The sequence below is a fragment of the Hyaena hyaena genome, unplaced genomic scaffold, assembly GCF_003009895.1.
Source record: "Hyaena hyaena isolate Hyena2069 unplaced genomic scaffold, ASM300989v1 scaffold_569, whole genome shotgun sequence".
Classification (NCBI taxonomy): Eukaryota; Metazoa; Chordata; class Mammalia; order Carnivora; family Hyaenidae; genus Hyaena; species Hyaena hyaena.
In genome coordinates, this window is record NW_024081202.1 from 724,194 (window position 1) to 796,282 (window position 72,089).

The 72,089-nt window shown below is 36.0% G+C and overlaps 1 pseudogene; it reads right to left on the bottom strand.

Annotated features, from left to right (window-relative positions):
• Positions 1-18,568: 18,568 nt before the first annotated feature.
• On the bottom strand, positions 18,569-19,458 carry LOC120248158 (annotated as a pseudogene).
• Between the last annotated feature and the right edge of the window lie 52,631 nt (positions 19,459-72,089).

Below are 72,089 nucleotides of genomic sequence, written 5' to 3' on the forward strand. Positions count from 1 at the left end.
ATAAAAATGTGTGTGTGTGTATGTGTATATATGTGTGTATATATATATATATGGCTATTTTTAATTAACATTTAATTTTGGAGATATTTTCCCCATGTCATTCTTGGATCTATTTCACCATATTTAACAGTGATATAATATACACTTGTTTACTTAATTAGTTTTATATTAGTGGACATCCACACTTTACCTAATATTTGGCTTGATTTACAAATGAATACTCTGTACCTCCATTTTTTTTTTGCCTACATACATTTTTGCCTACATGTATGTGTTTCTTGTAGAGTTGTTGAATGAAATGTTTGCTTTTAGAATTAAAAAAATTAGTATTTATTTATTTTTGAGAGAGTGAGCAAGAGAGAGAGCAAGCAGGAGAGAGACAGAGAGAAGGAGACACAGAATCTGAAGGAGGCTCCAGGCTCTGAGCTGTCAGCATAGAGCCTGACGTGAGGCATAAACCCATGAACCACTAGATCATGACCTGAGCCACAGTGGGATGCTCTGAGCATCCGGCTGAGCCACCCAGATGCCCCTGCCTTTAGAATTTTGATAAATAATGCAGATATTGCCAAATTACCCTCCAAAAAGACTGTACCATTTTCACTGAAGCCAGCAATCATCATGGTTCCTATTTTTCTAACACTCTGCCAACACTAATGTGTTATCCATATTTTTCATCATTTCATATTAAAAGGCCAAAATGTACTTGATTTCTGTTTCACTATCTTTTTTCTGTTTTGAGTCAATGTTGCTAGTTGCCTTTTTTTTTTTTTTTAGTGGTTTGACAGTTGTATATTAAGGCAATTAAAACATATTTACCTGTGTTGTAAATCAACTCTCCCAGTGTTTTATTCATCCCAGTGTTTTGTTAATTAAATTTCTTGCCATGTGGGTATTTGTAATGTTTATGAAATCAAGTCTACTAATCATTTCTTTTATAGGGTTCTGGCTTTTATTTTTTGTTTTTATTTATTTTTGGAGAGAGAGAGACAGAAAGACAGAGACAGAGCATGAGTGGGGAAAGGCGGAGAGAGAAGGAGACACAGAATCTGAAGTAGGCTCCAGGCTCTGAGCTGTCAGAACAGAGCCCAACACGGGGTTTGAACTCATGAACCACAGGATCATGACCTGAACCAAAGTCAAAAGCTTAACTGACTGAGCCACCCAGGCACCCCTAGCATTCTGGAATTTATGCCTTGTTAGAAAGGCATTTCCGTTCCAAGTTTTGTTGTTGTCTCCCTAAGTGCTCATTGTTTTCACAGCATAGTTCTGGTTTCATATTTTGAAATATTTCATATACTTGAAATGTATTTTTATATAAAGGATCTCACTTTTCCCCCACAAATGACTAGCTAATTTTCTCAATACCTCTATTGATGTAACTGCCTTTTCCAGCTAATTTGTAAAGCTACCTTTCTCATGTATCAATTATCACATACATTTTACTCTATTTTGAGGTTCTGCCCTCATGATGTGTTTGTTCCTGAAGCACTCTCAGATTTTAAAGCATATGTTTGAACTAAATAAAGGGCTAGTTCTCCATGACTACTCTCTTGTGTCTACTCATAGCTATCCTAGCATCCTTATACTTTCATACCCTTGTTTTCCATTTTCCCTACAGAATTCTTATCAAATTCCAAAATAGACAATATCATTTGTATTTTTGTTGGTAATCACACTGAATTTATGAATTAATTCAGGGATATCTGGTCTCTTTGCAGTATTGTGTCTATATATCTAAGAAGATATATTTCTATTTACCTATTCCTTACTAGAATATTCAACTTTTCCTTACCTATGTCTTATTTCAGAATATTTTATCTGTTTATTTCTTTTATATTGGCGTTACTTCTCTGAATGGTAACATTTCTTTTTTTGTATTACATATGTATAGATGTTTAATATAGGAAAGTTATCAGTTTTTGTGAACTAATTTTTTAAGTAGCTGCATTAGTAAGTTCTCTTATGGCTTTTAATAATTTTTCAGTTGATTATTTTGTGTTTTTCAGGAATATAGAGTTGTCCCAATGAAGATATATACACACATACATATACATTTGTATGTATATGCACATATATAATTTATACATATAAATTACATATGTACTTATGTATATAAATTATATATGAATTATGTATATAAACATGTTTATATATATTTATGTATATATGTGTATACAAATTCCCTATACATATGTATATGGCATTTTAAAATTTTATTGTTGAACAGATAATATATCCATATGGTTCAAAAAATTGTAAAGAAGAGAAGAGATACAAAAGAAAATATTAAAAACCTCCCTCCCATAGCTATCTCTGAACTCCAAAGTTCCCTTATGAGTTAACATTTGTTATTAGTTCTTGTTAGTCCTGTCAGAATCATTCTGTGTATATACTGATGATTACAAAAGAAATACACTTGCTTTTTACACTAACGATCGTGTGCTGTACACACTGTTTTACACTTTATTCAGGGGTAGAAGTGCATAGGTGAGGGAAGTAAAGAATAAGCCCATATGTTTATGATTTCCTTCGATATCTACTTTTTTCCGTTCTTACTCATAGTCTGCTCTCTGTCTATGAGACATGAATCCCTGCAAAGTGGGACTGGAAGGCAAATCAGAGAGAGGGCACAGAGTACTTTGCTCCACCTTCCTGACCTGCTGTGGTTATTGGGCTAACCTGGTCTGCCTACTGCCCTATTCCATTGAGATTTCGACCACAGAGCTCCTCACTTCCCTGTCAGGCCAAAGGGATGATTTATCAACCACGTCCAGTCAAATCGGGATCCAGTTGTGGGCTCAGCCGTGTCAGTATACCAACCAACACAATGAGAATATGAATTACTGCCTTGAAACATTCCAAGAGTGTTCAATAATTCAGCCCCAAGTCTCCGTAAGATGCATCCACAGAGATTCAAAAGACCCCCACACGACCTTAAGCCATAAGATCCCTGTCATATAGCATCATTAATCTTCTTTTACTTCCCCTCCATCATTATTTTTGGCCAAAAATTGAGGGAATATATAGCTTTAATTTTTTTCCATAACAAAAAATTGCTTAGTAGCTGAATAGTAGAATATTTCACATATGATGATGTAACAAAGTTTTAGGAACACCGGATATATAATGGAATGGAATCCCATGCATTCAACATTGTATGATTAAGAATGCAGTATCAGAATAGAAGCTTTAGGAGCAAAGCACGATGGTGTAACTTTTTCTGCATATTTTTTTATGCATGGCTTTAAAAAAACAGCTTTATTGAGATATAATTTATATGCACGTACTTTACAATTTAATGTATACAACCCAATGATTTTTAGTGTATTTACATAATTGTGCAACTATTCCCCAAATCAAATTCTAGAACATTTTTATCATCTTCCTAAAATAACTTGTATACTTTGGCAGTCATTTCCCACCAGCGCCCCTCATTTCCCCTCTTCCTTGCTGCTGCCCAGCCCTAGACAACCACTAATCTACTTTTTTTAGAGGTCTTCCAATTCTGGGCATTTCATACAGTATATGGCCATTTGTCACTGGCTTCTTTTGTTTACATAATCTTTGCAAAGTTAATCCATGTTTAACATTTATTAATGCTTCATTCCTTTCTGTTGACAAATATTTGATTATTTGGATAGGAATATATCATATTTTGTTTAGTCACTTACCAGTTTTTGTACATTTGAGTTGTTTCAACGTTTTGGCTATTATGAATAATGCTATGATGAACATTCATGTACAAGTCTTTGTGTGAACACGTTTTCAATTTTCTTTAGTTTATTATCTAGCAGTTGAATTGTTGTGTTACTCTATGTTTAACATTTTGAGGAACCGTTGTACTATTTTCCAAGGTGGGCAAACTATTTGAGTTCTCACCAGCTATGTATGAGGATTCCAATTTCTCTGTAGTCTCAGGAAAAATTTGTTGTCTGTCTTTTTTATTATAACCATTTCCTAGTGGTTGTAAAGTGGTACGCCATTGTGGTTTTGATTTGCATTTCCTCAGTGACAAATGACTTTGAACATTTTTTCATGTTCTTAGCCATTTGTATATATTTTGGGGGAGAAATGTCTATTAAATTATTAATTCCTGTTTTTAATTAGGATGTTTGTCTTTTTTATTATTAAGTTGTAAGAGTTCTTCATATTTGCTGGATCCTAGATGCTTATCAGATTGGTTTAAAAATATTTTCTCCTACTGTGTGTTTTTCTTTCTTCATGATATCTTATGCAGCAAAAAATATTTTAAGTTTGATGAAGTCAAACTTATCTACTTTGCTTTTTGTCACATGTGTTCTGATGCCATTTATAATTTTAGTTTTTATAATGAAACCTATGATCCAGTTTGAGTTAACTTTTCTGAATGTGTGTGGGGTGGGTGGTGTGAGGTAGGCATTTAATCTCTTTCTTCTGCATGTGGGTGTCTGTTGTGATTTTAATATATATGAGTGGTGCTCAACGTGGAAGTGATTATCTTTTTTTTTTTTAGAGAGAGAGAGAAAGCTTGTGAACACACAGAGAGCAGCGGAGGGTCAGGGAGAGAGAATCTCAAGCAGGCTTTGCACTGTCAGCACTGACTGAGCCACCCAGGCACCTCTTTTTAAATTTTTAATCAATCAATCAATCAATTAATTATTTATTTATCGATACAGACTCTTAAATTCAAATCAAAGGAATTAAGCCCACTGACATGAAGATTTACAAAGGTCCAACTTTGTGCTCACAAAAAGGACAATGAATTTTTTAAGGAAATATATGTCTATCAAGTACATTTTAGTATTTTTTCCTTCCTGTTCAGAACAGCATCAATACTGGAAATTGAATGTGCTAAGTTTTCAGGAAAGAAGCTAATGACATTGGGTGATCCAAAATTAACTATTGAAAAAAAAGCACATTTTATTATTATTTGAAAAAAAGCATATTAAATGAAGTTTCATACAGAAAAGGTAAAGATAGTACAAATCATTGATGTCCAGGCCATTTAAAATGACTTAAAGAGATAAAATTTGGTGAAACAATTCCACATAAACGACTTTATGTTTGAATGCATCAGATATTTGCCCTCAGAGTCAATAGAATTCATTGAGTGTTATATAAATCATTCAAGTCCAATCCCTACATGAATTCAAAATGACTTTCCAGGGAACACAAAGATACTGGACCAGAAACAGCAATCCATCATGAATCAATTTAGCCTTCACTTGCCTAACATTCAGTCTTAAATAGATATTCTTCCATTCACTCTGTTATTGACCGTGATTAACCCAAGAAGTTTTGGTCCGGTGCTTCAACAAGCTTGGATAAACATATACATCTCTCTCTCTCTCATCTATCTAATTATCTTTTTTTTGTTTGTTTAGTCATGAAGTTTCCATCTTGCTTTTATATCCATTATAACCATTTTGCTTTAATTTATTTCCCTCTGGCTGTCAGAGAGGAAGGGTGAGGTGGAGCTGGTGATTATCTTTAAAATACTGGGTGATAACCTGCAATTATGCCAGTTAGCATGGACTTCAGCCAGCTTGTGCCACTTTCTTTCAGTGGGGGTTTATTTTTAGATAGTAAGCCCTTGCGCATGATGTTAACTTGTTCACTCAGGAGAAAAGAAATCAGAGAAGTCCCGGAGTGGAATTAAATTTGATGAATCAGCACCACTTATGAGAAGTAGTGAAGCAAAAAACAAAAATAATTTAGCAAAATGGCTTTTGAAATGATTAAAATTAATTATAGCCTCTGGCCAAAGTTTCACCCTAAGCCAAGGCGCCTTAGGTCTCCCCTCCTTCATCCAAGTCAGCTTGCCAAGTATTTACTCTGGAACACCCTATTCGACCCTACCCACCCTTCCCTGGAAATGCCCCATGTCCCCCAGGTTGGCTGCCTGATGTTCCTGGAGGGATCCTTCACTTCCTGTTCAGCACTTCCCGTGGTTCTCTGGCAGCCTAAGATTTACTTCAGCACTACTCTATGTGCTTGGTTTCCTGTTGCTCACACTCTGATTTTCTCTGCCATGAACTGAATCTGGGAAAGGCAAATTGGATCAGGGAATAGTGGAGGTGGTGCCATAACAAGTCCTTAGAAAAATCGCTGTAGGACAGGTAAGCTCTTGCCCTCCATGCGGCCAACCTTCTCTTTGCCAATGAGTAAGGCTGGCTATACTTGGAATTAAATAACACACCCTTGTTCAAAAATCCTTTCTGAGAAATCCAGTAAAGGGCTTTTTAACAAAATTGCTGTGAAACTTTTGTTTTCATACAACTACATTTTTATAAGAAATTGAAGTAAGTGTGTGTAAATACAATACCCGTACAGCTTCTGGTTGAGTATTAATGACAAATAATGACTGTGCTATCTATCCCTTATGTCCGTGGTACTTTCTAATGTACTTTCTAATTCCAGATGACTGCAGTAATACAGTTTTCTTTGACAATGCACCTACATTTGGTAATTATATTGATGATTAACATCTCAAAGGATAGAGTTTTTGAGGGCAGGCCCAGACATTACCATTACTGATGTTGGCCCAAAACCTTTTAAGGGATAACGGTGTTTGGGGGTGCATGCTGACCAGTTAAAATATAGTCATCAAATTATAGAATTGGAAAGAAGCTGATAGATCTAGGTACCTTATGTTCCAAATGAGGAAAATAAACTTCAAGACTTGACCAAGTAACAGAGAAAAGCAGGGATCAAAACTCAGACTGCCTGGTTTGTAGCTCCAGCAGTGGGAGAGTTCTGGCTCTAGCATGTTCTTCATGGACCCCCAGTGCTAGCCATGCATCCACACTGTCTTCAAGAGCCCTGCTCCTCCTTCAGGGCCAAGGACAAGATGTATGGTGATTAAGAGAGCTCTAAAAGTTCCACAGCAAATGAGAATTGTGATTTTTTTCCCCCAGGAAGATCTGGGGAAGCTGTAGTAGCTACACGGGAGAATAGGATTGGTTAATACAAAAGACTCTGGAATTCATAGTTTCCATTATATAGGATCAAAAAATACTGTAAATGGGAAAACCTGGATACAGTCGATTTCCTGAGTTTTTTGTAGTTGTTGTTGTTTGTTCTGGTTTGTTTTAAGGTTAATTCTGGTCTCATCTACTATCTATTACCTCCCTCAAAAATTAGCTTTCTCTCATAAGACCAATTCTGGTCTCCTCACAAGTCTAGTATCTTTGTTATAAATTTGGGATTACCCAGGCACCTGGGTGGATCAGTTGATTAAACGTCTGACTTGATTTCAGCTAAAGTCATGATCTCACAGTTCGTGGGAATGAGCCCCACATTGGGCTCTGTGTTGAGAGTGTGGAGCCTGCTTGGGATTCTCTCTCTCCCCCTCTTTCTCTGCCTCTCCCTTGCTTGTGCTGTCTCTTTGTCTCTCTCTCTCTCAAAATAAATAAATAAATATTTACAAAACTTAAGTAAGCAAATTTAGTGTTTTATGAATTTTGGAAAGTATCATTTATTGGCTTCTCATAACTAAAAATGTATTTATGTATAATCACTATATCAATATAGGCTCATTCAGTCATTGCAGATGAAGCTAAAACCCATTGTTAACATGTCCATATTCACTTCTCACATATGACATCTATTATCAGTTTGGTGGGCGTTCTTTCAGAATTATTTCTATGCATTTACAAATTCTTCTTTTAAAATTTGTATTACAGCATAGTGTACATAATTTTTTGCTGTTTGATTTTCCTTTTGCCCCCCAACCACACATCTTAGATATTTCTCTGTTAGTGATATAGGAGATACAGCATGGTTTATTTAACAATCCTCTATTTATGGACATTTTGGGTGATTTCTGACTCTTGTTTGTTTGTTTTAAAATTTAAATATAATTGGCATACAATATCCTAATAGTTTCAAGTGTATATCATAATGATTTGATATTTTTACATATAATGAAATGATTCCCCGTAAGTCTAGTTACCATCTGTTTCCATATGAAACTTTACAGTATTATTGACTATATTCCCTATGCTTTACATTACATTTTCTGTGACTTATTTATTTTGTAACTGGAAGTTTGTACCTCTTAATCCCCTTTACTTATTTCACCTGTCCCCTCAACCTCTCCCTTCTCTGCTCATCAACAATTTCCTGTATTTATGAGTCTGTTTCTATTTTGTTGTTGTTTTTTTTAGATTCCCCATATGTAATATCTGTCTTCCTCTGTCTGAATTATTTCACTTAGCATAATATCTTTTAGGTCCATCCATGTTGTAGCAAATGGCAAGATTTCTTTCTTTTATGGCTGAGTAATATTCCATTGTGTGTGTGTGTGTGTGTGTACCACCTTTTCTTCATCCATTCATTTATCAGTGGACTTAGTTGACTACCGTATCTCAGCTATTGTAAATAATGCAATATCAAAGAGTAGACTGCTACTGTTTTGTTCTAGAAGTTTTATGGTTTCACATCTTACATTCAAGTCTTTACCCATATTAAATGCATTTCCATATATGGTGTAGGATAGTGGTCCAGTTTCATTCTTTTGCATGTGGCTGTCCTGTTTCCCCAACACCATTCACTTACTGAAAAGGCTGTCTTTTCCCCATTGTATATTCTTGCATTCTTTGCTGTAATTAATTGACCATATATGTGTAGGTTTATTTCTGGGATTTCTATTCTATTCTGTTGATTTATGTGCCTTATAGTGTTTTGATTACTATAACTTTGCAGTATAGTAGATTATTTACAATTTTTAACAATTATACACAATTCTGTAGTTTATATCCCATACGGGTCATTTTGTTCTTTTTAAAATAATTTCATTTTTAAAATTTTAATTCCAGTAAATTTTAATTCCAGTTAGCGTTCAGTGTTATATTAGTTTTAGGTATACAGTATAGTGATTCAACAATTCTATATATTACTCAGTGCTCATCAAGGTAAGTGTACTCTTAATGCATTTCACCTCTTTCCAGGCTTTTTTGTTTCTGTGTGCCTATGTTGGTATGTGTACATAAAAAGACTTGTCCAATCATACAGGGAGCACAAGTTCTTATTTTAACAGACACGGCAGATGCCCCTCCCAGGTGGCTGTATTACAGAGAATGTATATGAGGGTGTTGGTTCCCTCTTCACTCTGTGCTAGTCTTAGTGTTTTAAAAATTTATAAGTGGTGACAAACTTCTGTTGCTCTTGAGATTAAACAAAAAAATGTTTTGGCTATCCTACTGTTGTCTGTATTCTTTGCTCAAAATTTTAAATACAATAGGATACTCCTCTTTATTCCTGGTTTGCTAAGATATTTTCTTGTTTTGTATGAAGGGACATTGAAGCAAACTGAATTCTTTTTTTTTTCTGCCCCAACTTCTACAATAAAAATAATTTATTCTCCAAATTTTTAATGTAGATATTACAGTAACATATTTTATCATACTAAACCATTTTCCTTTTTTCTGTTTTGTTTTTTAGAATGGACTCGAAATAGTGATGATATAGTAATTTGGTTGTATGTTGCTGTATTCACTTTGCTAATATTTTATTCAGGATTTTTGGATCTGTTGTTCAAAATATTCTGCTCTTATGAAGACGTATCTGATTTGGGGTCCAATGTAGGAAAGCCTCATAAATGAAGTTTTGGGTGACTTTTTCTGTTTTTTTTTTTTTTTTTTATAATTTGGAAGAATCTTATCAGGTAAGGATTAATTTTTCTTTTGTTCATTTCATAAAACTAGTGACAACCTCAGATTTAATTTTTGTTTATCCTTTCCACTGTTTGCTTTTTAAGATTTAGTAACTGTATTAAAATTCAGAACCCTTGAGGCGCCTGGGTGGCTTAGTCGGTTAAGCGCCCGACTTTCGCTTAGGTCATGATCTCGCGGTTCATGGATTCGAGCCCCGCGTCGGGCTCTGTGCTGACTGCCGGCTCGGAGCCTGGAGCCTGTTTCGGTCTGTGACTCCCTCTCTCTGACCCTCCTCTGCTCACACTGTCTCTCTCTCTCTCTCCTAGAAATAAATAAAACATAAAAAAAAATTCAAAACCCTTATTTTTCAGTGTTCTATTACCAATGCTTTATTAGACCAAATTTTCCCACTCTTAGTTTATTGCTTCTCTTTCATAGTACTGGCTTTTCCTGAATGATTTGAAATTCTTGGCTGGAGAGTTATCTTCAACCAAGTTTCCCTGTTAGACTGTCTATTAGTTCTAGCACTATTTTTGTAAAGCAGGTACAATGATCAGGGAGTGGTTGGGAGATTAAAAACGTTTAATACGTGCATCTTAATTTTAATGTTTGCAATGTGGTGCCATGATGCCATTCACCTAGATGAGCTAGGGAGGTGTGACTTCATATGTGGGTTTCCTGCTGTGACATAAAAATTAAGTTTATGAAACAGGGCACCTGCCGTAGTGATGAGAGATGAGACAGGCCAAGAGGAAATGGCAGTTTGTGAGACTCCACAGATTGTTTTTCTTATACTCTATCTATATCCTCAGGTCAAGGTGGTTTCTTACCTAAGAGATTACCAAATGCCATTTAGAAGTAAGACTTTTGATTAAGGTGGATAATCAATTAGGGCAGGAAAAAATAAAAGTTAATTTTAAGAATGGTAGTAACAAATATTTGTTACTTTATGGGAAAATAGCATCAAAAAGTGCTATATGTAAATCGATACATTTTTGGATGCAATTTGGTGATATGTATCAAATCATTAAATCTGTGAATAAGCCAGGCAATCCTATGTCTAAATGTTTATTTGAAGGAAATAATCCAAAAAATGCTCAAAGGTGAATTCTGAAAATGTTGATCAAAGCATTAAGAATGGTTAATAAAATTAAAACAGCCTAAAAGTGCAAAGATAGGGGGATGAATAAATCAGAACATTAATAAGATTTTATCAAATAAAAACTCCAGTGGCTTTATTTTGTTTTGTAAATGCACCATAAAGTGTTCCACTTTTTAAAGTTCATTATTTGAATTAGTATACTGAACACTCTGAGAAGTCCTGCAATTAAGACTTTTACAACTGTTTCAACTTTGTTTGATCCACATCACTCTTCTCCCTTGTAATTTGGAACATCTTAGAACACTTTCAGAAAGTAGTTTGGAAAACGATGTTAAAAAGTTTGTGTTAGCTCCACTTGATACACCATTACTCACTTAAAAACAAAGAATTTAATGAGGTATGTTTATTAACATAGAAAGTTTTAGTAATATATATAATCATATTACTGACTGTATATATGTATGTGTTGTATAGATTATATGCATTGTATATGTATATGTTATATACAACATATAACATGTATTATATATTAAGGAAAATGAAGCATATATACAATGATACCATTATGTAAAATATCTCCATCTGATAAATTCATAGGAGTATTCCGGAAGAATGTGCTTTAAAGGTTAATATGATAAAAAATTATGAATTATTTTATTTTATTTTTATATTTCTTTTTAAAATTTCTTCAAAAATATTCACACCAGGGATATATTATTTTGTAGCCAGAACAAAATATTTCCATTAAAAATCCTATGGAAGTTTAAAGGTAGTTTTCTTCAAGGGTTTAAAATTTTATTATAAGGAAGTTTAGGAAACATTTTTGAATGATGATAGCATTACTAGAGTAGTAAGTGCATGATATCTTTGAGGAGATATACTATACAGTTAAGGTAGGATATCCTAATTTATGTAAAATGCTGATTTTTAGAAAGTCAAGTAAGTACTATAGTGATTTTGTTAACCCAAGTATATTTGAATGATTAATTACTCTCCACATTTAGAATTAATGGTAAATAAAAACTTGCAGTATTCAAGAATATACATCAGTTTACTTTGGCTTTGGATAAAAAGATAAAATTCTTAAAGTTTGAGTAAGTTATATTATTTAATTATAACAATTAAAATGCCATTATTAGCATCACTTGCTTCTTTACTTAGTTCATTACTCTGAGTGAACTTTGTTTTGTTCAAAGCACATGGCCAATGGCTCCAACCGCAGTGAAATGTTTTTCGGGCTCTTTCTCACAACTTTGTACTTTTGATTTGATCCTTCTGTTCTTTGAGCCAAATCCTTCTCTTTTCATATTCCTCAAAGTTTATCCTATATAGGAGTCCTTTGAAGTCAAAGTCAAAACAGGATTTGGATAACTTATTTTTCCACATCTGAATTTTGTCTTTAAGACTTTTTTTCCTCTGTCCAGATGAGATTTGCTAAGGACCAGATGTATTCTTAAGGCTCAGGTAGGTATGTACCCAATCAAACAGTCACCAGTGGTTCCCAGTGATTTTCTGTGATGAAAGAATAGGAGGAACAGACATATATATGTTTATATGTTTTCTGTAAGATCAACAGAAGAAAAGTTCTCATAAGTGCGTTTCCTGCAGAAAAACTAGAGGCCAAAATAGGGAAAGACCTCTTCCCAGAGCTACACATTCTTTCCTAAGATTTCTTATCCTGCTAAAATTGGAAATTTTTTTTTAGCAGGTGATCAGGTTTATGAAACTATTTTACACTTGTTGATCATTTATCATTTTGTCTTCATTCTCAGGCAATTCCATTTTTATCCATAGAAAGTTAGTAAATACCTATTAACAACTATTTTATTATTTGCACATTTGTGGGGATTATTTATTAGTAACTTTGAGAAATCCTTAGTTTCAATATGAGGAATTGTTTGAAATTAACATACGTTGCAAATGAAGATAAATCAGATATAATTGAGTGAATTGGAATCTTGCCCATTCTGTTCTCGTAATTCTTTCTTCCTCTCTTCCGTACGTTCCCCTTTCTTCCTTCATTAGGATAAAAATTATTTTCTTTTGAATTTTTCATTAGTGTCACTGAAGAGATTTCCTAATGTCTGTGCCACTTGTATTGCTCTCCAGAAATCTTTGGCCTATTTGGAGACCATGTTTTGGAATTAATAGTGCCATTTGTTACAAGGTTTTTAAAATGGTAATGCAGATGGCTGGAGTGGGCAAACATGTATCTGTGAAACATGAGATTTCCACAAATTGCATTAGAAACAGCCAGGGTGGTTTTCCAATCTCGAAACAATTGTTAATTGCTTTTCCCACCTCAGTAGAGTTTCAAATAAAAAAAATTTATGTAAAATATTCAAAACTTGATATTTAAAATGATTTTTATTTTGCCAATATAGGAGATTTCTAGGTGATAAATAGTAATATTCTGGTAACTTGTATGTTTTCCTTTTGAGGAAGTATAGATCATTTGTGATGGTTATGTCATATCTATATGATTGTTTGCACATATAGTCTGTATCTGTGCACAAAAAAATCAAAAGCTTCTACATGAGAAAGTTGTCAATTGATGTATTAATTCATCAAGCAATGTTTCTTTTTATTTTTGTCCAAATTGAGAAAATTCCACTCTTTGGAGAGGACTTAAAAATTAATGCAAATTACAAGAATTTTGAAAAGATGCATAGGAAACTGTAAACAGTGTTTACCTCTGTGGAGTAAAACTGCAGGGTTGTTTTGGGTAAAAGGCACTTTTGATTTTTGCTTTTTGCCCTCTGAACAGTTTGAGATTTTTACTATGAGCATTTTACTATTATAATGAAATAAATTAAAAAGTAATCCTGGTGTGCTATTGAATTATTCCAGAGAAGAGAAAACATCATATGCGCTAACCCTTTATTGGCCTGCAAGAAACCAAGCATAATTATATTTTAATTTGAGTAGTTGCCATTTGGGGAAGGTTTGCAGAAATCTGCTTGCAAATCAGGGAATGTTCTTTCATGAAGACACATGTGGATTTCATATCGAAGGACTTCTCTCCCATTCCCATTTCCATGCTGTACTGGAAATGATATTTTTAGAGGCTGTGTCACATACAGCCTATACCTCAGTCAATATAAGTGATATTGTCATTTAATATTTATTAGTTTTCTGGTATCTGCTCTAGGGGAGAATAAAGACACCCCCCACACCCCCCACCCATCTGAGTTCTTAGCCGAGATCCCTGTGGTAAAAGCCAGACTGACAAGGGAAAAACAAACAAATTTATTAACACGTACAACTCATGAATACGTGAGAGGGGCCCAGGAAAAAATGAGTAACTCATAGAAATACTGTCTTAGTAGAGAAAGGGGAGGAGGAGTACAGTCCTTTTAAGGGAGAATAAATGATTTTTGGAAAGATGAATGTGCCCTCAATAAAATAGACAGGAGGTATGATAGATTGTAAAAGTTTCCTGGGTGTAGAACGGACTTCCAGGCTTCTCTCTTGCGGTAAGAGTCAGTCCTTTCTGGTTGATGAAACTTCTGGGTAGATTCAGGACAACTGAGTACCTTTTGGAGAATCTGTCTTTAGACAGATAAAGGGAGTTTAGAGAAAGCCTCTCCTGCCTTTGCTATTTTTCAAGTACCTACAGCTCAAAATAATGAATATGCCAAAGTGGCATATTTTGAGGTGGTATATTGAGCTACACTTGACTGCCCTAGAGGATAACCATGATTACTTCACAATTACATAACTTAATATCCTTTACTAGAGGCTCAAGATCAACAAAATTGTGAAGAGAACTAACTGTGGTTCTTTAGTAAACAAAACCTTATATCCTAAGGATTTTTTACTCTTGTACCTAATGTTAGTTTTCTTCTAGATCCAGAGATCAAATTTTAACTAAAAATAACATATGGAATATTTTTAGTGTTATTTAAAATTGTTGGTGTCTCTAGATTAATTAATGTAATAAATATAAAAGGCAATAGGTAAAAAAATTTAAAATATATCTAGTTCAAAAATCTTTCTAATATGTAAGGAATAATTCCAAAAGAATGTGCTATTGAATTGGATTTTTTACAACGCACATACATTTTTAATTACTATCATGGAAGGATTCTGTATCTAGTCTCCAAATTTAGAAAGCCATCAGTGTTGGATCTAAGTTCACATTCATTAATAAAAGCTTCAGAGCAGAAGATTGATAGCATTAACAGAGAACACTTTCACTACAGAGTCAGTGTAATCGCTGGGTAGACTTCAGGACCCAAAGAGTCATCTGCAGATGTCATATTAGTATTTAGTCATCATTAAAGCCTGCATCGTTGTATCATTGTTCTGGTCTTGGTATTCACATGACTATACTAGTAGTGCAATGTGTTCTCCATTGAGGTTTTTTTCTTTGTCTTGTTTTGTTTTGCAGGTACATCTATGGTGAAGGAAAGTCCTATGTCTCTGAATTTGTCTTTCAAATATTGTTACAATATTAAATGCAATGGCATCTCATTTTGTGACACCATGCAATCTATTAAAAACTTTACATAAAATGAGCATCTCACAATCAAGGGATATAACCAGTTCTATGAAAGTATTTTATGTTGTGCTTTTTTTTTAAAAACTGATCTTACATTTCAGATCTCTTTCAATTATTTTCATAATTGTCTATTTTCTCACTTGGAAAGTATGTGAGAAATAGGTCACATTTTTAAATATGGAAGAAATGCAAAGCCTATATTTCACATTTGAATGAAAGTGTTAAAAATTATCTATACTTATTTTGGTGCTGATATTAAAAGTATGGTTCTTCATATGCATGATCATTATCTGTTCTCACATGGACTTTGTATCTAAATGATTTTCAAAAATACTAGGGGCATAGTATGAATGAAGTTATGAGTCATACTAAAATGGCCCTGAATTAATATAAATGAAATGTCTCCAATGCACTAAAGTTAAACCACTGCATCTGAACTTATTCCCTTTTCTGCCTGATTCTCAAGGTAACTATTATCTTGAACTTGCTGTGTTTCCTTTCAGACCTTTTTATTCACTAGTCAGAGTGCTGTTATTTGGAGTCCCAAACCCCTTAAAAGAGGTTAGTTTGTAATAATTTTTTACTAAGGTTGTCACCTGTATCTGTATTTTACCTGGAAGTTATTTTCTCTGAAACAATAAAATCTTTTTCACTCTGCTGGGTCTCTGCCATTAAAAAATATGTTCCTCAGAGGAAATAGAAGCTTGAAAGTTATAATTTCAATAATTTCCTTCTTCTTTAAACAAAAGCAAAAAATAATTACTTGCTGAATTGTAGACTCAATTTCTAGTGTAGGACTTACATAAATCTATTTTTAAAAATAGACTTTATCTTCTCTTTTGACAAAAGATAATACATGGATTATTTTTCTCACTATTATTTTCTTATGTAATATTCAATAATTATAATCTTTATAAGGTAATTCAGGAAAGAGGTTTCAAGATCATAGCTTTTCCAAGCACACACACACACACACACACACACACACACACACCCTTAATACCCGATTTAAAAATGGCTAGGAAAAAAGAATTTAAACCCTTCTGTTACAAACAAGCTATTTGTGAAGAATTTCCCACCAAAAGCATTCATATCTTTCTGTATCCTCTCTTTACCAGTATCCAGATTTTTCATGTCTCCCAGAAAAAGATTTCACAATCATCAATATGATCAAGATACTAAGGAGAGATATGAAAGGGAGAAGCCAAATTATCCAAATACAGTATTTTAGAGCACAGAATAAAAACATTTAAAATATATATATATATATACAGGTATATTTTAAAGGTATTGTTCTGCAGGTAAATACTAAAATATGGCCTACCCCACAGAAAAAAATGCTTTGACCCAGTAGTCTATATTCAGAATGGTGGCCAACCAGATCATGTGCATAACCACCAAGGATAATCAACTCTGGTTGCCTAGCTATAATGATAACATCTCAAACTTGAGTAGTGCTTTTACAATTCACATAGTTATATCTCTTATAACATAATAAAATAGTTTTAGTCTCCTTTTTGCAAATGAGAAAACAGACACTCAGGGAGATTAAATGTGTTCTGTGGTGTCACTCACCAACCAAATGGCTGGGCCACGCCTGAACTTGTCTAAATCTAAATGTTTGCTTTTCCTTCTATCCATGCTGTCCAATCTTGTGATAAAAAGGGCAAAGTCCCCATTAATGATCTTGCAGGTGCATTATTGGCAAGGTCTCTGATTCCTGGGATTTGTATTTTTAGCTCTGTTGTCTTCATCTTCTCAGCCATGGTTAGTTACTAGTTAGTTTTATCTGATCTTGTGCTGCCCTGTCTGTAGCAGCAGGGAACTTAGCCCTGACTTTACTTCCTGAGTGGAAGGTGGGTCACGAGGTCCACCCAAGGTGTCAGATCCTGGACTTATATGGAAGGGAAAGAAAATGATTAATGTGATTAGGGCTTCTTCCCATCTGTACTGTATAGACTGCTGTGACTCAGAATTCTCGTCTACTCCTAACCCTTGTTTTATGGCTTGCGAGAATTCCACCACTCTTGCTTTTTATGATTACCTGAGAAAGAATAGAACTAGTTCTAGAAGTAGAAGGATGAAGGTTGAAAGATGAAGATCCTTTACCTGAGAGGCAGTGTAGTGTAGCAGTTAGGAGCTGATTCTGGACTTTGGTTCTACCTCTGGCTCTGCTGCTTTCTAGCCCTGTGACCTTGATGTTACTTAATGTCTCAGTTTCTCCATCTGTACAATGGAGATAATAATCATAATCATAAGACCAAAGAATAGATGAACAGTATTTATGAAGTGTATATAAGGGTACTTGACACATAAGTGTTACATAAATATTGGGTATCATTTGGCATTGAAGAATTTCTTCTGCAATTAAAAAAAAAGTGACACAGCATATCTTTATGATGCCTAAGGATAATGTTCAAAGCTTTAGTGAGAGCACCTTCATGTTGAATATACCTGGATTATTGCTGGAACAGGATTATTAGGTATAAATTAGAACCAAGTACATGTACACAATCAGTGAATATACGTAATGGATATCATTTTGCAGTGGCTGAAACAGTGCAAAGGAAGTGTTGGGGTAATGATTTATAAGTGGTTCATTAGGAGAAACCTCTCTACTTCAATAAATCCCTCAATCGGTAAGTATGTGTTGGTTTATGACTTTCAAAGGATTGTTAATTTATCATGCTAAACTCACATGGCAGGAAATCCAACAGAGAAATCAACTTGGTGATCCACAGACTCATGAAAGTCTAAATGAAAGGGTGGTGTTGTAACAAATTACATTTTTTTAAAGGAATCCTAGCTCTATCTTTCTGTTTGCTCACTCATCTGAGGACCATGTGAGAAGCAGCATGCTGTGCTCACCATGCTGAAGGGAAAGGACATAGGTTGGCTTCTTCCCTCTCTGAGTTTGAATTCAGCTCTGCTACATGCAAGATGTGGTTTAGACATTTAAACTTCCTCATTCTCAGTCTCCTTACCTGAAGAAGAATTAAGAGATAATAATACCTACTCCATAGGATTACCTTACTAATTGAATAATCTATGTGAAGCACTTAGATCTGTGGCCCATATAGTTTAGCTCTTTGAAATGCATTGCTTAATGTCTGTCTGAATGCAATTTCTGTCCTATTCCCAACATAGAAAGCTTGGGATCATCTTTGATTTATTATTTTAACTCTTAAATCACCCCTACCCTATATTCATTTGTTTTGCTAGGGTATTGTTAGTGATAGCTCTCTAGTCCATCTTATAACAAGTCTGTCATTTCTTAGGTTTTTCAAGTTTATTTGTTTTGAAACTGTTTATTTTCTGTCAACCTTATTTCCATTTTGTGTGCCTTTGTAGAAGAGCAGTGGAAGACCACTTAGTGGTTGCTCCTGTGCATTCAGTGGCCAGGCAGAGGGAACTGAACACCAGTCTTCAGTAGCAGGCTGAGTGCTCCAGTGTTCAGTAGGGAACTGCTGAGTAGACCCAGAGGACACCAGCATGCCTCCAGACCAGTCTTCCACTTCAGGTTGAGTCCAGTGAACTCAGGCGCTGGAGCCGTCCATTTGCCCTGAAATTTCTCCTTGGTCCCAGCTTTTTTAGCAGGAGCCTGCTCTTCCTTTTCAATGTATTCAGGATCTCTGTAGAAGTAGAACTCAAGTGTGCGCAGGCATGGTGGACACACATGGGCATAACTTCCCGGGCCAGCCTCCACCATAACAGACCCACCGAGTGAGCTCCCTTGTTGCAAGGGATGGCAATGTCCGCATAGTGCAGAGGAGAGTGCGTGTTACACCGAGCAATGGTAGGCAGGTTAACATAAGGCAGCTCCATGAGAGGCTGGTGGTCAACCCTGGGAGCAGTAACCACCAGAAGTCTGAGCTCCCAGAAGGCTGCCTGGATGTGGTTAGTGAAAGTTCCAGGAGTGAAGCAGCCACAATAGGAGTGGCTCCAGGAGCAGCAGCAAGCGTCACCACAGCTCGCTAGCCAGTATTCCTGGATGATATGGCATTGACATCAGCTGGGTCAACGATGGCTCGAGCTGCCAGCAGAAGTGTCTCCCAGGCTCTCTTCAGCTTTATTTCGGTACCATCACTTTTCCTTTTGTAGATGTACTGTTCCATTTGGAAGTTGAGGCTGGTGCCGCCAAAGTGGGCTCCTGCTGCAAAGAATTTGAGGACACCCTCCTCCTGCATTTGTAGGACATCAAGGGCTCCCGACATTGTGACAGTTTCTAAGTTAGGACGGGAACACAAAATGCCATATGGACCATTCCCTGGGTAGTGCGGGAAGCGATTGCAGCAGTTTTATGAGCTATGACTTTCACTCCGAAGATAAAAATCCAGAAAAGGTTCGTTGTATATGTAACTTAAATTTGGGTTTCCTTGTATAATGCCATCTTCCCTCCTCCTCCTCTCTTGTCTCCTGCCTACAGCGGCATTTGACATATTTGGCTAGGAGAGACAGGCAGCGGGAAGCTGGGGGTGGTTCTTTGCAGGAATCCTCTCCTTAATCCCCCAAATCTATCTTTTCTATCAGTTCTGTTGTGCTCCAGGTTCGTGCATATACAGGAATTGACGACAAGGCAGTGCCATCCCATGCTGTGCTTCTGACTAGTGTGTTTATCAGCAGTCTGGCAGCCAGACCTAGGGACAACCATACTCGATCTGCAAGGCAGCGAACAGCCTCTGACTTGGGCAGTGGCATCCAGCAGCCGTGCCCTGGGATTGTGCTAGGTGCTCAGGCGGCCAGCATGAAGTCCAAACTTACTGCTTCTCCTCTTTTTTTGCTCCCCCTGGATGTTATATATCCCACTGCCTTTGCTCTGGTCCCGATGCCACTTTTACCAACCATTTTACCTCATTGTGTTCCCCTTCCAGAACAAGCTAATCCCAGTAGTTATTGAGTCAATTAATCAATCAATTGATTATTCTAAATAATTTATCCATATATATAATACAAATAAACTGGTTTTGCGAAGGGATAAAGCCAAGAAAACCATTCAGAATCATTTACCTTCCAAAGTACACAACATAGAATACTTTAATTTTTTAGCTGTTCTGATGTATTAAAATATAATGCTGATTTAAGGCAACAACACACAGAAATGATAAATCAATTAATTTATAAAGACAGTTGAAATGATCTAGATAAGGACAGCTGGTCTTAGATTCAAAGATAAGTTTATAAGGGGGTGACCTGGTGGCTCAGTCTGTTAAGCAAAGATAAGTTTATAAGGGCCAGAAAAAATTGAAGTCCCACTAAAATATTAGCCAAGAGTCAAATGTTTCCTTCATTGTCCAAATTTATATACAAACTGGTGATATGAGGTTGATGGCATTTATGGGACTGAGGAACCTCAGAAATCTTTAAGATGGAGTACACAATTATATTATAATATATAAATGTATCAAACCAACATGTTGGATACCTGAAATGTTACACAGTTATATGTCGAATATAAAAAAGATCAGACACGTAAATGTTATTTGTAAACTGAGGTAAGGTGAATTTTATTTCTGGTAATCAGTGCTTACAGATATATTTACTTATTATACATATGTTTAATTTAGTAGTAGCAGGGGATAAAGTGTTCTTTGAATTGTACGATATTTATTTACTTATCTTGCAACTTATACATTACCTAAATTCTAACTTGTTCTCCGGGCTTACATTGTGGCTAATGTGACTACTTCGGTCAACACTTGCAAGGAAACTCCACTGAATTAAAATCGAGGAACAAAAGTAGACAGTGAGTTTTTTCCTGATTGCTATACTCCTTACCTTCTGTTGGACAATGAAAAGCACATTTTGTGTATTTGTGTATTAATTTGTTTCTCCTGTAATCCCAGAACAACTTTGTGATTCTGCATAGAGTTTCCTTCTTAGTGTCTCCTTCTATGCCACAGAAGGGGGCGTACAACCAAGCAAAATAATCAAAGGCCTTCTTGTGAACCTTTTAGGTTACAATTATGGGAAAAGATTCCTTTAATCTTGGGCTGTGAACTTACGAGAGGAGACAGAGCCTGGACTCTGTTGGGGGCAATGAGTCTAGCTTTATCCTTGTAAATATTTACATGGTGGTTCGCATGTGACAGCCATTTTTCTGAACAACGTGCATACTTTCAATATATACCATATTAACTCAAAATCAATGATAGATTTAAATGTAAATTTAATTTATAAGACTTCTAAATAAAACCATTTATAAAAAAACCTTGTGAATTTCAGTTAGGCAATGATTTCTTATATACAATGCCCAAAATACTATCTATCTATCGTCTATCTATCTATCACCTATCTATCCATCCATCCATCTATCTATCATCTATCTATCATCTATATATTCTATCTAACAAACTGGATTGTCAATATTAAAAATTTCTGTTCTGTTATAAATGTTAAATAAAGATACTTAAGAAATTAAAAACTAAAGTCATAAGAATTGGAAGAAATATTTGCAAATCATATATCTGAAAAAATGCTTGTATACAAATAACGTCTAAACAACTCTTAACTTATAAAAAAAGCAAATAACAACAAAAAAGGTTTTCTTTTTTAATGTCAAAAGATTAGGACAAACATGTCACCAAAGAAGACATATAGATGGCAGAGCAGCATGTGAAAAGATGTCCATCATCCTTACTCATCTGACAAACCACATGGATATATCTCTACATATCTACTAGAATGTTTTTTTTTAAATAAAGTAACAACTCCAAGTACTGGCAAGCATGCAGAATAACTGAAACTTTCTTATATTAGTAAAATAAGTGCAAAATGGCACAGCTAGTTTGGAGAACCATTTGGCAGTTTCTCTTACAGGAAACATTTACTTACCATATGACCCAGAAATCCAACTTGGCATTACTCAAGTGAAATGAAAACCCATGTCTACCCAAAACCTAGTAGGCACATGTGCATAGTAGCTTTATTTGGAATTACTAGAACTGGAAAAAAAATCCAATGTTCTCTTACTGATACAGATATAAGCAAAGTGTGGTACACTCATTAAATGGAATACTGCTCAGCAATAAAAAGAGTGAAGAACTGATTCATGCAAGAAGACAGATAAATCATAGTAAATTATACTATGTGGAAGAAGTCACATTCAAGGCTATATACTGTTGGATTCCATTTATAGGACCTTCTTGGAGTAGCCATCATATTGCAATAGGGAACAGAGGTATAGAGTGGGGAATGATTGATATTAAAGGGAAAGAATTTACTTTGGGGAAGAGGTGACAGACTGTTCAATGTTTTGATTGTGGTGGTGAGTCCATGAAGGTGGACTTTTGTCAACATTCACAGAACTGAACTTAAAGGGTAAATTATATTGTATATAAATTATATAATAATTTTTAAGCTAAAGAAAAAAGAAGAGGACATTGGCCTCACTTAGGATTCATACCCATACAACAAAATTTCATGTTGTCAGGTGTCTTGGCTTTGTACAGAATGGCAGGGAGGTGTGGCTTTGGGGGGGAGGGTGCTTTATTTTTGTTGGACACAGTGTTGTGAGAGAGGGAATCACTTTGTACTTCTATGTGACTATATACTAATGGATTATTTACTTTTGTATATACATGTTACAATTGGCATTATTAGAAGTATATAAAAGCAAAAAAAAATATTTAAAAAATCAAACATGGAAGCAATCAAAATTGTCTCAAACTATAAAACATATACCTCAAGCCTAGCGAAATATGGATGAAATCAAGGGAAGAGTGCAAGAAAAAACACCTTTGTCTATGGATTTTGAGTGGCACAGAGAATTCTATAAAAGCAGTAGCAAGTGATAGAAACTTATTATTTCTCACCTGAAAATGCAATATCAAGAGATGAATTCCAAATGACCTCACAAAATGACTGGAAGGATAGGTGTTTGTCACCATGGTTCATTGGGTCCTCATCCCATTTGCTGCAGAAAGTTTCTCGAGTCTCAAATAAGGATAATAAGAAACACACTTATTAGAGGATCCAGCCCTACCTCACTTCTCTTCAGATTCTTGTGGAGTCTGGGTGGGAGTATGCATGTGTTTAGGTTTGTGTATGGTTTCAGATGGAGTGCCTGTTACCAGTTTCTGTCACTGGCAACCAAGAGAATCCTGATCAACACAAATTCGACTTTCATCCCATTTTTGCCAAGATATTTTTTTCACTCTCCAAATCCTCACTCTCCTTTAGGACTTGTGATTTTCTAAATAAAAAGCAAAAATGTTCTGCATATTTTTGGCTTATCTTCCCATCATATTCCCTTCCTAAGGCATTTTTCTCAGGACATAATAAAAGAAAAAAATGAGGAAGATACAGGATGAAGAAAATAAAGATTAATATCTCAAGATACCATATACTCATAATTGTAAGACGTTAAAGTGACTACAAAACAAACCTAAAAATAAGTATGCAAAACTGTAATGTATGAATGACAGCTTGCGTTAATACGAAAGTATGCTTTTTCTTGGGGTGCCTGGGGACTCAGTTCAGCTAAGCGTTAGACTTCAGCTCGGGTCATGATCTCAGAATTCATGGGTTCGAGCCCCACGTTGGGCTCTGTGCTGACAGCTCAGAGCCTGGAGGCTACTTCAGATTCTGTGTCTCCCTAGCTCTCTGCCCTTCCCCTACTTGTGCTCTGTTTCTCTCTCTCTCAAAAATAAATAAACATTAAACAAAAACAGAAAGCATGCTTTTTCTTAAATATGAAGACTTTAAGGAAAGGTCACTTCTCCTAAATTAATCTTTAAATGTTTTGTTCTTGGGTATGGAGGAGAACTTGAGGAAATGCTATTAGATTCACCTGAAAGATTAAATGTCCAAGAAAAAAAAGTAAAGTTTCACTATCTCAATTAGTTTTTAAAATTCTTATAATCACTGTAGAGGAAATATAGCTGAATACACATGGGGATTTAGTAATCGATTAAATATAAGACTTTATTTTTTATCTATTTTATTTTATTTTTAAATAATATAATTTATTGCTAAATTGGCTAACATACAGTGTATACAGTGTGCTCTTGGTTTTGGGGGTAGATTCCTGTGGTTCATCGCTTACATACAACATCTAGTTCTCATCCCAACAAGTGCCCTCCTCAATGCCCATGACCCATTTTCCCCTCTCCCCTGCCCCTCCCCATCCACCCTCAGTTTGTTCTCTGTATTTAAGAGTCTCTTATGGTTTGCCTCTTTCCCTCTCTGTTTGTAAATATTTTTCCCCCTTCCCTTCCCCCATGGTGTTTGGTTAAGTTTCTCAAGATCCACATATGAGGGAAAACATATGATCTGTCTTTCTCTGACTGACCTACTTCACTATTTATGTAAGACTTTAAGCTTCTAACTTTTAAGGGTACAAATTTGAAACCATAAAAAAATCAGAGAGAAGAATTACAGAAAATCTTTGAAGGGATTGTTTCCAAGTAAGAAAAACCTGAAAGTGGAAGCTTTCTAAGGAAACTTTGTTTTGACTGCATACAACTCAGAAATCTTTAAAGTATAGGGAATATTATAAACAACATAACAGAGAAACAGGAGAAACAAATACTTATCAATGTCAACTCCCCAAAATTTATCTGTGAATTTTGGGCTAAACGAATAAGAAAATGAATATGCTAGCAAGGGATGCTCTAGTCATTGTGTTATTTTGTTTTGTGTTGTTTTGTTTTGGTTTTAAAAGCACTCAACATTTATTGAAATAAATGTGAGGTTACTTGTACAAATTTTTTGTCACACCTCATGGCATATAAAAATGTTTTTCATGTTTCAATTGTCTCTACCAGGTCATGCCAAACTTTAATTACTTTTTAAGTAAGAGTGAACTAATTAGTTCAAATATAATACCCATAAGATCTAATTCTAGAGGATCCAATGAAATGGGAATGATACACTGTTAAGAATTACATTAAAGCCATTTATATTCTGGAAACACAATTCTAAAATAATATACAAAAGTTCAATGAGAGCAAATGTAGCCTCAATTAAATAACAAACTGAACTAAAAGGACACAACTTGGAATGAATTTAAAGAGAAAACATATCCAATATCCCACTGTGCCTGTGGATGTTGGGGGTGTGATGCCTGTTGTAAACATGATTCAAACCTTCACATCAGCCTCCACCCAGGGACCCTCATAGCCCACCCCTCTTGCTCCCCTGGGGACCTGAGGATGCAGAGATGTCATGACCCTGGTGGGTCTCCACTCTGGGTCTCATGTGGATAGCAGGTGCTATATGGTCCCCTTGAAAAGGCTGCTTAGGAGCACCTGGGTGGCCCAGTCAGTTAAATGTCTGACTCTTGATTTTGGCTCAGGTCATGATCTCAGGGTCATGAAATTGAGCCCTGCATCAGGCTCTGTGCTGACAGCGGCTCTGTGCTGACAGCATGGAGCCTGCTTAAGATTTCTCTCTCCTTTTCTCTGCCCCTCCCCTGCCCTGCTCCCACGTTCTCTTTCTTTCTCTCTCAAAAGAAAAAGAAAAAAGGGAAAGAAAAGGATGGCTTTAAAATTCCAATCAGCTTTTTTGTTTGTTTGTTTGTTTGTTGTGAAAATTTTCTTTCCCTAGATCCCTTGAGCTTTTCCTTGGTCAACAGAACTGCTGACCAACTTTCTTGTGCTATTTGCTCCATGAACAAATAATGGTGCTTTACACAGAAATAATGGTGCTTTCCATATATTTTTTTCCTCCAGGTATTTGGCCATCTTCTGTAGGAGTCAAGGGTTTGATGCTTAAGGCTGATGTTTTCATATACTTTGGAACGTTTCTCCTTCTTTTCTAAGCATTAAATTCTCTCCCCCATTGATTTTCTGTGAAGTTGCATTTCCCAGATGTTCAGGGTATAGTTCAGGAGTATCTGGGATTTCAGCTGAAGCCTTTGAACCTCACTTTAACTGTGAATTTTGACATTGCTCTGGATGTAGTTTTTTGATTTGAACTCATGCATTTGGTTTTCCTTCTGTACTTTAAAAATGTCCCTCATTTTCCTCTTGCAAGTTTTTTAAAGGTAACATTTAAGTTAACAGCATCAGTGAATTTCTTCAGGTAGACACCTGGCTGATTATCTTGGCCTCCATTTCCTGATTCACTCTTTCTTTCCAATTTCCTGTTGCCATCAACACGTGAACTTTAATAAAGAGAGCAGATGAGTTTATCACTTTCAGCACAGATTCAACCTTGGAAGTTAATCGGCTCTCTTAACATTCCCACCCTGTTACCTTATGTGTTGAAGTTTTCAAACATCTCTTTCTGTTCCTTCTGCTTTGCCGCCCTTTCTGACCATTCAGTATCTTCCTGGGCATAAAGCTTTAGGCTTTCCTGACACTGGACATGTTTAAAACCATCAACTATTTTTTTCTGATGTTCTATATTCTTCTGAGATGACTTCAAGGTGTTTGTGGGTTCAATCACGTGGAACTGGTGGGATTTTGATCTCTCTTTGAGTGACTATGTCCTGCAAGATCAGCCATCTCTACTCCATGAAGTAAGATTTTAGGGGACTTACTTTCTGTTCTTATTTGAGGAAGTCTACTGTATCCTCCAGGGAAAAGGTGGACCTGTTCACCTCTTTACTGAGTAGAGGCAAATATAGTGTTTGTAATTCCAGAGGGCTGGTCTCTGCTACAGGTGACTCGAAAGCTTCAAAGGCTTCTGTAATCAATCTCATTTTCTCACTGATTTTATGATACATTTTAACTTGGGCAGAAAATCTTTGGCTGGCTTATTCTGCCTCAAAGTACACTGGTATTTTACTGTACAAACAATCAAAGCAGTACATGACAAAATTTTCAAGGAAAATTGAAATGCACTTAAGCCTTGTGTCCATAATTCAGACAACAGCATCAGTGCACAGTTGCCCCAGCACTAGCTGGAAGGACATTTCTGTAGCCTTCAGGAGTCCCTCCCTGGCCCCAATAGGTACCTTGACTCTGCCTCTGACCATTAGCTTATGGGCTTCAACTGCCTTCCCAGTACTCTGTGAGTTCTACCTCAATCCATCAAGTCCTGACAACCAGGACGGACTATTAGGGAGGTTGGAGGAGGGGTCCATATTAAAAAGGTATTGTTCTCTAACTTTGTTCTGGAACTGCACAAGCAGGAAGCAGTTTTATTTGTACAGTACACTGGGGGAAAGGCCAATTATAGGCAAAACAGGCTAGCCCATAAAGCATGAGTGTTGTAGGCTTACCTGGCCCTGCATGAAGCCTGGAAGACCCCAGCTCTGCACACCCTAACCAAACTAATAGCACCGACAGTGAATAAGCTCATCTTTCCAGTCCAGGTGTTGTCCCTTCAAGAGCTTCCTGACCTGTGGCTTCCAAGTTGTAAATAATATTTGAGGAAAGCAATGCAGATTTTAAATTATCTTCCAATAGAGTATCTTATTTAAGATGACTATCCTCTAATATGGACCATCCTATGAGGTTCTTATATCTTTTAACCTCTAACCTGAAGCCTAGACAGGTTAAATGGCTTGTTTAAGGACAAAAACTTTTCAGCTGCAGAGTTGGATTCTGAATGAAAATCATCTGATTCCATGTACAGTTAAAATATTTTTTTTTTGTAGTGTGGGGGTCCCTCAAAAAATTAAAAATAGAACTACTCTATGACTCATAAATAGCACTACTAGGCATTTATCCAAGGGATACAGAGGTGCTGATGCATAGGGGCAGATGTACCCCAATGTCTATAGCAGTGCTTTCAACAATAGCCAAATTATGGAAACAGCCTAAATGTCCAACTGATGAATGGATAAAGAAGATGTGGTTTACATGTATAATAGAATACTACTTGCAGATGAGAAAGAATGAAGTCATGCCATTTGCAACAATGTGGATGGAACTGGAAGGTATTGTGCTGAGTGAAATAAGTCAGCCAGAGAAAGACAGATATCATATGTTTTCCCTCATCTGTGGATATCGAGAAACTTAGCAGAAGACCATGGGGGAAGAGGAGAGGGGAAAAATAGTTACCGTGAAGGAGGCAGACAAACCATAAGAGACTCTTAAATACAGAGAACAAACTGAGGGTTGATGGTGAGGGGCAAGAGAGAGGGGAAAATGAGTGATGGGCATTGAGGAGGGCATCTGTTGGGATAAGCACTGGATGTTGTATATAAGTGATGAACCATGGGAATCTACCCCCCAAACCCAGAGCACACTGATTATATTATGTTATCCAATTTGACAATAAATTATATTAAAAAATATTGTTCGTGCTTGTTTCCTTAATATGAGTACCTCCCACTCCCTTCCCTTTTTTAAAACAAGGACTTATTAAACAATTTCTAAGGTCCAGTTAAGAAAAATAGTTTATAATCCCTTCATTATTCCTTTTTTCTCTTATTATTAAAGCAAAGTGGCAATTTTTTGTAACATGTATTATTTACCCATTTACCTAGCTAGCTTAATGGAGCAATGAAAGTTGTTATGAGTTATTACCCATTTCTTCATTACTTTTAGCTACTAGATCTCAGGAGGAGCATGGAGCAACATTTCATTAAATTCTAACTGATAACATGCTTCTCTTTCTTTTCAAAATTTAGTTCAGAGGAATATGTTCAAGAGAATCTTTTTAGAAGAAATTGGAATAATTGTTATAAATAATTTAATATCTTGAGATAAATTAATTTTATTTTTCTTGAGTGTAAATTTCTATTTATTTTTGTTATAAATAATAAAGTATTTGGAAGGAGAGGATTTTTATTTTCATGTTTTTATTTCTCCCATTTGCATTTGTAGGTCTGATAGAAGTTATTAAGTCAAATAAATTATTACTGTTGAGCGTTTTGTTACTATGGTTTCAGACCTCCATTTTTTATTAATAGAACTCCAGTGGGGGATGAGCCTGTCTTACTTTAATAATTTACTTCTGTTTAAATTACCAGACACATCAAAAGCCATAACATGTAAAGACTGTAACAGAAACAAAGTCTGAATTTTCAACCAAATAATGCTTGATCCCTTTTTTCTCTTCATTGCTCTCCAAAAACGAAATCAGTGATAATAATAAACCCCAAGGAATACAATTTGGGGCTTACTTTATTAATGCAGAAATACACCCTCATACAGAAAAAAAATCCTTATTTCCAATGGAAAAACAAAGTTGAATTGTTCTAGATTTGATTCATTTAGGATATCCTTTCTCTCTTTTACTTCCTTAACTATATTCATGTTTTTATCCGTTAGTTTCAAACATCCCCAGGGCTTCCAGCTCCCATTTCCTTCCCAGGATTTTAAGCAATTTGAAGTCAGCCTTTCAGAGAATATGTCTTATTTCCCTTTTGTAGTCTCTCTTCCCCTGGACCTATCATATCCAGAAGTTCATTGAATGTCTACTGAATAAACAGAAATGTCAAACTACTCCCCTGAAACTAGAGCATTTTCCTTACATCTTAGACCATATCTTCCACTTTTTCAAACTGAAAACAAGACCAACCGAAGCATAGCATGGGGATGGTCAGGAGGAGTTTAAGAGGAGGGAGTGTATCAGTGGAGATCCCTAAAGCTTGCTCTTGGGTGGAGCTTACACCTCCCTAAAATATAGGATTTAAGTTACTTGCTGTCCCATGGAACAGGGTTTCTGTGCCTTTCTCAGAAATTGTCCCCTTTCTCTTTCATGCCCCACTCAGGTAATGTCATAATGACATAATAAAAGGTATAAGTATTTGACATTCAATTCTGCAAGGGTTCTTTCATCTTTCCTTTGTCTGATTAATTTATCTTTCCATTTAGTTGGAAAACAATTCTCCCAGGAGAGGTAAGTTTATTCTGTGGTCTTTCCCCTCTTGTATGTGTGTGTGTGTGTGTGTGTGTGTGTGTGTGTGTGTGTGTGTGTGTTTTGTGTGTGTGTATGACTTTTTTTATTTTAAGTATTAGATGTTTTAGGTAGTTGGTCTTCTCTAGTTTGCTTTAATTTTATCTCATTAACAATAGAAAAGTAAGATCCCTTTTGTTTTTATACTCCTCTCGAAGCAAGGTAGATGTTACTAGAATAGTAACTGAATAGGACTGAGTACGCTTAGTTTCCAGGGCAGAGAGGTCACGGGCAGGAGGAACCTCTCTCCAACCTCCCAAATGTTTTCCACAGGGAATTAGTGACTCATAACTTTTGGTCATGGAGTTTATAGTACTTAGGTATAGATTAATGGAATGTTTTTCCAAGTGACTGCTTTCTTTGTCAAATTCCATTTTTCAAGAGAGTTATGTGGTACAAGTCATTTAAATTTAAATTTTCAATAAAATTCCAAAAATTACAAGGCAGCCCTTCTCAGCTGAATCCACTTATTGACCCAGGTCATATCTAATTTGGCTTTGTAAAGAATAAAGTAACTGCTATTTAAAATAACACTTATTTTTCAATAATGCTTTCATCAATGAGAAATTCTGCAACTCACTTTAATAAGCTCTTATGTTAAGTAAACAGAAAGACATTCAGAAGAGCTAAATATACTTTCTTACTGTCAAGATATACAATTATAGAGGAGCTTATTCTTCTGCAAACACAATAATTAATTCAAATTAAACTCTTGGCAACTCTTTCAAAATGGATGTGTTACATGCAGTGTTGTTTTGTTATATTCTAAGGAGACTGAGATGGAAAAAGAAAGATGAATTATATTTTAGAATATAATTTTGTAAAGCTATAAGTGTCTACTGGTAGCATTTTTTCTGTGCATGATTTTTTTTAAGTTTACTTATTTATTTTGAGGGAGAGAGACTGTGTGAGAATGAGTGGGGGAAGGGACAGTGAAAGAGGGAGAGAGAGAATCTCAAGGAAGCTTCATGTTGTCAGTTTACAGAGCTTAACGTGGAGCTCGAGCTCACCATCCATGATATCATGACCTGAGTTAAAATAAAGAGTCGGTCACTTAACCGACTGTGTCACCCAAGCTCCCTGTGCATGATTCTTAAATATACAAATCAATTAAATTTCATAAATGTAGATGCCTGTAACCACTGCATAGATCAAGATACAGAATATCTTTAGCACCTCAGGACCTTGTCTTATGGCCCTCCTCATGTCAAGTCACAAAGGTAACCATTATTATAACCCTTATCATCATGAGTTAATTTTTTCTGTTCATGAACTTTGTATAAATGGAGTGATACACTATTTCCTCCTTTGAGTTTGTGTTATCTTGTTGAACATTATGTCTATTTTATTTATTTAATTTGTTGCATGTAGCAATGGTTTGTTGTTTTTTTCTATTACTGAGCAGCATAGATACTGCACAATTTATTTATCCATTCTACTGTAGATGGGCATTTGAGCTTAACTCAGTTTTGAACAATTATGAGTAAAGGTTCTTGTACATATCTCTTGGTGGGTATAAGAACTCATTATTGTTGAGAACATTCCCAGGTCCAGACTTGTTGGGTCATCAGTATTCTGAGTTCCACTATATAGCCACATAATATATCTTTTTTTAACTTTATTTATTTAGTTTGAGAGAGAGAGAGAGAGAGAGACAATTCCAAGCATACTCTGAATTGCCAGCACAGAGCCCAACTCGGGGCTTGAATTCATGAACTATGAGATCATGACCTGAGAGCAAACTAAGAGCCAGTATCTTAACCTGCTGAGCCACCGAGGTGCCCTAGCCAAATGATATTTCAAAGTGGTTGTACCAACAGACATTTCCACTTGCAATGTGGAAGTTCCAGGCACTCCATGTTTTTACTGTCACTTTGTATTGTTATTTTCTTGTTAAACAATCTGTTGTGTGTACTGATATATTATTGTAGTTATAATTGGCCTTTCCCTGATAATTAATGTGTTGAGCATATTTTCATATGCTATTGACCAAACTATTTGCCTTTGAGAGCCATAATTATGCAAAAATTCCATTGGCCTTTACTCTTCTTAGTACCTCTTAATATTCTTGTCATTGTTTCTTTTTTGTTACCTTTTGTCAACCTAAGCCTAGATTTGCTAAACTTAAAAATCACTGTGTCATGGCACTTGGGTGGCTCAGTCAGTTGAGTGTTCGACTTCGACTCAGGTCATGATCTCACAGTTCATGAGTTCAAGCCCCACATCAGGCTCTGTGCTGACAGCTAGCTCAGAGCCTGGAGCCTATTTCAGATTCTGTATCTCCCTCTCTCTCTGACCCTTCCTCACTCGTGCTCTGTCTCTCTCAAAAATAAATAAGCATTTTTTAAAAAATCACTATGAGATGGACCTTCTAATATTTTAGAGTGCAGGAATCAAAAGTTTTAGAACAGAAAATGACTGTCTTTGTGCTTGCAGTCTGACTCTTGTTAATTTTTTTTTAATGGGAGGCTTGGGCCTAAATTTAAATTATCTGTTGCCAATAATGACAAACAGTAAACATAAACAAAGAAAATAATTGCTTTGTTTGCTTTCCTAATATCATAAGGAAAATTCTGTTGATTTATAAGCCACATTAGAGATGGTGCCTTTTTTTTTCTTGTCATGGCTAAATATACATTATTAAGATTGGAATGAGTTGCTTTTAGACATAAAGAGTTCCCATCACTAAATATATTCAAGCAGAAACTGATGACCATCTGCCAGAGAAGAAGAATAAATTTTTGCACATAGTATTTTAACTTTCCTTCAGACTATCAGGTATTTTAGTTCTAAAATATGGAAAGTCTTGACAGCACAAAAATTTCAATCACATGTTTTTTTAAGATGCTCACATTTCATTAGCTTACTTGATCATAACAGATACTCTGAACAGCGCATTGTAAAAATTTTATTTTTATTGTACAGATGAAGAAAACAGGGCCCTGAAATTGTCCCATCTGGTTAGTCTATAAAGTGGCAGAACCTGGAAGAAGTTGCACTTTCCACGGTGCTGGTCCTGTTTTTCAGTCACCACATCTCTGGGGCTGGAGTTTATAATCTCAGAGAACAGGAGAAGCAAGTCAACTTACGATGTAGGTGCAAGGGTTTACTCATATGCTGTTCATTACATACACATTCACATGCAGGATTCATAGGAGAGGGGATATATAGTGTTGGATGAGATTGCACAGGGGACATAATGTAGGATAAAGTTGATAAGTGGTAGCTGCAATAAGGTTTTGGGTTAACGTGAGTATCTCAGGAGCCTTGGGAAGGATCAGGCGGATAGTAAATACAATGAATGTGCTATTAAGAAAAGATGAGTGCACAGATGTGTATGGTCAGGTGAATGACATCCCGTGAGTAAAGTATCCCATGGGCTGTGTATTGTGGCCAAAAGTGAGACACAAGGTGAAAGCTGACTGGACTTGGGAAATTCTCAGAACACGTGTTCTGCATGCCTTTTCTCCAAGGTTACAGAGAATGTAAATATCAATGATGAATCCTTAAAAACACAAAAAATTGGGGAAAAAAGCAAAAGCTACTTATGTTTCAGCTAAAATACTGTCTTTATAGATTTTTAAATCAGTTACTTTGTATCAAAAATTCCCAAATCTTAAGTATAGGCTTGGCAACATAATGAAATATATTGGGCATTATGTTCAACTGTAAAATTCACTTTTCCCCGAGAAACTCTTATGTGCTGTGTATACATATTGAAAGCCAGATGGAAAATCCTGTCCATTTTTTTTATTGTCTTCGGTGTGGCTTGTGTTTTATCACTTGCCAAGTCCTGGCCACCTGTGGCTCTGTTTTGGCAGCTCTGTGTTTAACTGGCCAGACATTTTGTTCACAGGAAGGGCCTCCTGAAGCCTAACTAAAAAGCAAGTAATTCACATGACCAAGGCTCTGATAATAAGGATTTGCTGAATACATAATTTGACGTGTTTTGCTTTGAGCAGACACACCATCCAGTGCTTTTGTTGGCATCCCTGCCAAAGACTTTTGCACACAAACAATTAGTAGCAAGTCGTTTGATTTTCCACACAGGAAACCCAGTACAGAACAGTCAGTCCTCTATAGATATATCTTCTTTTCCTATTGTTTTCATTCTGTTAAACTGTAGACATTAACACATTAGTGGACCAATTACTGGTCATGGGACCTTAGAGATGTAGTGCTCATAGTCCCAAGGGTCTCCCTAAACTTAGTTCAAAGGCCCTTCAGAATCTCCTAAAGTACAAGACGGGCCAAGATGACTCAGTAAATAATCTGACCAATAGTGTAGAAGCAACAAATTGATTAAGATGCTTAACTGGCTAGTTCTTCTAGAAGATTCTAAATGGTGCCATATTTTCATCTATTTTTGATAGTTTGAAAATTTTCTCTACCTTTTAAAATGTACTTTAAAATGTACTCTTCTATACTCTGAACCCTTATGCTAAATGTGGCCTGACGTCAAACACAGAATTTAATCAGCCATTTAACTCTGAGGGAAGACTATTGAATGTTCACATGTCAATTATCCTCACTTGTAAAAGGAACACATTGGAGAATTGATCCAGAAGATTCCTTCAGAGGGTCTCAGTTTGGTCTGTACATGGTGTTCACCTGAGAGGCTTTAGAAAGTGGTCTGACACATGCCTGACCTCTGGAGATTCCAATTTAATGGTGTGGTCCTGTACAAAGCCGGACTGGTAGATCATAAAACATTGACTGCACAGCAGAATCACCCAGGGAGCTTTTAAAAATTATGCATAGTCTGCAGTATTTCTCAATACTTCCCAGGTAATTACAATGAACTACCAGGGTTGAGAGTCATTACTCCAAAACAATATAATCTGTCATTTGATAAGAAATATTAAGGAGCTATGTGGATATGTTGGTGGTACACAGTGTATGCATGTAAGATTGCTCATGCCATCTAGGCTGATTAAATTTTGTAGGCCTACATAACTCTAAGCAAACATGCTCATTCATCCACTTACTCAGAAAACATTTACTGACTACTCACTATCTACTGTGTTCTTTACTAAGTACTTATAATCATGTTTATAATGCTGACACTTGCATTAAAAAATTTCTTGAAATCACAAAATTTTAAAAAAAGGCAATGCTTTACATTATGGGCCGCAATTAAACTTTATTTCCAGACGAAGAATTTCATGAATATACCTCCTTTAAAAACTAACACACAGTGTGTGTAAACAACAACTAGAAAATGAGCATAATCTTTGAGCTAGCAATTCTACTTCAAGCAATTTATCTTAAAGTACACAGAGGTGTTTATGCAGGGATATTTATCACATCTTTTGAAAGCAGCTCCAAACACAGAACATGCACTATAAATTATAGTACAGCTACATAATGAAATATTTAGTCATCATAATTACAAATGTGTAATCATTGACATATAAATATTTTCGCAATAATATAGTCTGGATGAATGTACATTAAAACAGTAAATGCTTTCCATTGTAGTGGGGTTAGGAATATTTTACTCTTATAATTTTCCTTTTACTTATTTGTAACTATAATTATTCTACTATGCATTACTTATATTGAGTTTCAGGGGGTGCCTGTGTGGCTTAGTTGATTAAGGATCCAACTCTTGATTTTGGCTCAGGTCATGATCTCACAATTGTGAAATCGAGCCCTGTTGGGGCTCCATGCTGCGTATGGAGCCTGCTTAAGATTCCTTCTCTTCCCGTCTCCCTGTTCCTCTCCCCATTCTCTCAAAAAAAAAAAAAAAAAAAAAAACCACCAAGTTCTAGAAATATTATGAGAAGAAAACTAAATTAAATGCCTAAGCCTGTCTAGTTCTATGAAGTATTTATTTCGCATTCATTTTTGTTTTGTTTTACAAATTTATAAAAAGCCTATTAATTATTTCATGAAGTGTTTTGTAATTTTTGTTCTGACAGAGATGTGTTATAAATTTTCTGAGATAGCCCAGTGGACCAGTGAGCTAGCTGGGAATTTAAGAGATACTGAAGGAAAGAAAAGATTTGTAGTTCTAGTTATTATCTAGTTTATATGATTTAAAAGTGACAAAAAATACCACAAAACAAAAAGCATTATAGCCAGAACAATACCTCCCCCCAAAGGTGTACACGTCCTAAATCTCAGAACCTGTGAATATGTTGTTTTGCAAGGTTAAGTTTACAGGTGGAGTTAATGTTGCTAATCAGCTGACCTTGTGATGTGGCAAGTGTTTTGGAGGACCCAGGTGGGCCCAATGTAATCACAAGGGTCTCTATAAACAAAAGAGGGCAGAAGGAGAGTTGGAATGAGGCAGTGCAGTAAAACGTTTTTGTCTGGAGCTACCAGCTCTCAAAATGGAGGAAAGGGCCCCAGGTCACAGAATCCAGGCAGTCTCTTGGTGCTGGGAAACGAGAAGATGGACTCTCTCCTAGAGCCTCCAGAGAGAAACTGACAACACCTTGAATTTTGCCTCAGTGAGACCCATCTTGAACTTCTGACCTCCAGAACTGTAAGTTAACAAATCTGTGTTGTTTTTGCTCATTAAGTTGGTGATAATTTGTCATACCAATAGGAAGGAAATACCATTACTTATCGAATACATAATGTGAAAATTTGCTCCTTCCTCTCTGGTTAGGTGAAAGTTCTTCTTACTGTGTATCCTATTTGTGGCTAAAAACAGGCTGAGGCAGTGGTGAAACAGAATTTGATTTTCATATAAAGCTGGGAGAGGTATGCAAGAATAGAAGGCACACCATAAAGCACAGAATTAGGAAAGGATAGACAATAATGACATGGATTTAACTTAAAAAGAAGTCAAAAAAATGTTTGTAGTACCCAAGAAGGAGTTAGTCTATTTCTTAAAATGGAATCAAAGAAAGGGGAGAAATACAAATGTTAATATGAGAATTCAAACGCTAAGGAAATTAGCTTCATTATGGCTTACGGACAGGAAAAAGAAAATTTACATAATTGTATGAGGATGTAGGGATTTTGCTTGGGTGGTTTTTCAGTTGTTGGATGATCAGGAGGGTTAAAAGTGGTTGTAAGCCATGATGGGGGAATGCCAAAATGGTACCTTTGAGCTCAATTCAGTAGCTGTCACCAGAACAGTGGGATTGGGGGTGCAATCTCTAAGGAATGTCTGAATGGGGAAGTCCGTATCTGCAAAGGAGGTGGTGACTTGTCTGAATCAGAAAATGAAAGCTGAATGTAAGGTAACAAATTGTAATCTCGTGGCTGTGGGTGAGGCAGAAGCCTGGGAAACTAACACACCGTTCACCTAGTGATAAAGGTAAGTGAGATTGGAGTGGCCTTAAGGGCTCTGTTTATTACCGAACTAATTAATTCCCCTAACTTCAAGACTGAAATGATTTTAGTAGTGGTTTGCTTTTTTTTTTTTTTTTCCTCCTCTATGAATGGCTGAAGTTGGGGTTGGGTCACCAACTTTCCCTCCCTTTTCTGGGAGCTAAGAGAGGGAGGGGATAAATGGAGGTTAAAGAAAAGGAGGGAGAAGTAGCGAGCAATCCATTTAGTGAATATTCCTGTTAACAGGCAATTTTGAGGAGAGTGCACTAACAATACTAGGCTATATGCCACAGTTTATCACAGGCATTGTTACATTGAACTTCATTAAGATGTTGGATTATTTGGTAAATATTCTCAAGTGCATCCAAAGCCAGCATAAGGTGGTAAAGAACAAAATATTCAAGTTCAAAATAAAGTCTGAATTATTTTGAGGAAAACACAACTTTATAAGCAGGATGTGACAGAACCTCCAAGAGACATCCTAGCGACTCGCGGCCTTTAAGTGAGTTTCTAGTGCCTGACTTCATGCTCGCAACTGAGCCTGGAGGCAGATGCATACGCGTGGCCCAATCTTCCTGGTGCTGCTTAAAACTGTCTTCCTCAACTTATCTGATTCCCATGTTTCTAATCAATTAAATGATTATGATGCAAGCATGGTGATTTTAAGACGGATAAAATAAAAGCAAACACCTGTAAAGTGCCAGTTGTACCCTACACCCTTATATTAACTCATTTTATCCTCAGAATGATTCCTTAAAATTGCTACTGCTCTTACTGTCGTGTTACAGATAAGGGACAGAAGGACACAGAGGCTGAGTTGCCAAATGTTACACATCTAGAATGTGTGAGAGCTGGAATGTGAACCCAGAATGTTGCCTACAAAGCTCAGGCTCTTGACCTGCACTTCATAGTGTTCTCACCTTCTCACTGGACTGTGATGAAGCGTTAATTCGATAAGCATGTGTGTATAACCATGTCTTCTCCCTTTCATCTTCCTTTAGATCTTTCCCCTCTTCAAATGATTTTTAAAGACCAAAGAGAAAATTTTACCACCAACTTGTGTGGAACTATTCCTGGGTACACTTGTTTCCCTTTACATGTTCTAATATTAAAATACAATTATACAGAGACTAAAAACTTGCTTCCATAGGCTTTCTCAACTTTGGCACTTTGACCAAATATCTATTTTTGACCAGGTAATTCTTTGCGGATGGGTGGCTGTGCTGTGCGTTGTAAGATGATTAGCAGTGTGCCTGGCCTCTTGTTCTCTACCTACTAGAGGCCCTCTAGGTGGGACAACCAAAAAAGTCTGCAGACATTGCCAAATGTCCCCTGGGGAACAAAATCAACCACCTTTAAGAATAACTGCTCTAAAGAAAGAAAAAGACAGTGTATCTGTTGTGTAGAGTATTGGCTGTTAGAAGGTTAGTGGTTGAATGCAAGTTGGTGGGAAACTAGTTTATGGTAAATTTACTTTGCAAAATCTTATCCTTTCAGTGTTCTTTACTTTTTTAATTCTTAGAATTTTTTAAAGTTTGTTTATTTAATAGAGACAGACAGCGACAGAGACGGCACAAGCAAGGGATGGGGGAGAGAGAGGGATATACAGAATCCAAACCAGGCTCCAGTCTCTGAGCTGTCAGCACAGAGCCCAGTGCGGGACTGGAGCTCACAAACTGTGAGATTGTGGCCTGAGCGGAAGTCAGAAGCTTAACCAACTGAGCCACCCCCTTTTAATATTTTTTAAATAGCACATTTTACTTTTTAATACTTTGTGGGTAGAAATGTCAGTTTCACCATTGAATAGAAGAGAAGGGGTTGAGAAATTAGAGTAATCAAAAACATTTCTTTAAATTACCAGGTTAGCTCATTGTTCATACTTGCTCATGGGAGATAATGACTTTGTTACATAGGACAGTGACCAACAAAGTGATTTGGGCTTTGAGAGTTAGTAACAGCTACCTCCTATTCCTGTTTTGGAGTTAAACATGAAGGGATGTATCAGCGATAACTGCCATTGAGTTAAAGCAAGGATTTGTTTGGATACAGTAGAGAATAGGTTATGCTAGAGATGCTATTTTCATTATCACTAGAAAAAAATGTATGTGTGACTATTCCGTGAGCCCCCCACCCCCGCAAACTATTAGAGGACTCTGTTTCAGGATGGTTCCTGAGTCCTAGAGAATGGGAAGACCTCTAGGCACGAGGCCCTAGATAGAGCACTCTCTGGCTCAAAATGTGGGATTGAGGGATGTTTTTTTTTTTTTTTTTGTCTACATGTAATAAGTGAGTTTCTCCATTTTTTTCCCCCCTTAAATTCTTTGGCAAAAAGCCTTTGTTATTTCCTTGAATGAATCATGACTGATACTAAACCAAGAAGTCATATTGCATATCACAACTGTAAGAGTTGGAACACAAATTGCTTGATGAGAAAATTGGTACATGGTTATGGAGTAACAATGAAAAACAAATGGTGAGGATTGATTGAAGAACATAAATAGAAGAAATACAGAAAATTCTATCAATATATGTGGTACTTATACCAATAATTTACCTGGAAACTTATCTCTCATAAAAATCACAACGCTTCTTAGAGAGCTTAACACACATTAAGAATGCAGAATATGTTTACATTATTTTTGTTATCTCTTCCTGACTGATTATAATAAGGATATTGAGATGGTTATATTGAAGATGATGGATTAGCAGAATCTAAGTGTGAATACTGGACTCTAATAATTGGAGCCAAGAATAAAACAGAGTAAGTTTATAAAAATATTTTAGGGATATATAGGGAATAAAGTGCACATGAGGAGAAAAGAGGAAAATGTAGAACTGAATGCACTAGGTGGGGTCACAGCTGCGATCATTTGGGATAAAGCTAGGGAAAGAGTCAAGTACAAAAACTCCAGAAAATCATGGGAAGGGCTAAACTAGAGAATGAAGAGAGGGGAGTTTAGAAAGGTGATACTGAATAATAAGATCATCCTTAATGTCTATTATTCACAAGGCAAAAAACTTGAAAGTAAGGAACTTTCCCAAGAGTGGAGAAAGAACTTGGTTTTAGGCAGCTTTAATTAAAGAATATTTCTTTGAAGAGTCCTATTGAAAATGATTCTGGATGATCTCCCAATAAACCTACATCATTAGGAACAAAAGGTTTCTAGGAAGCAAAATAGTTTAAGGGATTACCAATATAGCTTATTAGATTTACTTGGATTTAATATGTTAACACTCTTTTGGTGGTATTAGTTGGGTCACTGGGTTTCATTCCTGAAGAAAATCTGTGGTAAGGCAACAGTAATGACAGTCAGGACTAAAATGCCACATGAGCTTACAGAGACTTTAAATGTCAACCAACACAATGTGTTGAAACTTGATAACTGGAAGACTCCAAAGGCTAAAGCTTTACATAAAACCTTTAATGTCAGGAAGTAATATATTATGAAATGTTGTTCTTTGATATTTATGGATGGGACAACTACGAAGAAGTTTTTAGTAAGATATTCCTCAAAAGAACAAATATTTCAGTGTTGTTCCAATTCATTACATGTTGAATTTTACTTAATCCCAAATGGGACTTTTAAAAGGATACATCCTAATTCTCGTTCATCATGATCTCAATAGATAATATTGTCAATAGGAAATAATCTGTAATGGGAAATTCATGCCTCATGTGAATAAAAGTTTTAAACTTTAAAAAGTAGAAATTTAAAATATTCTATCCATTATGTGAATATATATAACAGTAGAGGGTCCTGTTAATGGTAAAAGAGTATATCTATAGCTGGTATGAGAGAGATGTGTGTGATCTACATACCTGCCTCATTAACAAATCCTGGGCATAATGACACACATAGAAAAATTTTTTTCTTTTTATTGTGACTTCCTGTAGTTTAGCTTGTTAAAGTTTTATTCTTTTTAAACTTGGAATATTAACATGTTAATAGAGAAGAAATACTTCCTATTAAAACTTCATATAATTTCCTTGTGTATAGGTATCATTGAGAGGATGTACCTTTCTAATCTCTAGAGGGCAGTTTTTATTGCATGAAAATACATAAAAATGCCTGGTGACAAATTCAGCAGTTGTAATGACACTAGAACTTCCCAATCTAGAAGGATCTTCTAGAGTTGAATGTTCCAAACCATTTCATAAAATTTTTCTATATTAAGCCATGAGGGTCCAAAATTAGACTTGGCCAAAGCTCATTCAAGTCCAGCATCATTGCAGAAACTTAACATAAAAATGAGTGAAAAACTCATAAGTGCAAAGAACATTAATAAAAACATATTTGGTGATTTGTTTTGTTATATTTTAAATTTAAAATGTTGACTCAATTTCCAAAGAGGTTGAAGCATGGAACAACCTAATCTAAAAAGTGGTATAATAGGTATTCTAGCAGGTCTTGCTAGCTTGTTAGTTCCAGCATACTCATTTCCTTGATTTGATAGTGACATCGTGGACAAGATACCTTTCTATACATGAACTTATTAGAGATAAATGTCACCCATTTTCTGAAATATAAATTCTGGGAATGTGGGTGTTGAAATATCAGAGAATTTGTTAAAAGGTAAGAGTTCTGAGGTGAAACAAAGTTCACGGAAACCATTATGAGATGGGCTTACCATGATGGAGAAGTTCTGTGCTTTGAGCTTTACAAAATCTATAGGGTTTTTGACAGTAATCTGGCAATAGGTCTAATGGTTGCTATACTTCACTATAACAGTTTTACTGCAATCAGTAATGAGTCATGATACATAATTTTTAATATTTTCAGAAGGACTTGTCTAATATACTGATAAATATGGCCAGGATAACAGTTAAGCATAGTGCCTGAGGGAAAAAACGTGTTGCACAAATACCATTCAGTTTATAATATCTTGTTTGATCAGAAGTCTCTGTTACCTACTCAATCTACAAATATTTTAGGACTCTGATTCATGAAGATGACACATTTTTACTTGGAATACCATCAGCTGAAATCACTTGGAGAAGAACTGGCTGAAGAGAGTTTCTACTGTAGTGGCAGAGTAAAATCTGTAAGGGTAGTGGCTCAGGCTAAAGGGAATCAAGCAAACAGCTGTGGAAAAAATGATATTAAAGCTGGTGGAAGGACAGTGGAAGGGAGCGTGAAAAGACTTGCTGAGTCCACCTCCTCCTTTGGTCCATGGAAAGTGAATGGTGGGAGTGGTTACATAACAATGTGAAGACCAGAAGGGAATGAGATTACATCTCCTCAAACAACAATGTGGAAAAGTAAGTCCAAATAATGAACACTTAAAATTACAGAATCATGTTCCATTTAATTAGAGCAAGAAGGTTTGCAATTAATTGATTTTCTAAAATTTTGTTACTAAGGGTACTGGCAGGAAAATTTGAGACACATAAACTAATATAGAAGTCCATTAAATCCATTCATTTAACTGGAGAATTTGTAGAAAAGTATACAGACAGAAAGGTTATGTAAGATAACCCCAAAAGCATATATTTTGAAGCAGATGGTGGAGCAAAACAGAAAAGTCTCACTAGGCTGTGATTCCGCTTAAAAATGTAACCAGTGGATAGTGACCAAAGGTCCTGGTGCTAAGTAATTTTTTTTGTAATTTAAGATGCAGAACATCTCTGTATCTAACTTTGTTTCAGCTGGGGTTTGAAACTGACTATCTAGGAGATTCAATGCAAAAGACTGATCTCTGAGCAAGTTGTGGCAGCAAATATCACACTGACCCACTGGGGTTTCCAAAAAGGCAAACAGCAAAATATACAACTGGTTCTGTTTTCTTCTTTGTAGAATGAATTCTATGAAGATGACCTTCTGTTCTTTACCTCTCAAATAGCCATCTACTTGAACATTGGTTGTTTTTGTTTTTGTTTTTGTTTTTTTAGTCCTTTAGTCTGTATCCATTTGGGAATGGAGCCTTCAGTCTGTTGCTTACCAGGTCTGGTACTTGGGAAGGGGGCAGGGGGAGGGAGTAAACCTTATGTCTTTGCATTCAAATGCTGTTACTATTTTTTTTTTTATCAAGATACCATTCTAGTTACTAGGTAATGCTACGTTGATGACTGTAGAGCTTCTATAAGATGTTAACAGTTAAATACTGAACAAATGTTCAACGAAAAATAGAATGGGGGCATGCTACTTTGATATCCTGGCCTCTCTGACATGTTGAGACTCTTAGCAATGCCAAAACAGGGTTATTAACATAGTGGAGAACTTAAAATAGAAAAGTAGAAATTTGTCAAATGATAAACTTGGGTTTAGGAAAAAAAATACAGTAACTATTTCTCTAACTCAGTCTCTAATTGAGCCCTCACTTATTTCTGATGGCAAAACATGGTCAATTTCTTATTTGCCTTAGTCCTTCTGTGAATTTGTATTACAAAAAGCAACTTTTATTTTTCTACAGCTTAACTTAATTCCCACTTCAAGTTTCTTTTGTACATTTAGACAGAAAATGTAGCTAATTTTCCTTTGATACTGTTCCATTTTGTTCTCTGGGGTCCTCCTTCTTCAGGTTGGCATACACAGAGTTGGACTTGATTTTACCTGGACTTCTGACTAATCTACACTCATTTCCACAGACTATTTTTCTGAGTTGTGATCTTAAAATAACTTGGAATGTACTTTGTTCCCTCAAGAAACATATGGAAGGTTCGGCTGATTCCTCCCCTCCTCTTAAATGATCCAGAAGATTGTGGGCTGCCTTGGAACTTCCATGACCTTTGTGGCAGTTTTTGGCTCTATTGCTGATTCCAATATGACTTAGGAAACCTATCCCATGGTGTCACTTCCCAGGTTTCCATAAAGCAATCCACTACTATTCTTGAAGTATCCAAATTTTTTTAGGGAACACAATATGTAACTGACCATGTTGCATTGTCTGTTTCCTTCTTGGCATAAACTTAGAGAGTAGGGGAATGTACAGGGCTGTTTCAGAGAGGCATGCATGCACAAGCTCTTATTCTCTGACTTCCTTACCTCTTCCCAACTCTTGAATTCTTTAGCTGAGGATAGGAAACCTTGCTCTTAATATCAACATTCATTTTTCTCAAATACATTCTTTGGGCAGATAATTGCTTCCTTTCAGCTCATTACCTCTTCCAGAACTTTGACAAATAATATTTTGAAGTCGAAAGGTCAAAGACTGCTTCTACACTGTGTCTGAGGAGCTGTGACTTCCTTTCGTGAGATGAGAAGCCAATGATCCCCTAGCTATTGCCTAAAACGGGGGTACACTTATAAATTGAAAAGAAATTATGGAGGTATAATACATAAAATGAGTGATATGAAAATGGTGTGGGGATATTATTTTCATTGATGACCAAATGTTTTTAAAAAGAGCAAATATTTGTAATGCTTTCATAAACATAATTAGGAGTAAGTTCATTTAGGGATAATACCAAAATCTTTATTTAAACCCTTTCTTAAATATAAGGCTCAGGCAAAATGGTTCTTCTGGCCCTTTCTGTGACAGGTCTTGCCTTGACTCACTCACATGTGAGTAACATGAAAACAAAAGTACCAAAAGGAAAACATAAAACACACCAAAATCTATTTCATTAAGGGCTAAGAAAGGCAAAGTTGGTATACTTGTATGAAGGGGCATTTGATACATAAAGCAATGAAATGCATTATTTGAGGCTAACTGGTAAGCCGTTTGACAAACCCAGTGAATAAAATTCAATCTTTTGTTGTCATTTTCTTTGAGAAAGGCTTTTTTCCCCTCCCATTTTTTCATATTTATGTTCATTATTAAAATTTTTAAGACCTTTAGTGTCCTACTATGATGATAATGTGCACAACAATAAACAACTAGGTTAGAATATATCATTAGTAATTTTTTTAACCTTTAAATTAAAATAATTCTTTGTGTTATCTTCACATAGGAGATGACAAAGATGTCTAGGGTTTTCTGCTATCTTTACATGGCCTCATAACTACCTCTTTTATAATTTATTTTATTTTGAGATTGAGCATGAAAGATAGAGGGGGGCCAAAATGGGGAAGGGGGTGGAGCGGAGAGAAATTTCCAAGCAGACTCCATGCCTAGCACAGAGCTGGACCCCATTTCAAGATCTAGAGCTCATGACCTGAGCTGATACCAAGAGTCAGACACTCAACTGACTGAGCTACCCAGGTGCCCCAAATCATAACTACTTTTTAAAATACAGTCTCAACCCTTACTTAGGACAAATCTTGGAGTGTCCATCTTCCCAGGCCAAAAAGTCCATTAATATCCTTAATTTCCAACCTTTCTAAGAGACTTTTCCTTTGATACTCTTAAACTACTTCTGTTAGAAATGTAAATAGCAGCTCTTCACACAGCATAGACAAAAAGTAAAAATCCTATGTGATCAAATAACCCAAAGATAATTTTAAACCTTGGCTATTATAGTAGTCCTTTTATTGACATGTGTCTGATCTTTGCTTGTTGTCCTTTTTCCTTTTCACTTTCTAGTTAATAATTGAATTTATAAAATCAGCTTCATATCCATCTGTGTTATGAATGCTTGGGTCATTAAGTATTGGTCAAAAGTAATTTTTTAATGGATGTAGGATACTTAGTGATATGAATGTATCATATTATTTTAAACCATTTTCTAATGTACAATGTTTAGATTTGTTTGTAATCTTACTATAAATAGCTCTGTAAAATTACTCTTTTTTGTGCTTTCTTCTCATTCTTCAGGATACATTTCTGGGTTTGGAATTACTAGGTCAGAGTTAAGAGCATTTTTATACACCTAGATACATGTGAGGTTGCTCTCCAGAAACTTTATACTGATTGAAACTTCATGGAATACAGTTGAGAGTTGAAGTTCAGTGACCATACAGGTTGGCATTTTGCTCCCTGAGAAAGAGCTGGTTTTATTAGGATGTAGTATAATAATTTGTAATAACTCCTATGATTATTTGATTACTGTTATATCAACCTAGACCTAGAATGTTTTGGGGGGAGGGCCTAAGTATTATGCAAGGAGAGAAAGATTAGGTTTTGTTTCTACATTTCTTTAGCAAATGCAAAAATACTGTTTAAATGAAACTATTTACTTATACATATAAACATAAACCTATATACCCCTAATCCATACTCTCTGCCTCCTGACACTCCAGGAGCGTTTATCTCTAGCCACATAGAATGTCTGACTATTCAGGGAACGTTACTTTTTTCTGTGCTTCTGCTCAGGTCGTTAATAACTCTTGAAATACTCTTACCTAATAGGAGTCCTTGATTCCCCAACTTTACAGTATTTGTAACAACCTTGAAATCTGTAATATAATCCATGATATATGTGAAAGAATCTGGCAAAATCATAATAGGGGTAGAGCTGATATCTTTATGTCTTAATTTACTTAAAATCCTTGATTCAAATCCTTGGCAAACTCTTCAAAAAGATCCTCCTTCAATTTAGAATCAGCCACTCATGGCTGTATTTTATGTAAGAAATGAACTTGCTCATATTCACATGATTTTCAAAATTTTTCACAACTAGATTATAATTTATCAAGTATTAATGGTTTTATAACTCACAATACTTTTGAGCCAAAGCTCTGCATGTAGTAAATGTTCAATAAACATTGACTGAATTGAACTGAAATGACCTCTAATGATTCTATCTGTTTAGGTATCCATTAGTCACGCCTCAGGACTTGGGTAATAATTGCACCTGATAATGAAGTGTAGGCTAAGAAGCAAGCTTTACTGGGGAAGGGGGATTTCATATAGAGAAGGCAAAGGGTCTGTTTTCCTGATCCACCCACTATGCTGTTGAGAGCCATTTAGAGGAAAGGGCATAGGTGTGTAGGCATATATTCTAATTAACAGAACTTACCCCACTGTAGTTACTGTCCTTTTGAAGGGTACAGTCCTAGAACCGGCCTGCTAAGAGATATAATGCACCAGGACTTCTATATTTGTGTTACCAGATACTTACTGAGTACTCTGGGAATGCCAGGTGATCAGCACCAGGAGGTTTGGCGTCTCTGTATGTTATGGCTCATCATGCTGGGGGAAGGGAGGCAGTGATTCCTGAAGGAGCTGAGCTTGGGTGCAGCCTTCCACCTGGGGTATGGAGAGAAGCACCTTTTATTCTTTTCCTGCATCCAAAAGGGATCTTCATACAGGCTACCTGCAGTGGGCTTCCCAGTCACTTTCAGACAGTTATGCTTATTGTTTCCTCAACCATTCTCCTTCATGTGGCACACCTTTTGAGACCTAGACAAAATCGAATTACTGTTTGCCTTCTATTTCTATGAATTTTTTGTGCGAACATCTATTTTTTGTATTGTATTTTTTTTAGAAAGAGAAGAGAAAGTTATTAACCTAAGGGGATTCACAAAAAAAAAAAAAAGCCCACAACTCTCAACATTCTTTTTAGTTTCTTTTTGTTTTTAATTTACATCCAAGTTCGTCAGCATATAGTGCAACCATGATTTCAGGAGTAGATTCCTTAATGCTCCTTACCCATCTAGCCCATTCTCCCTCCCACAGCCCCTCCAGTAACCCTGTTTGTTCTCCATATTTAAGAGTCTCCCTCTCCCTGTTTTTATATTATTTTTGCTTCCCTTTCCTTATGTTCATCTGTTTTGTATCTTAAAGTCCTCATACGAATGAAGTCATATGGTATTTGTCTTTGTCTGACTGACAAATTTCACTTAGCATAATACTCTCTAGTTCCATCCATGTAGTTGCAAACGGCAAGATTTCATTCTTTTTGATTGCCGAGTAATACTCCATTGTATGTATATCTATATATATAATATATAGATATAATATGTATATAAATATATATTATAATATATAAATATATATTAATAAAAATATATAAATATATATAAATATAAATATAAATATTATATATATATATAATATATATATATACCACTTCTTGATCCATTCATCCATCAATGAACATTTGGGTTCTTTCCATACTTTGTCTATTGCTAACAGTGCTGCTATAAACAGTGGGATGCATGTGTTCCTTCAAAACCACATACCTGTATCCTTTACACAAATAACTAGCAGTGCAATTGCTGGGTTGTAGGGTAGTTGTATTTTTAATTTTTTGAGGAACCCCCCATACTGTTTTCCAGAGTATCTGCGCTAGTTCCCACCAGCAGTGCAAAAGAGATCCTCTTTCTCCACATCCTCACCAACATCTATTGTTGCCTGAGTTGTTAATGTTAGAAATTCTGACTGATGTGAGATGGTGTCTCATTATGAGTTTGATTTGTATTTTCCAGATGATGAGTGACACTGAACATTGTTTCATGTGTCTGTTGGCCATCTGGATGTCTTCTTTGGAGAAGTGTGTGTTCATGTCTTTAGCCCATTTCTTCACTGGATTATTTGTTTTTTGGATGTTGAGTTTGAAAAGTTCTTTACATTTTGGATACTAACTCTTTATCTGATACACCATTTGCAAATATCTTCTCCCAGCAATCAGCAAAACTCAATTGCAGCAAATACTTACATGCTTTTACCTGTTAGGCACTGAGATAAGTGAAGGAGAAATAAAAAGACATAACATAGTTGATGCCCATAAAATACTTAATGTCCAAAGGGACTTTGTTCTGATATAATTAATTCAGGAAGCAAGTTTTAAAGTAATCTAATCCCATTTTAGGTAAAATTTATTTTTTTATTAGTAGCTTATTAGCTAAATCAACATGGAAAATAATCAGGGTAAACTATCTACCCTGACTGTATACTTGGGGAGCCTCTACATAAATTTCTGAGAGTACATGACTATATAGTCATTTTTGAAATGAAAATTCAATCTTAAAACATAGTTTTACTCATAATATTAAGTTTCTTAATATTAAGTTTCTCTGCATCTGGAAAAATTGAAATCAATGAGATGTATAAGGGTAATTGTTTATAGTAATAAAAATTGAATGGACTAACAAATTCCAATGATGCTCTTTTACCCTGTGGTGAAACACTTGCCTAGTCCTGATATTCTGGTGTTCCAGCTGCTCAGCTCTCCTTACAAAGCCATGGCAGATGGAGGGGTGAGGCTTCCATCTCTGCAATCCCTAGCCCTAATTTAGTGGCTAACCTGAGTCCCACTGCATTCAGTTAGCAAAAATTAACCTTTTTTCCTGGTGTGCAACAAACCCATTAAGCCTGGGAGGGATTTACAAAAGTAAAAGAAAAAGAAAAAAAAAATCATGAAGATTCACAGGCAACAAACAAAGCAATAAACACATGTATTCTTAAGATGGGATATAGACCATCTGTTTATAGTCACACTCCATGCATTTAGTACTTTTTACATAAAACATTCCACTTCTGTGACCCTGTATTTTATATGTCCTCTCCTGGGAGTAAATGGATGCTTTATTTGGAGACTATCCCTAAAACTATTCCCCAACTTCACAGTATTTTTAACGACCTTGAAATCTATAATCCACTGCTCCCATAACTTCCCATGGTATATGTGAAAGAAACTGACAAAATCATAATAGGGGTAGAGCTGGTATCTTTATGTCTTAATTTACTTCACCCAGTAGGATTTTTGTAAATACTAGAAGATGAGGATAATACTATTCTGATACTGGGAAAACTTGTAGCTTTTGTCAAGGGTATCGAAGTTCTTCATAAAATACAACTTCATAAATCTTGAGGGGAAATACTGAATAGGACAAACTTTAGTACAATAAATTATGACAAAAAGTGTACTGGTAATACAGTTTAATCTCCTTTGACAAAGTGAAAGCTTACCATTTGGATATAGGAGGAAGGGTTGCTTAATTTGTATCCAGCATGAGCATCAGCTGTCAGTGTCTGCCAGGCCCATCAGCGGTTGTGGAGGCTAGTGAAAATCTTGTAGGCTCTGGTGGGCACCTGAACTTGTTGTTGCCCAGACAGCCACAGTGATTTATCAACTCTTGAAAATCTGGGGCTCTATCAGAAATGCACTACAAAAATAGGGGTGCCTGGACGGCTCAGTTGGTTAAGTGTCTGACTCTTGATTGTGGTTCAGGTCATGATCTTACAGTGCACGGGATCGAGCCCTATGTCATGCTCTGCATTGTGCAGAGCCTGTTTGGAATTCTCTAGCTCTCTCTCTATCTTAAAAAAAAAAAATTAAACACACACACACACATACACACAGGTGCAACACAAAGAGCGCAGAATTTGGAGATGGACAAACTGGGTTATCCAGCTAAGTGACAAATTGTTAACCTATATGGTTTAAGGTAATGCAGGTACAGAATGAGCATGATTACAATATCCTAGAATCTTGGTGAGGTTAATGCCAATTTAGCACTTGGAGTTCTTCCTTGGAGCATTCAGTAAGTAGAATTATACTACACAATGAGTAAAAACTTGCATAGACTCAGGTTACAGGTATGGGGTTCAAATGTGGGCATGATAATCCAACTGGAAATTTGGCCAAAATTGCAAGGAGTAGCACTGAGTGAATTAATATATTTATTAATTTACCTGAATTAATATATGTAAATCGCTGAGTTCAGTATAATACATTCATGTATTAGTTCCACTCTTTCCCACCCCTACCTCTCACTCTAGCTAGTGTGCCTGTGGGAGGCGCAGAGGTTGGAGGGAATCCTAGAGAAGAGCCCTTGCAGGAGGAATAGAATTACCACATGCCAAGATCTGAGAAGAACAGCCTGGATGATGTACGAGTCCTCCTTAGAGCATAGAGATGGGAAACATGTTGAAGAAATCATTGTAGTTTGACTAGATGACAAAGGACCCAAAAGTAAAAGTTTAGGATATAAGGTTAAAATGGTAGCATACACCCAGATAATGTTGCCTTTGCAATGCTAACTTAGATAATAATCAGATAAGAGTAAAAAGATTCAGGAAATCCTAGGTCACATAAGGAGTTTGTACCACCTAATTATATGGAACCAGTGAAGATGTGGAGACTGGCCTGCATACAACTCAGGAACAGGAGTTATGTTAATACCAACTGCAGGAAAAGAATGGACACAACATGAGATACCTACCTGTCTGAGATTGGATTGCCTCCTTAGGAACCTTTTTTATTTTTCCTTTTTATCATTTTTTTTTTTTTTTTACAAATAGTTTATTGTCAAGTTGGTTTCCATATAACACCCAGTGCTCATCCCCTCAAGTGCCCTCCTCCATGCCCATCCCCCCCACACACACACCCATGAGTCCTCAGTTTATTCTCAGCATTCAAGAGTCTCTCATGGTTTGCCTCCCTCCCTTTCCCCCACCATTTCTTCCCATCTTCTCCCCCATGGTCCTCCATTAAGTTCCTCCTAATCCTCCTATACGTGCAAACATATGATATTTGTCCTTCTCTGCCTGACTTATTTCACTCAGCATAACACCCTCAAGGTCCATCCATGTTGCTACACATGGCCAGATTTCATTGTTTCTCATTGCCATGTAGTATTCCATGGTATAGATAAACCACATCTTCTTGATCCATTCGTCAGTTGATGGACACTTAGGCTCTTTCCATGTTTTGGCTATTGTTGAGAGTGCTGCTATGAACATTGGGGTACATGTGCTCCTATGCATCAGCATTTCTGTATCCCTTGGGTAAATTCCTAGCAGTGCTATTGCTGGGTCATAGGGGAGTTCTAAAGTTAGTTTCCTGAGGAACCTCCACACTGTTTTCCAGACGGGCTGTACCAGTTTACATTCCCACCAACAGTGTAGGAGGGTGCCCGTTTCTCCACATCTTCACCAGCATTTAGAGTTCTCTGATTTACTCATTTTAGCCACTCTGACTGGCGAGAGGTGGTATCTGTGTGGTTTTGATTTGTATTTCCCTGATGAGGAGGGATGCTGAGCATCGTTTCATGTGTTTGTTGACTAGGCAATCCTAAGAGGAAAGTACATTGCACTCCAGGCCTATTTCAAGAGATTGGAAGAAGCGCAAATCCAAAATCTAACAGCTCACCTAAAGGAACTAGAAGCAGAGCAACAAGAACTCCCTAAACCCAGTAGAAGAAGAGAGATAGTAAAAATTAGAGCAGAAATAAACAACATAGAGACCAAAGAAACAATTGAACATATCAGTGAAACCAAGAGTTGGCTTTTTATCATTTTTAAGTGACTCTTATTCATTGTTGGATAGAATATAGGAAATAACATTAGAGACAAAATACTTTAAAAATATGCTGTTCTAAATTACATAATGATGACTAACCTTAAAAATGCATTTGTTATATAAAAAATACTTTTACATAAGTGCTAATGTTAAAAATGTTGTAATTTTTCAAGAAAACTATATGGGGTAAACTTTAGGGGACAACATGGAAATGGATTACATTTCAAATAATTGTAGTATAAAAATTGTCACTTTAGTTAAACATAAAAGACATTTTTTTTAACATTTCCCATGTTTGAAAGCTTCTATTAAAATGTTTTTTTTGAAACTCCACATAGAACTATTAGAGAAATAAGTTTGTCGTAAGGATAGGGACTAGATCTGAAAATCCTATGGGTCTTTGTTGTTCTCTAGTACCCATGATTTTAAGGTTTAATAATCTGAACCTTAATGTGACAGTAGTTGTTATGGTTATTAATCACGTGCATTGTTTATGACGAGACAAAGAACTTCGACAAAATGTACTTGAAATTGGAGTAAAGACTTTGTAACTCTGTGAGCAGTGTCCTGCAGTAGAAATGGCATCGGAAGAGAGGAGGAATGACAGGGTTCTAGACTCTTCTCACTACTTGGCTTCTAATATTCCGGCTTAGTCCGATTTCCCAGCCTCCCTTTTCTCTTTACTAAATGACCATAATACCAGCCTTCTGTGAAAATGGTGTTTAGTGTAAACAGACCTAACAAATATAAGTCCATTTGGCATACAAATGGATTGGCTGCTTCCAGAATTAAGTTCGACAATAAAGCTATATGGTGAATTCGTTTGCAGAAAGTATACAATTATGTGTCATCCTCAGATGTAGGAAGTATCAGGGAGGGAAAATGTCTGTCGCAATATTACATGATTTTGGGCAAGATTGTACGTCCATATTTCAACTGACATCACAATAATGAGCTAATGTTACATACTTTGACAGTTGAAAAAAATGTTTAAAAGATTCCTGTCAAACATGAGTAGTAACCCTGAAGCACTCCTGTAGAATATCTGGAATATGGAGAACACAATTTTAAGTTGATAGAAACTGAAAGTTATTCTGCCTCACATGGGGATATGTTTGCCAGATCTTTACCGCACAGTTCTATTGTCAGTAGTGAAAAGGGAAGATGTTTTGCTTTAAAATTGGCGGTATTTTTTTCCTTGAGGTAGAAATATAAACATGGAAAAAGAGTATTTAACAATCTACATCAATAAACTTAAAAACAAACCAAGTTAATAATTCTGGTATCTTTACTATACCTATGTCTCCAAGTATCAGATACTTAACATTATTTAATATTTGATTTTCATTATTATGCCAGCAACAGTTTAACTTTTACTGTTTTAAAGATCAGTGAGGAAGCATACCTGTCCTATCCATGAATACCACAACCTGCATGAATTGTATTCCATTTATGATGAGTCTTCAATATTCTACATAGTAGGCAAATGTTATTTTTATGTACATTTGCCAACAAAAAACTTTTGTAGAGAATACAAAAGACCAAGTTTCATTAAAGAAAAAAATAAAACATTTGTAAAGCCACGTTCTATATGAGGAAAACACCTGTACTGGAGTCAAACTTCCTTCTACTGTGATCTCTTGTTTTCTGTATTTGACACATGAAAGTGGATGATGGCTGCCACTTCAAATTTTGCTCTGGGGCATATCGTGAACTCTGTGATGCAGGTAGCTAAATTTCTCATGGTTAATGGAAGATCCCATGCAGTAAACAGTTCTTAATTAAACAGTGTTGAGTGGAGAACTGTGAAGAGAATATTATAAATTCACGTCTGAGCATTTCTTCAGTGGTATTTCCTAAGCAGAACATGTGCAATCTTGGCATAGATCCCCTGCATCTAGTATATTTATGGGAGTATCTTTGTTTTTAAACATCATCTAGAAGCAGGCAGAATTATGGCTCCCCGCTCCCTACATCTACCTGCTCCTCCAGCCCTACCTGGAGCCTTTACTCCCACTGACACCTGGAACTTAGTCTTAAAATATACCATGGCTGACATTGTGTTATCCATAATCTCTTCATAACCATTCACTTCGTATAACTGAACAACTGGTTCCTCTCAGTGTTCTGTATGCCATGGTTTCCCTCTCTTGGCTCCCATCAAATATTTTCTTCCATCCCATCCTTCACAGGAAAATGTAAAATGAAGAATATGAACTACCACTCTTAAGGGATATTATGCCTGGTCAGCAGGTGAGAAGAGACAATTTTGGAATCTTGGGAATCCTGGCATATTTTTAGTACCTAGAAATAACACTGTATTCTCAAAAACAACAAAAACCCAATTACTGAAGACTAATAGACACAAGTGATGAAATAGAATCAGGCTAGAAGTTCTAAATATGACAATTCCTATATTGCAAAGCCCTTACAGAAGCAATAGGATTTCCACATGCCGGGATGTGGGAAGGACAGCCTGAATAATGTACAAGTCCTACTTAAAGGACTTTATTGCTCTGCTTTTTGAAGTACTGGTAGATTTGGGGCCAATAGAAAGTATAAGCAAAAGCAAGTTAGGCATAACGGGTGGGTAGTTGAAGAGAAAAAGGAAGTGTACCTTGGAGGGGGATACTGTGCAGCAAGCACTCTTGACCAAAGACCATTTCTTGATTTCCCTTCCTGGTTTGTTATAATATCAGTGTCTCTGGCTTACAATTAAAAAATTTTTTTAATGTTTTTTATTTCTGAGAGCCAGAGATACATGTGCAAGTGGGGGATGGATGGGGAGAGACTGAGACTCAGAATCTGAAGCAGGCTCGAGGCTCTGAGCTGTCAGCACAAATCCCAGTGCAGGTCTTGAACTGCCAAACTGCGAGATCGTGATCTGAGCTTTTGGTTTTAAACTTAGCATTTTTTTAAAAGAACTTTACACATTAACAGTTGGTTTCATCTTAATGATTTAGAATGTGGTATTATTTTCTTCTGGAGTCTCACCCTGACGTTTCATAAAAGGTGATTAGTTGTTACTGATACTGATATTAAGTTCTTCTTCCAGGGTAAAATAAGGCACAGTCTTGGAACAGAAAATTAGTCATGACCTTAACTTGAGGAGCCATTAATTCAGATAACAAATCTGCCAAGAAATAAACAGCATGAAGGAAAATCATGAGGAAAAAAATGGCTTTACTTCTTATTAGAATCACAGATTTGTGTGAGACCAATGTTACTAAATAAAAGATGCAATGCCAAAGCACCTCTTCTACTCAGGAACATGTTTACCAACACATAGTTATTATATGGAAAATACCGTGAGACATAAATAAGGAATTGAAGACAGGAGTGCAGTTATTCATATATGTGGGCTGGGATCTTAAATCATGCTAGAATATGTCCTGGACCAGGGCTAAGATGTACGGCAATGGAAAAATGTGGGATGACAAAGTAGAATTTCAATGTGACTTGAAACTTTGATATTTATGAGCTGCTTCCTTTGTTTCTACTCCAGTATGATAATGAAATTAATATAGGTAATGTTTATCAAATTACAGTTTGCTTTTTTATTGAAATAAAATTGATGAATAACATTTTATAAGTTTAAGGTATACAACATCTGATAAATGTTTTTATAATGATATAATTACAATTAGCAGTAGTTAACACCTCTATCCTGTCACATAATTATCATTTCTTTTTCTCTGGTGGGAATAATGAAGGTCTAGTCTGGTAGCAATTTTGAAGTTTATAATACATTATTACTGTCTATAATCACTGTGCCTTGGACAGATCTCCACAACTTCTGTATCTACTGGTAGCAAGTTAGTGTTCTTGAACATCTCTGTGGTTTCCCTACTCTCCAGACCCTTAAAGTTATTTTTCTATTCTGATTTACAAGTTTGTCTTTTTTATATTCCACATGTAAGTAATAACATAGCATTTGTCTTTATTTGTCTGACATCTCACTTACCGTAATGGACTCAAGATTCATCTGTGTTGTTGGAAATGGTAGGATTTCCTTTTTCCTCATGGCTGAATAATATTCCATTTTATCTGTATACAATAGCTTCTTTATCCATATACAAAACTTCTCTTATCCATTCATCCATCAAGAAATAGTGCTTTGATATTTTGGTTATTGTAAAAAATACTGCCATAAAATGGGAAGTACATACATTTATTCTAGAAAATTATTTCATTTCCTTTGGATATATACCCAGAACTGGGATTATTGGATCATCAAGCAATTCTGCTTTTGGTTTGAAGGAACTTCCATACTGTTTACCATAGTGATTGAACCAGTTTGTATTTCCACTAACAATGTGTCCCAGTTCCCTTAAATTCACATCTCACCACAGTTATTAATTCATATGTTCTTGATACTAGCCTTTAATACCTCATTGGGGTTTTGATTGGCATCTCTCTGATGATGAGTCACTTTTAGCATATTTTCATGTACCTGTTGGCCTTAAGTGTATCTTCTTCAGAAAACAGTATACTCAGTTCTTCTGTGAATTACCCCCCCAAAGCCCATCCATTCACATTATTGTTAACAAGTTGTAGGAGTTCTTTAATTTGAATATTAGATGCATAATTTGAAAGTATTTTCTCCCATTCGGTAGGTTACCTTTTCATTTTGTTGGTTTCCTCTGCTGCGCAGAAGCTTTTTAGTTTGTCATCCCACTTGTTGACCTTGGTTGACCTCCTAGTTGACCATATATGTGGGAGTCCATTGCTGGGTTCTCAGTTCTGTTCCATTGGTCAATCTATCTGTTTTTATGCCAGTACCATATTGCTTTGATTATTAGGGCTTTGTAGAATAGCTTGAAATCATAAGTGTGATACCTCTGACTTTATTTTGGTTAAAATAGCTTTGGCTGTTGAGTCTTTTCTAGTTCCACACATATTCTAGGATTACTCTATTTCAGTGAAAAATGTCTTAAGAATTCGGATAGGTATTGCCTTGAACCTATGGATGGTTTTGGATAATATGGACACTGTAAGAAAATTCTCTATGAACACAGGATCTTTAATTGTATATTCGATTTCTTTCATCATGGTCTTCTAGGTTTTATTGTATAGATTTTTATACTTCCCTAGCTGTATATTCCTAAATACATTGATGATTTTGATGCCATTGGAAATGTAATTGAGTTCTGTTACAGTTGTTTTATTGTTACTGTGTAGAAAAACACCCAAAGTCTGTATGTTGATTTTATATTCTGTAATGCTACTGATTTTGTTAACCACGTCCAACAGTTTGCTGGTGCAGTCTTAACGATTTCCTGTATATGGGAAATAGTATCTGTGCTCTAGAGGACTTGCAGTACTATGTTGAAAAGAGTGGACACTCTTGCCTTCTTCTTGATCTTAAAGGGGCTTTGAATTTTTAGACCTGGAGTATAGGGTTAGCTGTGGGCTGTTTGCATATGGCCTTAATTATATTGAGGTGCATTCAGCCTATACCCAATATGGAATTAGGAATTTTAACCATAAAAAGACTGTATATTTTGTTAAATTCTTCTATTTATATGGAGATAATCATGATTTTTATCATCAATACCACATCACATTTATTTACTGGAATATATTGAACCATCATTGCATCTCCAGGATAACAGGTGGAAAACTTCTGGAATAGTATTTATTTTAGTAGCACCAACTTCCAAAACTTAAAAAAATGAAGAAATGAATATATTTTTTAGTTTTTTAATGTTTTTTTTAAATTTATTTCAGAGAGAGAGAGAGAGGGAGAGACAGTGTGAACAGGGGAGGGTCAGAGAGAGAGGGAGACACAGAACCCGAAATAGGCTCCATGCTCTGAGTTAGCTGTCAGAACAGAGCCCGACGTGGGGCTGGAACCCACAAACCGTGAGATCATGACCTGAGCCGAAGTCAGATGCTTAACTGACTGAGCCACCCAAGCGCCCCAGGAAATGAATATTTTATGACTTAGTGAGTTTGATTGATGCAAGAATTCATCTCCTTCTTTTGAGATGGACTCTTCATAGACCTGACCCTCCTGTTGGAGGGTGGGTGGGTGGGTGGGTTGGTTGGTTGGTTGGTTCTCACCTTAATGAACAAAATTTCTAAGCACCCAGAACACTCATTATGGCTGAGTTTAGATGCAGCCCCAAATTCTTAACACACATAACTGGGCAAACAGGACCTATAAGGTAGAATAGGTAAGTGATGGGATGCCTGTATGCTTTCCTGAATGTTAGATGAGAATTATTTTTGGAATAACATGCTTTTGCCACTGGTTTTCCCAACTTGAATGACAGGAATGAGCTAGTCTACTTGGCTACAGGAGCTAGGTAATGACTTTATTTTCTTAATAATAGAACAAAGGATCCACCCCCATTTCCCTGACTTGGAGGAATTTGTGAATACTGCACTAATTATTACAGGAGAAGTAATATTCCAATGCAAATATTGGAACTAGAAGCTTCAGATGAAGAGAATACAGTTCTAACTTCTTTGGAACTTAGGCTACTCTGCAGTACCAACTTCTCAGACCAGTTATTATGTAAAAGAATGTTGTTGACAAAGTCTCTGTTCTGTGGAACACAACGGAGAACCACACATTAGGAATTCTCTCTTCAGATTTCCTTGATAACTAAAAAACTACCTCTCTGTGCTAGGTGACAGGGTACTTGTGTGATACGACATAAGTGAGTGCACAACTATACCACCCCCCAACATTTAAATGCCATGTGGACTACTAACAACTTTCCCAAGTTGTATTTTTACAGTTGGAATTTTAAAAAACAAAACTTAGCTTCTATTTCACTTACTTGCTACTGTATTTTGTTCGCAGTATGTTCTTTAATCTCTGGGAATGTAGAAGAGAATTCTGTGCTGTCTATGAATGCAGATGGACTTCATTTGCCTGATTGAAGAACAGAAATTGGCAGTGAAATATAATTAATGAACATTAATGAGGAAATAGTTAATTTACTTTCAGTACAGTATCTCAGTCTTAAAAATAAGTTTACTCACTGGGAATCTTTTGATCATGATTAAATTAGGAAGCCCTATATAGACCTCTAAAAAAGAAACATGCTGTAATTTGTCAAAAGCTAGGATTTTACATGTTTACTCAAGAGGCTTTTTAACAGACTGTAGTTCCATTTGTAGAATTTGTGAAGGAAATTACAGGGATTTCTAAGTGATATTGTTTATGGGAATGAAATGTCATGCAGGGCCATTTCCTAGTACATTAAATTGAACCGAAGGACAGTTTAAATTTTCCAAATGATACTTCTTAGTTATTTACCAACTCTAATCTTTGAATTGAATGTGAATATCCTGTGGCAAATTGCTGGCTGCTAGTCCTTTTGATAGGACACTTAATTATATGGTTCACATCTTTTAAGATTCAATCTCTATAATTAAGTCAATGAATATTTCCCACAGTATGTAAAAAGTATACAAGAATTCTATTTTGTATTTGTTTCTTTTTTATATTGGGTAATGATTGCTTCCTATATTACCATTTATTGGGGACATATGAAAAAATAGAATGAGTGTCATTGGGTAAGATGAGATATGACAATCTTTTATTTTTAAGGAAAGACCAACATTGTGTGTCAGATGCTAATAAGAATATTGTCCAGTAATCTTATATTGATATGACTTACAGGTTTCAATTTCAGCTTGCTTCACTCTTTTTTCTCAAAGAGAAAGCCAGAGTAATTGACATCATCAAATTAGTGTAATTGTGACTTCATCATAATCCAACAATTTTCCTCTGAATTCAGTTTTCAACACTGAATATTTCTATTTCTATTAGGGGGATAGAACTGAAAAATACAGAGATTAATGCAAATTGTAATCTCAGGAACTTGAACTGAAAAATGCTATTGTCATTTTTCATGGTGTTCATCTACTTTTGACTTAAAATGTGGTCCTATGTAAGAGAAACTGAAGTTTTAATACTTGATTAAAAGTGGAAGGAATTAAACTTAAGTTTTGACCACATTCTTAGGACTGTTGACATTTGTAGCTATTGATAGTTCACTTCTGGAGGTAAAGGGTACATGGGTAAGAGGGAAGAGGATTAAGGTGAACTAGAAGTTACTGTTAACTGAAGGCCAAGATTGCTTGTTTCTTTGCCTCTTAAAAAGAGCCTAACCCAATTTTGTGACTAGAGCAAGTTGTTACTACATTTCTTCTAAGGACTAAATGATAGTCATCTGAGACTTGGTTCTAACAAGCTGGTACTTGATTATCTTCATTTGCTGTATGTCTCAAAAGGGCATCATAGTATCCTACTCTAGCTCACCATGATTGTTGAACTCAGAGTAAGACCATCTGTAACAATCTTTGGTAATATATTAAGCTAATTGTACTACATAAATGGAAGTCTGGTGTCCGTTTAATTTCATGTCTTTTTAGATAAGAGTCATAATAGATCTGACTGAAAGAACAAAACCCAAAGCCTTTAATTATTCAGCCTACCTCCTTATCTCTTTTTAAAAATTCAAAGAGAAAGGTATTTTTAAGAAAATGGGGACAGTTACTGAACTAGTGTGTTTGTGTCTGTATCTCTGTGTGTGTTTCCCTGCATAAAAATGACATAAGACGTAAGATTTATTCGGTTAATAAATATAAATACTTTTTACAAACACTGCTTTTGAGTTGTCATTTCTTATTTTTTAAATTGAAATAGTCAAAACAAAGAATCAATTTTGATATGTGACTCACTAATCTCATTCTTCCTTTTTTTCTTTAAACCAAAAGACAAAGTACCTCAATCAGCATTAGTAAACTAAATCACATATTAGCTTAAATTATGAAGGCTGTGGAAGGATGGAACAAAGTTCTGGTGAATGGCTTCTCTGAAACTAATCTTGACAATTCTCTTAAAATCCAGATCCCAATCAGATTGTACACTCTTTTCTATCCTTGAAGCAGATGCAAACTGAAATTCATATTTTATTACCTAAACCTATTGTTTATTTTCTGTATGAGGAACAAGAAAGGAGAGGAAGCAAGAGCTATGGATAGATAGCTTTCTACCTGTCACATCTTACCCTATTATTACGCTGTGTTTTCTCTGTTAGATATACTCTGGAAAATTTCTGAAAATTGTTTTCCCCTGGTATACTCTGAGGAGTAGGATGAGTATGAGAAAGTCACGTGGCAGGGAGAGAGAATGGTCTGGAGTTGGTAATTTTTAAGATACTAGGCCTTGCCAACTGCCACTTTTCCCAACTATTGAAAGGGCCATGGAAGAACTTTGTTCAGTCCTATGTTACAAATCAAAACAGGGCAATTGTTTTGTCTTTGACAAATTTTAGGGAGGAGATTAAGTTTAGAACAACTGGCCAGTTAAGTAGAGATATTACATAGACCCTGAAAAGCACTTAATAAAAATGTCTGATATTCCATTTTATAATTCTGAATTAACTTTTAAAAGTGAAGAATTCTGGTAATACTGGTTTTGGTTCTTCTTTTGAAAGTGATGACACATGTTTACATATGTTAAATTTCTGGAGCTTTAATAAATAACGATACAGATGATTTTACTTCATCAAGCCTTACAAGTGGTTACAGATGTTTGCATGGACTCCTAAAAATAAACTTCTGTGGAAGAGAAAAAGATACCAGAAACTTCCCCAAGAGGATTAACTCTGAAAGTTACTGCTATCAGATTCTTGTTTTAGTATGAGAAAATTAAGCCTAAAATGTGTTATTTGGAAAGCTAATGGAGGAAAAAATAGGGCATTAGTGAAAATTGAATTTATAAATACAGTTTAAAAAATAAGGTTTCTTAATAATAACCATTATTTCTAATGAAATCTAGTATAAATAAAATTGCTATTTTTTTCAAGGTTTCAGACCAGGAGATAAATCCCCATGATCACTAACGCTCTGCCTCATTCTACCTCAGAGCAGTATCTTTTGATTATGTATGTGACTCTATCATAGAAGGAATAAGCTCCTTTTTTGATTTTCTTTTTTTTTTTAGGTACATTGTGTTAGATCACATGGGAGAATTGTTTGATCCAACAAATAAGTTACTAAATACTTACCTCAGGCTCAATGTTAGATGCTGGGGATAGAGCAGTGAATGTGATGGATGGGACCACTGTTGTGGTGCTTATTGGGGTCCCAGTTGTCAGCTCAACTCCTTTATGGAATAGTTGGGGCCATGGGTCTAGAGCAGTCAGTGTCTTCCCCATTGCCCAGCTGTTATCATGTCTGGCCACATATACCCACAAGTATTGTGGCTATACAGCTTAGGTTCTTATTATGGTCTCCTATTAAGTAATTTGTTGAGCTAATAAACTATACATATTCAGTAAAACATATTTTCAAACTGGCTTCTGATCTAGCACAGTAATGGGAGATCTTTTTCCAATAGGAAATCTAACCTTTAAAATCTTTTCCTAGTAGAACAGAAAGTAATGTAATTATGTGGTAAACTTAACTGTAAACTGCATACAGTTGAATTTCTATTTAATTGTGTAGTTGAAGTGTGCATTGAATTTTTTATTCAGTAGTGTGTAATAGGGAATTAGGATTCTAAATATTAGCTTGTGTTCCTTAATTGACATCCATCCACCTAAATAAAACAAATCTCTAATTAACTGGAGATCACGACTCAATAAGAAACAACTGTGATAAATGAAAATTGACTTTCCATACTTAATGAACTGAAAACCCTACAGGAGGGTAATCCTTGTATGAAGGTAAAGGATAATTAGTCTGTTATCTTCTTTTATTTATGAATTTTAAATGTCAATAGTTCAGGGCTAAAATAAATCAGTGTGGAACTCCTATAAATCAGATAAATTGTCTAACAAAAAATAAGTACATTAATTTTAATAAATGCTTATAAGGATCCCATGGGGACAGTGTTGTCCAGTATCATTGGAGGGTCATTCGCATCAGAATCACTAATAAGACTTCATATTAAAAATGCAGAATCCTTGGGGCACTTGGGGGGCTCAGTCAGTTAAGTGTATGACTCTCAATTTCGGCCAGATCATTATTGAGGCTCACGTTGGGCTTTGTGCTGAGAGCATAGAACCTGCCTAGGATTCTCTCTTCATCTCTCTCTCTGCTTCTCCTCTGTTCATGCTCTCTCTCTCTCTCTCTCTCTCATTCTGTCTCTCTCAAAATGAATAAATAAACGTTAAGAAAAGAGAGCAGAATTGTTGGCATTACCCAGCCTGATTGAATCAGAAACTCTAGAAGTGAGGAATCTAGCACCTTACTTTCTTAAGTTTATCCTTTTAATGTTTGTTTATTTTGTGCACGCGCACACACACGTTAATGGGGGAGGAGTAGAAGAAGAGGGAGAGGTGAATCCCAAGCAGGTTCCATCCTCAGCATAGCACCTTTCTTTTAAAACACATCTTCTTGGGGCGCCTGGGTGTCTCAGTCGTTTGAGAATCTGACTTCGGCTCAGGTCACGATCTCAAGATTCCTAATTTCAAGTTCCTCATTGGGCTCACTGCTGTTAGCACAATTTGTTTCAGATTTTTCTCCCTGACACTTCCTTGCTTGCTCTCTCACTCTCGCTCTCTCTCTCTCTCTCTCAAAAATAAGCATTAAAAAAATAAACGGAAGAAAAAACACAGCTTCTGGGTGATTCTTAAATAGTGAAACTTTAGCATTATGGATGTAAATCTAGCTGACACGTTTCCCCACCTTTAGTTAAAATAAGCTATAATCTTCAAAGACCTTGCACTTGTTCCTGCGGCTAGGAATGATATAGGAATGTATTTTCCACAAGCATTGGAAACTATACTGTTTCCTGGATTCTTGAGCCAATCTACCCAAGCCATGGCAGCTCTGGGCTGGTGTCTCCCACCTGGAAGCTGCAGCTATTTTCTCAGTGTGTCCTGCCATCATCTGGCATGAAATCCACCCTGTGAGCTGGCTGAATGCAGATTCCCAGGCCCCACCTCTGATCTTTTGGGTTAGGTTGTCTGAGGATAAGTTACTATGAAATTAACTTTTAAACACACATTTCAGTAAAAATATGTTTGAATTTTGTATTTTTTAAAATCTTTCAATTAACTTAATCCTCATGAATTTCAAATATTTATTGGGATCCACAACCCTGGTGTATATCATCAGGGCTGCCGAGACTCACCAGAAGACTAGTCTCCTGGGATGTAGATAATGACTTCATAGGAATGAATTGTCTCCACTTTGTTCATCGCCTTCATCCCTTACTCCTCTCCTAATGCCACAGAATCTGCAAATGTCTGATGGCATCCTGGCCTTTCCATTTGGTACCCTCACCTGTGCAATCTTTTTCCTTCTTCATATAGTGTAACCCTGTGGAATGTGTATGAATTGTAAAGATTTTTGAATATCTGTAGGCTGCTTTTTTCCTTTATACTATTTTACCTTGCCAACACTGTTAAAAGTCCACAATGACACTTACCAAGTTTCACTATAATAATGACAATAGCTCAAGTTTTTTCTCCATAAAATGTTTTCCCCAAACATAAGCTACCTCTTCACCCTTTCTGTAGGCCCCATGGTATCCTCCATGCTGTGTAGCATGAATGATTCTCCTTCTACATGTGCATCTAAATTCAATTTCCTTGGCTTCATTCAGAAGATCTCTCACCGAAGTGAGGTGTCATTTTTTTCTGCACTCTTTCCCTAATGGTTTAGTTAATTATTTTATCTGAGGAATGTTTTTCTCTGGAGAATTCTTGTGCTCCATCACTGAGCTCCTAGGAGTCTATGTAGAGCACATGAGAAGGGAAACTTTTTGCACACTTTCTGTTACTCATGTTTTTATTTCAGATCTCTGCTTGCAGAAGATAGAGTCTTGTGTTTAAAACATGTTGTCCTGGATTTAGGGAGAGCTAGGTGAAGAAAAACACATTGGCCATTCTTTAAAATACTGTAAAAGACACCAAGAAACCCCTAAACTTTCACTTAATACTTGTTAATCTCCATAGATACGAAAGTTAAAATAGCAGGTTTGTTGCTATCTATACTTGTGATCAGTCAGTTTAATATGTGAGTAACAAAGAAGAAAATGGAAGTGAATCATGGCTATTTATTTTAAAGCAGTAGGGCTCTATGAGACACAAAATGACTCAATAGTATGTAATTTTTCTTATTTTTTGGCCTGTATAAAATGAATTCTTACAGCTTCTTGCTAATGAGTGATTTCTTAGACTGCCTCCTCAAGGTCATATCAGCTTTAGATTATTTCTATGTCAGGCCGAGGGCACTGAGGTAAATTCTAAATAGCATAGTGGAAAGTACACAGAATTTTCAGCTGGAGACCTCTTGCATATCTGTTGTTGTCCAGCTTCATGCTTTGTGAACTTTAATTATCTGAGGCTCCATTTCTCAGCTCTAAACCTGGAACAAATTGTAAAGACCTCCTTAGAGGGATGTGTGTGGTTTAAATAATATGATACATGTGAATGTGCTAGGATTCTTGACCTGCTGAAACTTAATGAAGCTGACTAGAGACTGGGTGATGTGTGGATTCCTCTGGAAAGAAATCCTCCTTTTGGACCCACAACTGGGGAATGGCTTGATTCCAGGGGTCTTGAACATTACCTGAGGAGTTGGATTGCTCTGAATTACGTTAAAAGTTTGGCCATTTAGCAAGACTTTAGGTCTCAAATAGACAAATTGTTTAAAATTTCAAAAATGTTGAACAACTTTTAGCTGACCATTAGCTGAAAATCATGTGCAAGAAAGACCTAATCTTGAACCAATGTGGATTTTCCAGAACCATGAAATTGACAACTGGAAGAAATCCAGAATCTGACTCTAATTTAGGGTTTCTTTGTGGCACAACTGGCTTTCCGTCACAGGAAACTCAAATGTGTCCCTTAAAAAGAGTTAAATTAAAAAAGCTAGTTTCAAATATCAGCTATGTCCTTCCAATAGCTGACAACTAGTTGTACTTCCTAACCATATTAGTTCTTCTTTTCCTATTGCTTAATATAAATGAGTCCTTGGAGCTTATATATTTAGTATAATACCTAAAATAAAATTGAATTAGTATTTATGTGTCACTTAGTCTCTTTCTTATCCCTTCTATTTAATCTCAATGAATTTCACGTAATTAAAACAAAATCATTTCATGGAGGCCTTTGTGTTTTTAGGTTTTCTGAACATTTTATACGTTCCAAAATACTTCTCTACCATAGTAGCAGTTCCTTATTGCTGTTCTTCACCCCCCTTTTCCACTACTAGCACAGTATTTGATGGGTTTAAATGCCTTTTTTAATGAACACTTCCTTCTAATACTGCCATTTACATGTTTTCTTGTCTTACTCCTTTTTGAAATCAGCATTTACTCCTTTTAGACTTTTGCAATGTTTCTCCATTTTTGACAGATGCAATCAATTATATTATAAATGTTAACGCGATCTTTACATGAGGTTAGTTAATAACAAGATGCCAGGGGAAAAGGAGTAAGAAAGTTTTAACTGTTATTTCTGCCACTGATGGCTCCTGTCAGAAATACTTTTTCTGATCTACATGACCTTGGGGTATTACATGAAATTCAACACTGGTAGCATCAGAAGAGCTTAGAATTTCCTTCCCCTTCCCGTTAGCAAAGTCTGAATTTATACAACTCTGGTGACCTCTCCCAGAGAGACTTGAAAGAGAGCTATTTTGCATATTTGAAAAATCATAATATCAGTATGTTGGAGATTGAGATGATGTGTTCAGTAATGAGTAAGAGCAGGGAATGTTAAATCTATAGAAGCCCTCTGTTCATCCTGTGAACAGTAAATCTGAATACTGAGCATTTTAGAAACAAGCTAGTTTTATCAATGATATGAACAGTCATTTCACTGTAAACTTCCATGAAAATGTAGACCATGGAATGCAGAGGAAGCTTAGCAGGAGACAGTTGTGGGGTTGACCTAAAGAGGAAGAGCTGTTGAGGACCAGAACTGAGGCACCACTTAGTCACATTGTTATCTGAGTGAAAGAGAGACTGTGAGTTAGGAGCAGACCACATGTACTGCAATGTGTATTAACTTCACATTGATAATGATGATGTGAGTGGGATTAAATTTGTATATATATTGCAATCTGGTTTTCAATACATACTAATGAAAATGGAGTTGTGGTTGAAGAACTGGCCAGTGGAACAAAATGATAATAATTAGGTTAAGAAGGACCAGTTTTCCTCAGCAAAGTCCAGGTAGTAGAGCTTAGTGAAGTCCATTCTAGGTTAGCAAAGATGACTTAGGAAGTCTTTATTGGATCAGAGGACAGTGAGGGCAGGGCTTCAGAAACAGATACTCCAAATGCACATAGGTTAAAGATGGAGCCCCAAATTGCAGCTATCTGTGATCCTGTATGGGCACATGGCAGGAAGGGGTATGTGTGTTTGTGTACAGAAGTGACACAAAAGCAGAAGAGATAGAACACTGGGGAAGTGGGGCTGGAAAGTTTACTTTCTCAGGAAATCTAATATTGGGTGAAGGAAGGCTAGTTTTTCTTTTCCTTTTCCCTTCTCTGTCTTGCTACACATGTGTCTCCTTTGTAATTTGTTCAATAAAGATAAACCAGAAGGAAAACCAGGCACAATGACCAGGGTCATGAGGGGGTGATGGATAAGCTCAATAGAAGCAAAGACAGCTCAGTATATCACAGACCATCAACCGTTAGCCCCCTCTCAGCCATGTCTACCACTGTGCATTAAGACAACAGATTCATGTAAATGAAAAATACCACAATGAGGAAGTAGGGACTACTGTGTTGTACGTTAAACTAGTTCTCAGCCCAGCGGGTATCCTAGGTAGTATCTAGTTAGCTATAAAATTAGAAACAGGACAAGCAAAATTCCTCAGAGAGTGTTACTAAAACAAAGCTGCATGAATGTGCTCAACTAATACTTGGAGCCTAAATTCAGGGTAGATGTAAGCCTGCGTGGAGGTTGGTGTATACCAGGTCAGAGGTCATGTCCTCTGTACACACAGCATTGCTTGTAGTTTTTCTGGGCTATATAGGGAAAGATGAACATTGCTTACTCAGTAGTAAGCTATTAATGCGGAGTTTGCTCAACCAAAGCTGAATACATGACACAAATTAATGAAATATTTTTGAAACCTTTGTTTTTAGAACTGTCCTTGAGAATTTGGGATCATTAAGAGTTAAGTCTATAATAGCTTCATGTGGTTAGATTAAAAAATTCACAGAGCGCTGTAATAGCTTCCTGACTAAGACTAGATGGAGGAAGCACATTAGGTTTTTATATCATTGGTGTATAGTAAATTCTTCTTAGAAAAGCGTATCCATATAGAGTAGTTTTTAAGATACTCTTGAGATAGATTAAAAATGAATTTTTATATTTGAGTAGTTAAAAATGTCAAAACATTATAATGAAAATAGATTTCCATTAAAAACTTCTCCCTTAAGTAAATTAGATATGTTACCAGGACCTAACACTAACATTGAGACTTCAGACAAAATTTTTCATCTATGCAAGTATATTAAAGAAAAGTGTTGTAAACACTAGTCCAGTTGCTCTTGAAGCTAGTTACCCCTTCAGGTTGTTCTGTACCTTTTCGGGTGTCTTGTTAAGGAATTAGAGTTGTAAATTACCAGTGTAAAGATTATATGATCTATTGATATTCATATACTAGCTACTTGGAAAATAAACATGAGTTAATTCACAGTAAAGAACATTTATATTTAAAATTTCTTTAATTTATTTTTGAAAGAGGGAGAGAGAGAGTGAGCAAGGGTGAGGGGAGAGACAGGGAGAAAGAGAATCCCTAGCAGGCTCAGCACTGAAAGTACAGAGCCCAATGCGGATCTTGAACTCAGAAATGGTGAGATGATGACCTGAGCTGAAACCAAGAGTCAGATGCTTAATCGAGTGAGCCATCCAGGTGTCTCAATAGCTTTTATATTTTAAAAGATAGATAAAAGATAAAAGAAAAGGAAACTATTCTTGTCCTTTGAGGATGAAATTAGTACTTGGGAAAACTAGGAAATGGAAAATGGATGTGAATGGAATGGAAAATGACAAAGCAAAGATAGGTTTTATAATTAAATCTTCAAATGAGACCTTCAACTGTCAGAAAAAAATGATCCTCATTTTAAATCCTTAGAAATGTTTCATATGACATAGGATCTTATAAGATGCATGTAGCATATTAACCAAGTCCTCAAAAACAATTCAATAGCAAATACACAACTTTTTGTCATTATAGTCTGTTATAATCCTGCTCTCTTGGGGATGATTGAGAGGAGACTGTCCCTCCCTCTCTTTCCTTAAGGATCACAGCAGTGCCCCTGACTGGCCTCCTGAGTCTCATTCTCCCCTTTTCCAAACATTTTATTATTTTTTAAATACTTGTTTATTTTTGAAAAAGAGGGTGAGCAGGGGAGGGGCAGAGACAGAGAAGGGGACAGAGGATTTAAAGCAGACTCTGTGCTGATAGCAGAGAGCCTGATGTTGGGTTCAAACTCACAACCTGGAAGATCATGCTCTAAGCCAAAGTTGTACTCTTAATGGACTGAGCCACCCAGGTACCCCTCAAATCCATTTTCCACAGATTATCAGTATCTCAAATTCAGATTGGACAAATTCCCCCTTCAGGACCATCTCTTACGAATCTTCCCTTCCCCATCTGCTGAAGTTGAGGCTCCAGCTACAATGCAGCACTTTGTACTTCTTAGAAAGATTCATGTCATTGCTTGTGTCCATGCAGAAGTTTCTTCTATCTGGAACTTAACTTCTGGATTTTTCTGGCAGAGCCCTCATCTTTAATTCCTTCAAAGAAACACAGTGTTCAGAAAGGCATTTTAGAGAGTCTCTACTCATCCCTTATGCCAACCCCAATACGTGGTGTCTACTTATATCATAGCACTCTTTGAACCATTGCTTTCCTAGCCAATGTCCCAAGCTAAAACATAAACTCCTGAAGGAAGGATTCTTCATCTTTCCTCTGAATAGGCTGTGTATCACCTGCATTTGGCATACCATGTGTGCCATATGTGTTGGAAAACTGAACTCCTCTTGATTATCTTGGAAATTTCAATAGTGCTAGGAGACTTGTTGTCACATAATACATGCCCCCAAAATGAAATGCATGTTGAAGGAATGGAGGTTGTCAGTTAGTTAAATGAAAGGATGTTACACGTGCAGGTCTAATATTTTGAAATGAAAATGGAAAATTTGAAATTCTCTTTGTGGTGAAAGAAAGAGCTAACTAATGAGGAGGCAGTGCCATGGAATGTTGGGTTGAGACTCTAGAAGTCCCGAGTCTGGAAAATGAGAATATTAACAATAATGGCCCCAAGCGTAAGGGATTTTCAGCTTTAGTCCTCCAGAATGACTTGTTTTTTAGCGGCACTAATCTATGTGATACAAGTAAATAGGTCTCTGAGCCCAATTTTAGACAGTAAAAAATTCCCATTTTTAATACTGACCCAGAGCTTCTAAAATCTTGATTTGCTGCATTTCTTGACTGTTCAGGAATGAAAGACTGAAATGTATTTCACTTTAAGAAAAATGTAATTTGCCATGAAGATTAGGGCTTTGAGAATTAAGGAAGAGGAGTTTCTGAGATGAGTGCACAACACTGGAATACTATTTTGGCACATGGAATTTTTTATTTTTATTTTTTTTTGGAGAAGCCTGAACTTGTTCTGTACCATTATTTAAAGTCTGTATGTTAAATTTCACATCAGTGCTGCTTCTGAAATTGTATAAATGGGGTTTGCAAAAAGAATAAACAAAAAGCAGAGAACAAACTGGTTGCCCCTGGGGTAGGTGATGGGGGGTCGGGCAAATGGGTGAAGAAGAATGGGAGATCCAGGCTTCCAGTTACGGAATGAATAAGGCATGGGAATGAAAGTCACGACATAGGAATATAGTCAGTGATCCCATGTAATACTAATCTATCTGGACAGATGGCAGCTATGCTTGTGGCATCACTGCAGTACAGCTGAAACTAAGGTAACATTGTCAGCTGTACTTGAATAAAACTTCTTAAAATGCCAGGCTTGCAGAAATGATAAACAAAATATTCAGATTATATAAGAAATGAAATTTTAGAAATAAAAGGCTTTTTATGGCTCAATATCTGTTACTTAAAGGATTTAGAAAGTAGTGCCTACATGGGCAGAAAATAGATTTGTACCCTAATGTTTATTGCTGTATAAAGAAATACAACCTTATGCATTATGTTACATATTTATAAATATATTAACTTTTAGGTTCTGTAGGATAAGTTTGACTTCTCAGGAATCATGTTCCCATGTGCTAAAAATTTTGAAAAATAATACAGAATTAAAAGATAAAAAATTGAGAAATCATGCACTGAATAATAAAATTGAGTTTAAGTGAAGTTCTTTTTGTTTCTATAACATTATCTTTAATTTGCATTATTCTATAATTTGACCAAATCAAAGAAATTCAGGACTAATTTATACTTAGAATTGTATTAGTAACTTTCTGTATATTGATATTACAGTGGTAACAAGTTCCTGAAATTAAAAGCAAGTAATCTTCATCAAGCTTGTTAAAAAGACAAAGGACATTAAATACTATTTATTATATGAGTAGTGGTTTTCAGAGAGAGCATTTTCTTTGAGACATGGGTAACCTCGCTAATTACAGGAAGGTAAAGGAGAACATGTTAAAAGTAATAGTACATGGTACCTACTGAGCCACCCAGGTGCTTAAACGTCTGACTGGCTCAGGTCGTGATCTCATAGTCTGTG